Source organism: Ochotona curzoniae, unplaced genomic scaffold (assembly GCF_017591425.1).
Source record: "Ochotona curzoniae isolate NIBS_2020 unplaced genomic scaffold, NIBS_Ocur_1.0 scaffold_2683, whole genome shotgun sequence".
NCBI classification, from domain to species: domain Eukaryota; kingdom Metazoa; phylum Chordata; class Mammalia; order Lagomorpha; family Ochotonidae; genus Ochotona; species Ochotona curzoniae.
This window is the reverse complement of record NW_024467100.1, coordinates 8,388,023-8,460,111: the sequence shown is the minus strand read 5'-3', so window position 1 is coordinate 8,460,111 and position 72,089 is coordinate 8,388,023. Positions and strand designations below refer to the sequence as shown.

The window sequence follows — 72,089 nt, the reverse complement described above, 5'->3', positions numbered from 1 at the left end:
GATGTTATTTTTTAAAGGATTTATTTTATTTTTATTGGAAAAAATAGAGAGGAAGATCTTTCAGCTGATGATTCACTGCCCAAGTGGCCAAAACGGCCAGAGCTGAGCCGAGCGGAAGCCAGAAGCCAGGAGCCTCTTCTGGGTTGCCCACATGGGTGCAGGGTCCCAACGCTTTGGGCCGTCCTCCACTGCTTTCCCAGGCCACAAGCAGGGAGCTGGATGGGAAGTAGAGCTGCCAGGATTTGAACTGGTGCCCAAATGGGATCCTGACGCATTCAAAGCAAGGATGTTAGCCACTAGGCCACCACTCTGGGCCCAATATTTGCATTCTTTAGCATTGTCTTGTATTTGTGCCTCAAGAGCTGTTTGTTTTCAAGTGGACAGACCAAAACATAACTGCAACTTCAGAATTGTGGCCCTGTTCTATTACCACAGGATTTCAAAACTTTCCTACACTTCTCGAAAAATATTTAGTACAGATTTGAGAGAGCAATTTCAAAAGGGAACTGAACACTTGGTATTCATTGAATGCGTTCTCTAATGAGGTGTTAAGTTTGTGATTATGAAGGGAAGTAAAAGTACGTCATTATAGAAACATTTTAAAAATTAATGGAGGAGTAGGGTGGGTGTGGAACACAGCCAGGATTTTGTGTAGAGTGAGAAGCATATTACACTTCTAAATCTGTGCTGTGAAACACATGACGTTTATTCACCTTATATAAGTAAAATATTTTTAATTAATAAAAGTAAAACTGAACTTCCTTAAAATATGTGGATAATATACTTGTAATTATTCCTTCAGATGAGGGTTTTATATACTATGAGTTCTGCTGTCGCCTAGGCATTCCTAGTTATATATGATAGATGATCACTTCTGCTATTGCCTAAGCATTCAGCAAGCCATCAGTCAACAATCCCTACACAAAATCATAAATACAATATCTAGCCATGTGGAATTAGTACCTGAATATGGCACATATTAATATTACTGACTTTCCAAATTCTTTATACATTTACATATTAAGTTTCCAGAAAATCTAAGGCAGTAAAAATGCTGAGAAGGTAATACATTTGCTTTTCCTCTTCCAGTTGCTAAAGGTTTTATTCACATAAGAGTTAGGAAAGCTCAACAATGGTTTTCAGTGACATCACTGCAAGTTGGAAGAGAAACTCCAGAAGAAAAAGATTCGAAGGCAAGGAAAGGTGGTGTTCATTCATGGAAACTATAGAACAGGATGAAAAGGGCTAAAAAATCTATAACCAACTGCAAATCTTTTTCTTTTTTAAAGATTTATTTGTTTCTTATTGGAAAGTCAGATATACAGAGAGGAAGCGAGACAGAGAGGAAGATCTTCCGTCCTATGGTTCACTACCCAAGTGAGTGCAATGTCCGGTGCTGCCCTGATCCAAAGTCAGGGAGCAAGGACTTCCTCCAGGTCTCCCATGCAGGTACAGGGTCCCAAGACTTTGGGCCATCCTCAACTGTTTTCCCAGGCCACAAGCAGGGAGCTGAATGGGAAGAGGAGCTGCCGGGATTAGAACTGGCACCTATATGGGATCCAGGCATGTTCAAGGTGAGAACTTTAGCATTGGGCCACTGTGCAGGGCCCACTCCAAGTCTTTAAATAGAACATGGAATAAATTCTATTCCTTCCTATAAAGGGAGCATAGTGACCAAATAGAATGTGTAATTTTCACAGATAAAATTAAATTAATTGATGATTAAGAATATAACTCTAGTAGTTGTAAAGACTGTCCTTTCAATAGAGAGTGATTTTAGCTCATTACTCAGTGATTAGTTGGTTTGCTGGAGTCTATGCAGTAGGAGAACAGCTCCCCTGCTTGCACGGCCCCGGGGGAGCTTCCAGCTATTTGACAGGGCCCGGCAGATTTCTCTATGACCACCTTGATGCAGTCTCACCCCCCCCCGTTTGCATGGACACTCAAGCACATCATTAAGAATTCTGTAATCCATTGAGGCATTGTTGTTTGGTCCTGTGAGATGGTTTTTGCAACCGATGTGACCTTGAGAGTTACTGTTGCTAATCATGTCTTGGTGAGTGGGCCTTTAACAATTTACACACAGGAGCACAATTAAGCCCATGCCATTTCTGGACACCTTATTGGGTACTTAACCATTGCCTCAGAATCTGGCCCAGATATGTAGCACATCTTCTGGGAAAGGGCTTGATAAATATCCTAAATGTTAATGCAAGTGATGGGAGTAAAAGCTGAAACGGCTATAGCAATAAATATAGTTATTGTTATCTCAAAGGGTAGCCTGTCTTTGCAATTTCTTTGGAGCATAGAAAATGTAACTGTTTTAGCTACTTTTATAATTTGTAGCTAGAGAAATTAAGGATGCTTTTATTAAAGAAACATGCTCTTAATTATTGTTTCATTGTTTATGGGTTGTAGAGTCCATAGTTGTAGGGGGATTTAACATTTGAAACTTTTGTGTTGGATTTTTACTTTTTTCCTTTGTAACCTATTTTCCCATCAAATAATGGGTAAATTGTAGAAATAGAAACGTGGTGGGAATGTACTACTGATGAGCAGATAATCGCATGTTCCTTGGCCTTGGAGTCCTGTCTGTCACTCCATGGCTACTACTGAAGAATGAATAATGGCTTGCTTTGAAGACTATGAATACAGTATTTTGCAGAATTATTTTTAAGGGCACCTGCTTACCCCTGAAGTGCAGACAGAATGACCGAATGTCTGTACATGCCCCCTTATTCTTGAAGTAAAAATAGAACAATTAATTGTTTGTGTAGAATCTTGTGAGCTGCCTGAGTAAATAAAAAAGACAGCCTCTTGAGCTGTTTCAGGAGCGCACGAAGTGACAGTGTCCGTTTCCTTTCTTTCTCGCTGACTCCACGCACCCTTCCTGAGCTCAGAACTTGGCTGGAGCTGGACCCCGGCATTGATTGTAGATGTGTGGAATAATTTCTAAAATCTCCAATCTGTTCCAATAGTTGACATGTCTATTCATGTGCCAGTAGCAGGCTGTTTTGACCAAAACTGCCATGTAAAATGAAATGGAATTAGGCATTATGAGGTTTCCAGTGTTTTACTTTTTATTAGGATTGTTTTAACTACCCATGGTCTCTTCTGATTTAATATGAATTTTAGGGTCACTTTATTCCCAGATTTGAGATATATGTTTCTAATGGAGATCATAATGATTTGCAAATTACTTTAGGTAGTAATGAATATTTTGACAATATTAATAATTTCAATCCATGAACATGGAAGATTTTACATTTTCTTGTACTTCTACTATTTTTATCTTTAATGTTTTATTGGAAAAATAGGATTTCTGCATGCAGAAATACGAAATAAGACCCTTACCTTAAAACCTATACAAAAACCAACTCACAATGGATCTGTAATCTAAATATAAGCTTTGAAACCAACATTTTAAAAGAGGAAAATAGGAATCATTGCAAAACATTGGCATGGACAAAGACTTCTTGTTCAAGAGCTGGGAAGTATAGATAATAAAAGCAAAAATAAATGAAATTCAGCAAGCTAAGAAGCTTCTGCACAGCAATGGCAACACTGCACAAACAAACAAGAGTATCAGAGGAAATATTTTTAAATTATAAATCTAAAATAATTAGTATCCAGGATATATAAAGAGCTCAAGCAACCCAACAATAACAAAACAAGCAATCCTGTGAAGAAGGGAAGAAGGTTCCTGAACAGGCAATTTTTAAACAGTGAAATACAAATTGCAGAAACATCAAAAAATACTCAGGATCATTAGCCATCAGGGAATGCAAATGTAAAACCACATTAATGTTTTACAACTCCCAGTTACAATGGCTATTGTTCAAAAATCAAAAAATAGTAATGCTGTTAAGAATGTAGGGAAAAAATTACCCTAATGCATTGCTGGTAGGATTTTAATCAGGTATTTTTGCATTTCTGTTGTTAAGAAGGCTAAAATGTGTGTGAAGTCTGCAATGGATTCCTCCAGATGCTGTTTCTATATCTTACAATTTGGTGTTCTGTGTCTTCTAACTAAATTCATACATAATCAATCATAGTCTGAATACAGCTATGGTCCAGATCTTGCAAGTCCGCTGGTTCAGTTTTGAATATAGGTGTGGTATTGTGGATTCTCTACAAGCACAAAGGGTAGTTAATTCAGAATGAAACATTAGGGCCCAGCCTAGTGGCTAAAGTCCTCGCCTTGCACACATCAGGATCCCACATGGGTGCTGGCTCCAATCCTGGGAGCCCTGCTTCCCATTCAGCTCCCTGCTTGTGGCCTAGAAAAAAGCAGAGGATGGCCCAAAGCCTTGGGACCCTGCACGCATGTGGAAAACCTGGAAGAAGTTTCTGGTTCCTGGCTTTGAATCAGTTCAGCTCCAGTCATTTTGGCCACTTGGGAAGTGAATCATCAGATGGAAGATCTTCCTCTCTGTCTCTCCTTCTCTATGTAAATCTGCTTTTCCAGTAAAAATAAATCTTCGAAAAGGAAAAATGTGAGACATTCAACTTTAACCTTTGTGGGCAGGACAGACCTAAGATAAATTTTAGTCACACAAAAAAAAAATAATAATAAAAGAGAAAATTTAAAATGTCAGTCCAGTCGTACAAATATTCATAATAATCTCAAAAAAGCAATACTGAAAACTTGTCAGTAATGTACTCTTACACCTTCTACATAAAAGTATTCACAACTCTTGGAAAAGAATGACATTTGAAGGCCATATGTCTAATGCTAATAGTGTCACATCTGCACAAAAGCCGTAGCTTAATCTCTCATTGCGAAAGATGCAACTGCATGTATTCTATTTGCATTGATTGAAAATTCCATAATCTTTGCAAAGGGTCAAGTGTGTTCATTGTAGGGGCATTAACTAATTTAAGAGATTATGTGGATTCAGTATTACTATTTCACTTCTTACTTGTTTGCAGAGAAGTTATTTTAATATGATAAGTGTTAATTGTTATCTGCAAAATTTTTTGCATCATAATATATACTTTATAATGATGTGACAAAGTATAAATTAAGCGAGATTTTTATACAATAGCACGCAGCGTAGATGTGAAAAATTAACACATTCAACATTAACTAAAGGTTATCACTTCATTTTATTTTCTTGATAGGATGTGGCCAAGGGTAATGAACATGATCAATAAAAGAACTTGGAGGTCACAGAAATTGATTTTTCTTTACTCTTTCTGATGTTCACATTCCATCCTTGGGAATTCTTAAGACTAGAAATCATTCTTTGGTTGCAACTTTAACATCTTTTTAAAAATGTGTTTCTGAGTGAAACATTCCACATCTTTACCTCTCACTTCATCCCCAGGAAAGTAAATGTAATTGATGATGAGGTTGGGGGAAAAAACACAATAAATTTAAGTATAATATAAAAAGCATGCTTATTATGGAGTTCCCTATTTTGTCTTAATCCTGTGAAAGAGATTATCAAAATGTATCACTGACGTTGTCTAGATGTCTGACTCGGATAAACAAAAACTAAATGCTCTGAAAAGAAGAGCTTTGATTGGGTCAAGCTTTGATGAAGTGAGTCTAAATTTTGCTTGCCTGTATTAGCCATTTTGAGAAGTAGGGTTCCTTTCAACATGTGCTGCTAGGAATATCTTCAATGTGTGTCAAATACACTTAGATTTGTGTTAGTTAAAACACAAATGCAGAAATTTGACCAAATGAATAAGGCAACAGATGAGCAGCAGGACCAAATACAGGTGACTGAATGAAAGTACCCTCTCTGCTTCCAATTCCAGCTTTCTTTTAATGTGGAACCTGGGATCCAGTAAATGGTGACTCAACACACTGAACCTTTGCCACAAGTGAGAGAGACCTAGGTTGAGTCCTCAGAAGCCAGATTCAACCTGTCCCTGTCCCAGCCCTTGTGGGCACGTAGAGGACGACTCGTCAGATAGGATATCTCTCAAATAAGCCAACAAAAGCACTAAAAGTCAGAAGATGATCCCATTAACCCAGTATAAGTATAGAAAAGTCCTTTTTTGCAATTTTATTCTTTGAATATTAATTTCATGTAGTTTACGCACAAAACTTTTAAACAAGCACTTAGAAGTATTCTCTCATTTAAAAATGGTCAACTGAGTATACTGAATGGGGAAGATACAGAGAAAAAGCAAAAGCAGAAGTCTAGAGAAAGGAGCTGCTTGAGTCCCTAGAAATCATAGACTTGCATTTGTCACTGTTAGTTTCCAGTTTGACTAGGATTAAGCGATAGTATTTACCAGAGCCTAGAATTCTGAACACAGCTAGACTTTCCAATAATTTTCCCATGTGTTGCACAAATTTTCTCATATACACTTAATGTTTCATTATTTGGAAAAGTCCAACTCTCATTAACATGGAAAGGAAACAGTTCTTCCTACAATTCTGCGAAGAGCTGATTTGAACTCTCTGTTTCTCAGGCTATAAATCATTGGGTTGAACAACGGAGTTAGAATGGTATAAGACACTGATATCAGAACATCTTGGCTTGAGGAGTAGCTGGATTTAGGTCTTAAGTAGATAAAGGAGGCACAGCCATAATGGACAATGACAACAATGAGGTGAGAAGCACAAGTTGAGAAGGCTTTGTATCTGCCCAGTGTAGAAGGAGATTGGAGAATGGCAGAGATGATGTGAATGTAGGACACCAAGATCAACAATAGAGGGATAACTAGGACCAATGCACAGAGCATGAAAATGACCAGCTGACTAAAATAACTATGGTGAGATGCCAATTTTAGGACAGGAGAGATGTCACAGAAGAAGTGGTGTAGCCGGTTGGAGGAATAGAAGGGCAAGTGAAATATCAATGCGGTGATGATCTGTGCAACAGTGAAGCCACAGGCACAGGCTGCAGCCACCAGGCCCACACAAACCCCAGGTCCCATGAGTACTGTGTAGCGCAGTGGGTTACAAATGGCTACATAACGATCATAACCCATGGCCGCCAGCAGGAAGGAGTGAGAGCAGCCGAGGAAGAGGAAGGTGAACATCTGGATGGCACAACCCAGGAAGGAGATGGTCTTCTTCGTGGTCAGCAGGTCGACCAGCATCTTGGGTACAATGACGAAGGTGTAGCAAGTCTCAGAGCAGGAGAGGACGGCAAGGAAGAAATACATGGGGGAGTGAAGGGCTCTGTCCAGCACAATGGTAGAAATGATGATGGCATTGGTGCCCAGGGTAAACAGGTAGAGGAGCAGTAAGATAATGAAGAGAAGCTGCTGCAGCCCAGCCAGAGAAGAGAATCCAAGGAAGATGAACTCTCTCACTTCAGTCTCATTTATCCATTCCATGGAGTGGACATCCTCTGAGAACAATCTGGCAGAAAAATCTCTGAAAATTACTAGAATACTCAGAAATGGATCATCACACAAACTCATCACCCAACTCTCCTATGATTTCCACATTTGAAGTATCAGAAACGAAGTACTTGGACTTCAAGCTGTACCTCCAAATAATTCTAACACAATAGCCAAAAAGTGATTGATATTCCTCAAATCACTTGTCCCTTCAGCTATATCCACATGGCAAGCCTTTTATTCATCTTCTGTACCTATAACTTCTGGATTACCTTGTAACATGTGCCTGACTTTCCTGAATCTACATATACTCCAAGAAATGCTTCCTACACTTGCGTAAGAAACTATTTGAGTGTATCATATTTACACATAATTATGTAATATTCATGATATAATTCCTTAGGCTCCATGGAATTCTGCCCTGAGCTGGGAAGAAAGCAAGTTCATGGTCTTGCACTGTCATGCAAGCCAGTTAACACCTATTTGGTCTGCAACTGAAGTCACACATGTAGTTTATCTACATCTGTTAAAAGCAAAGGATTTTTTTTCCCTAACTTTGTTGTTGTCTGCAGGAGGTACAGGGGGCGCTAAACCTAGAAATTCAAATGTTCTTAGAAATTTAAAGCACATAGACATCTGCTTATAATTTAGGGGCTATTGTGATCAATGTCTTTTTAAAGAGGTATATTTTATAAAACACATTATATTTATTTATTTAGGCATCATTCTAAGAACTAAACATCAGAAGTCTGAAGTAGATCTTTAAATGATTCTGATGTTTTATTATTACATCGTTTGTTATTTTCTAAATACTACAAATATAAAAAATTATTGTTTTTTTTTAAGAAATGTTCAGTTATCTCTATTGTAAGAGAAGCTGTCATAAGCATCATAAAAGAAGTTTTAGAACAGGCAAAAGTCCTAGCAATATTTAAGACAAGTTGAAAAGTTTTGGAGAAGACACTGATGAACAGGTAGTATTGTAGCATTACCTATACACCTTTAGATAAAAACACACAGGCTGGATTAGAACAGCCTCCATCGTGTAGACATTGTGGTAGAGCTGATTATGCTTTGATCTGGTGTTGAATGACTCTTTATGATTGCCTAAATACCCTTCTGTTTTTGCTGTACTGCACACAGACGGATCTTGTCTTCTAAGAAAATCAAGTTTACAGGGACCTTCTCTTTCCTCAACAAAAATTCATATTTTGAAACACAAAGCTGACAACCAAGGATAATATATTATTTCCCAAAAAACGACAAGAAGGTGGATAGCGAGTATTTTCAACACAAAAGGTAAATCTGTGAGATAACTCATACGGTAACCCAGTAGGTCTACTTCTTCCACTGTGTGTATATATCAGAAAATATCGCACAGATGACATATACATACATATATAATTTATGTGTTGGGCTTGCAAAAATAAAGCAGTCAGAGAACAAATGAATACGAAAGAAAAAAGACAAACTTAAGTTATTTGAATAGCAGCATTTCTGATTCTCAGTGTGTTGGCATTGCTTTTGATAGTTCCAGGAAGAAAAAAATTAAGGGATTAATCTGATATACTAAAGTTTGAATCTATCTTTTAGAAATGTAAAGAAGATTAATATTTATTACATACTCTCCATATTATAGAGTGAAATAATTATCAACATTCTTTTGATTGATTCTTGTGCTAATCTACCTGTTTCTTATTCTGTGGTCCCTCAGAGCAGGGTTGCTCAGCTCTACATCCATCTCCTGTAATTATTTGTGAACTACTGAGTTCATAGCCCTGCATTAGACATTATAACTGTGAGGCTGGGCCCCACATAATTAAAGACCTACATGTAACAACAATCATTTAACATTGTGTAGTTAAAATATTCAGTGCCTTTTAAAATTAAATCAGAATCAATGGTACTTATATAAATTTTGGAGTAAAAATGATTCAGATAATATAGGGACTGGCCTTGCGGCATAGCCAGTTAAGCCATACTTGCAATGCTAGCATTCCATAGAAGTATGCTGACTTAAATCCTGGTAGGCTTCTGAACCAATGTTATACTAACATACTTGGGAAAGTGTTAGATGATACCTGTGTAGGAAACCAAGAATGGAGCTCCTGGATCCTGGAATCAGTCTGTCTAAGCTCAGGATATTGTAGCCATTTAGCGTATAAATTAGCAAATAGAAAATATTTCTGTGTCACTTTGTCTCTGGTTCTGGTGCCCTTTTGAATGCATGCATGCATGAATCAATGAATAAAAGTGTGTTTAAAAATAACAAAATGTATATATAGGGGTTAGTTAGTTTAAGTACTTAAATCATCGTTGTTAATATTATTTGGAATCCACATATTTCTCTTTTTATTACTGATATTATGCCATCTTGGGCTCCTCATTCATCTTCCTTACCTGAAATGTGGAAACTTCAGTCCTTCTGCACATAGGTGTTTACCCTCACTTCCTGTCCAGCAGCCAGATTCTCAGTGTTTCAGGTGCTTAGTCCAAATTGGATGTCTAATGTTCATAGATGAGCTCCCAGTTCCCTTTCTAAATAGAGCCAGCGACAGTCAACAGGAGTCAAAATTCAAGTTGAAGAAACTAAGGGCAAAACATCGACAAGGGTGAGAAGGTGTGGATCTCTACATAGTTGTAGATATGCAATGATGGTCTGGAGTCTTTAGACCCAGACCATATTTAAAGATATCCAGTTTCATCCTGTCATTTTGTACACATTGACCGAAGACCACAAGTCAAAGTCAATAGGGATCATGAAACAGTTGACATCTCTGTTATATTTATGGGTAGCTAGCGATTCTTCTTTCTAATTCTCCTGATGCTGGAGCCATCACCATGGAGATGTTGCACTGGGTTTAATTAACAACTCAGTGGATTTTGGAAAATAAAGGCAAGTCACTAAATACCAAATTACTCAAAATTGGGCCCAAGCTTTAGGGGTTAGGGAACAACAGCTTCTAAGTCTCTATAAAGTTGAAATAATATTAGAAAATTTGACACGTTCTAAGTTAGTATGCTATTTTAGACAAAATAATATTTCTGCAGATAATTGATAATAATAAGCATGTATGTTAAATATGTTTATTTAGTTGAAACTTATTTCTGTATTCTGTCAACCTGGGAGTGTGGAGCAGGCAGTAGCCTTTTAATAGTGTAAGACCTCATTAGAGTATCATGAAAGTGTGATCATTTTTATCTCTTTATGTACCATAAGCTAACGTAGTGTGTCCTTCCATGTAGAAGACAATGAAACAGTATGTTTTAAACATTGGGTAAATAGTTGCAGAATTATCTTAGTAATATACCATATCTTAGCTTAATAAGAAATGCCACCCCCCAATATCTAATCTCCAACATAATGTGGATTCCACTTTCCTCATGGCTTAGTTATCAATTATTGTGATTTCCATATCATTTATCCTGTTCCTATGAAAAACAGTGTTGGAGACCTCTAAAAAGGGTATGGTGCATAGTAAGAGTTCATCAAGCATTTGACTGATGGCAAATAGTGATACCAAATGGATTTTTCTTTAACTTTTTGCTCAGTATAGATCTGTGATCCAACTTGAACAATGAAAAACAAAAGGAACCTGGCTCATTATGTTACTTATAATTCAAAACACACTAAATAATGGTATTGTGTCATTTGTTGATTGAATTTAGGTGATTATAGTATGTGCTATTAAGACAAGCATAAATATAAAAAGTAAATTTATTAAGGAATTAGAATAAAGATAAGAAGTACAGATATGCTATGAAGATGATAGAATGAGACCAAGTATATTTTCTAGATTTGGAATGAAAAATTAAGCACTAAGGTTCACAGTAAATAAATAGAGTCCACTACTCATAGTGTTCAACAAGTAATGAGTAGAAAGACCACTGCTCCACAAGAATATGGACAACAGATATAAATGATAATCAAATCACAGAATGTCAATAACCAAAGCGTATATTCAGATGTTTTGTACCCTTGGTCTCCAATAACATCCATTTTGTTGAAAAAGATGGGGCTTCTTTCTTTCTTTCTTTCTTTCTTTCTTTCTTTCTTTCTTTCTTTCTTTCTTTCTTTCTTACCTTAGGATTTATTTGTTTTCATTGTAAATGCAGATTTACAGGGAGAAGGACAGAAAGAGAGAAAGTTCTTTCATCTGCTGGTTCACTCCGCAAATGGCCACTATGACCTTAGCTGAGCTGATCTGAAGTCAGGAGCCAAGAGTTTTTTATTCTGTTTCTCTGAAGCAGGTGCTAAGTCTCAAGGCTCAGGGCTCATTCTCTACTCCTTTCCAAGGCCAGAAAGAAGGAGGTGGATGGGAAGTGCAACAACTGTGACACAAACCAGCATCCAGATGAATGTCTGTACTTGGAATTAGAGGATTGACCAGATGAGCTAGTGCTCTAGCCCCAAGGAAACTTCATTATTTTTTATGGATGAGCAGCTTTCCATTGAGTAATCAAATGATGGGCATTAAAAATTGGAAGTATATTTTCAAATAATTAAACTGAAAAAGAAATGAATGAAGGGGAGAAAGGAATGAAGGGGAAGAAGATAAGTATTATTTTGTTCTTATATATAGTTTATTAAAATAACTAGCTATATACATTACATATGAAATCAGAATGTAGACAACCTAAGAAATTCAGACATTAGAGTAAACTAAATTCAAAAGGAGGGTTACATTGACTTAGAGAATTTCTATATGGACAATTTACTTCTCAAAAGTACTAGATAAAATTCATCTTGAAACCGTAATTGCACATACATGTAATTATAACATTAGGTATATTGTTTTGTTAGTCATTTGAAAACAATAAATAATTTAGTTATGTAAGCATAATTGGATTTCACAAAGAAGTTCAAACAAAGGGAAAGTATAGCAATGAAAGTTTTCATGGAAATGAAAATGAAACATCATCATGTTACTATTTTTAGTCCAATTTCATGCTGTGCTCTTTATTAAGAAATGACTGTATACAGAGCAAATTTAGACATTGGGAGATGGTTTTGTTTGCCTTGACAGTACCTGTACCAATTACAGGAGTTCTTCTGCATGAAAAATTTGTCCCTCTGTTTATTCATCTATGTCATAGTAATCTACCTACTGGTTTTCAAAATCAATTATTTGTACACTGCATTTATGGCTTTTGTAATAATTATATGTGGAGAACAGTGTGATATTTCAATGTCTGTATATTCCATGTACCTACCAGAAAAAAACAAGCATAAAATATTTTCAGTCTTTGAGGTCCTGTCTTTCATTTCCTCCTAAGATATCTGATGTGTTCTTATGAAGCGCAGTGAATTCACCATGCTGTAGAACACTGAAAATCATTTCTTCCATATAACTCTGTTTTGGTACCCAATGAATGAACATTATTTTCTTCTTCTCCTCCTCTTTTTTGAACTGTGATAATTACTAATCTATATCCAGATGAACATTTTATCTTCTGCATATGAAAATAATCTGTGATCTTTATCTTTCCACATGGTACTTATTTCAGTCAACATGATTTCTTCAATTTTCATCCATTTTACTGTGGCTAACAGGATTTCATTCTTTTCAATGACTGAATAATAGTGTGTTGCACATTCGTTTTAGCCATTGATTTGTTGATAAACAAGTTGAATCCGTCATGCCAGCTATTACAAAAATTCTACCACAATAAACATGCAATAATTATTTAGCTTTCTTTGAACCTACAGAGTAGGAGGAATGGTAAACCATATAGTATACACACACCCACAACTTTATTAGAAATATGCATAATATTTTCTATTTTATGATATTTTTATTATAGAAAGTTATTAATTTTGTGTATGTTATGTAGTGGAAAAACCCACTGCCCCTCAAGAGCATTGACCAAGCTATAAACAATAACCAAATCTCAAAATCTCCATTTCACTCATGTATTGGATATTTTGTGCTCTGTATATTAATTATCACAAATCAGGATTAACATATGATGTTTGTCTTCTTGAGAGTGGCTTATGTTGCCAAACATAGTGGTTCAAGATGTAGCCATTTTGTTGCAAAATATGTGATTTAAATAATTTTATGGCTAAGTAGTGTTCTATGCTGTGTACATAATACTTTTTCATCAGCTAATGAAAAACAGGATTGATTCCATATCTTAACTTTAGTGAATTAAGCTACAATAAACATGGGAATACAAAAACTTTTTCACATGCTGATTTTGTTTCCCAGGAGTTGAATGGTTGGGTCATTTGGTGATTCCATTTTCTGATCTCTCTGTCTATCTATCTATCTATCTATCTATCTATCTATCTATCTATCTATCTTTAATTATTTTCATTGAAAAGTTAGATTTACAGAGAAAGAGAGATAGGGAAAGATCTCTCATTTTCTGGTTCATTCCCCAAATGGTCAAGTCCAGCGACTTGAACCAATCTGGAGCCAGAAGCTAGGAGCTTTCTCTAGCCCTTTCACATGGCCATCTCTGAAAAAACTGGCAACGTATCTATAGATTTCAGATCAAAATCAAAGATATAGACACTGTTTGCTCTTCAACAGCCATAACAGCATGTGTATCATGTGTTAGCCTACTCCATTATTTATTGCAGCTCAACTCACAGGAGCTAATATGTAAAATCAAGATGTCCATCAATGGGTGACTGGTTAAAGAACATGTGGAGCATATACGCTATGGAATACTGCTTAGTTATGATAGGAAATGAAATCCTACCTTTTGTAAAAAACTGGATGCAACTAAAAACAATTATGTTTGGTGAAATAGGCCAGACTCCAAATGATAAATCTATTTTCCCTGTTCTTTGCAGAGTACAAGTATGTGAAAGAGAGGGACATATTGAGATTTCATTATTCCTTCAGCCCATACCTCTACTCTTTCGGAATAGTAGTTTTTTTTTCCTGCTAGCTATTTTTTTTTTTTATTATCCAATACAGTGTTAATCTTGGGATTGCAAAATGAAATGAAACTATGTCATTGTAAAGTTAAAGAAAAAGAGTAAGAAATAAGGAGGGAGGAAAATAGGTGGGGTAGATGCAATTGGCAGTATCACCATACTCCTAAATTTGTATTCTAAATTTGTATTCCTGAATCTATATATACCAGAATACATATATATATGATGTATTCACTTTATATAAATAAAATAGTTAAAAATAAAAAAATAAATATTAAAAAAATTGGAAACAGGTGTTCTACAGAAGTGTATGAGAGAGAAACAGCTGAAGTCAAAAACAACGCCGTACTGAGTTTTTTCTGCAGAGAATACAGCGGGAAGTGACAGCTCCCTCTCCTCAGCTCAATCAGTTACACAGTAGAAGGGATCCCAGGAAGTCCCAACCTCCTCTCACCAGTGATAGTGCCAATGGTATTGCAACACCTGAATTTGGGGAAATTGCTTAAATTAAATGTGCATGCTCTTATTTGATCATCTCACAAATAAATGTTCTGATGAAGTTTCTGATGTAGTATTCTATTGAACTTGGGTAACTTAGCAATCAAATATGTGTGGGACAGTCAGTGTCAAACCACTGAGAGTGACATGTAAGAAATAAAAGTGAATGTTTGAAAAAAAAAAGATGGTTGGTATAAACACATTTGACTAAGAATCACTCTTTTATTTCTTTCTGTTCTGAAGTCTTTGCTCACAGTCCTATTTGTTCTTTCTAATTTCTCCCCAACATATTCTTCATCCTCTAAATCTCCTTTTTAATGCCTCAAAATTGTACATAAAGAACTACTATTAGTTCTAAATTTATCAATTAAATATCACAAGTAAAACAAAATTGCCAAGTGCTCCAAGATAATTCCCAATATAATCTTTAAGCAAAAACAACAGCAACAATAATAAAAACTCTGTTTTAGTTATTCCCAACGTATAGCATTAAATTACTAGTTCATGCTTACAGAACAAGTATGTGAGAAAACACTTTGAAATATATGCTATGCTTCTTTCGAGGGTTATTTAATTGTATATCACTCAAGTGAAAGGATGACAAGTAAAAACTTATCACTACAGTGTCAAATAATTCAGTTGTTTTATTGGAGCAGGTCATCAGTGGAAGTCACTTTATGTTTATTCAAGACTTACACAAGTGATTAAAATAAAGTCAGCTATTACATGGGAGACAGGAAGAAAGGAAAGAACTATGCTTTACTGTTTTAGCACTTCAAAGTACTTAGCTTAAAGATCTTCAAGTGACAGAAAAGTACAAACAAGCCAAAGCCCTTGGATAGTAAATATTTTTACTCAGCATCTGACATTGTCAATTCTTTTGCAGAATCAGGAATAAAATATGAACAAGAAGTAAAAATGAATTATTATTTTATTGAATGCCTTCTATTATATGATCATCAATTTGTATTAAGTGTAGCAATATTTACAATATCCTCCTTAGGAGGTTTCAGAGGTCTTATGTTATATAGGAACAACTATATAATATATGGCAATATATGCCAAAGAGAGGCTAAAAATGACCCAATGCACTTAAATGGAAATTGAATTAATCATAATTCCAACACAGGCTTCTGTAACCTCAAAGTTTGCTTTCTATTCTATAATCAATCTTTAACAGATTTATTCCATGATCATGGTTTTTCTGTAAGGGAAACCATGTGATTTTATTCTAGAAATGATCTATCTCATATAGTTTTTGAACATCAACTGTATATGTAAATGTTCAGAAACCTACACAATATTCTTCACTATTTCAGTTGAAGGATAATCTTAAAATCTGGATATTCTCAAAAGTGTAGTGCTGTTCTTATAATGATGGTCCGAGAAAAATGAAATTTAAAATACTTTATGATAACATGATTTGAGTACTTAAAATGTTCATGTTTTTGAACTATTGCGGAGAAGATTGTTAGAATTGCTATATGGATTATATACTCAACATGAAAATAAAATCCCAAAACAGGAATCAAGTTTGTCTAAACTCTCATTTTTTTTTCATTAAGCAGTTCTATCAAAAGAATGATTCTAGTTGCAGAATGGAAGTGCATTCCAGAATATTTTCATGTATCTTTACACGATTTTGGAAAATGAATACCTGCTCACAATCTTCCTCAGAGCTACCTTCACTTCTTTGTTTCTCAGCGTGTAGACAAGAGGGTTGAGCAGTGGGGTGATCACAGTGTAGGTCACTGCTACCAGCAGGTCCTTGTCAGAGGAGTACAGGGCTGTGGGCCTCAAGTAGATGAAGGAAGCACAGCCATAGTGGACAATGACCACTGTGAGGTGGGAGGCACAGGTGGCAAAGGCTTTGCACTGCCCCTCTAAGGAGGAGATCTTGAGGATGGTGGAAACAATGAAGACGTAAGAGATGAAGATCAGCACAAAGGGAACCAGCAACACCAGAATGCTGAGCAAAAAGATGGTCATCTCCTTCAGGTTGGTATCTGTACACCCAAGTTTTAGGACTGGGAAAATGTCACAGAAGAAGTGGTTGATCCGATTGGAAGCACAGAAGGGCAGACTAAACACCAGGATGTTGACAACCATAGAGATGAGGAAACCACAAAAGCTGGAGGCAAGAATCAACTGCATGCAGGTGGCTTTGCTGACAATGATCATGTAGTTCAGAGGGTTGCAGATGGCAACGTAGCGATCATAACCCATCACAGCAATGAGAAAACAGTTGGTGCAAGCCAAACCTACAAAGAAATACATCTGGGCTGCACATCCAGAAAAAGAAATACTTGGATACGTGGAGAGAAGATTAGCTAGCATTTTTGGCACAATAACCAAGGTGTAGCAGGTTTCGGAACAAGAAAGGATAAACAGGAAGAAGTACATTGGGGTGTGCAAAGTCCTGTCCAAGCGAATGACAGTCATGATCGTGAGGTTGGCCATCAAAGTGGTCAGGTAGACTAGTAAGAAGATAAAGAAGAGGAGGCTCTGTAGATTCTCCAGATTCGAGAATCCTATCAGGATGAACTCAGTGACCACACTCTGGTTTTGTCTCCTCATGGGTCAGTGGAGATTGAGTGCAGGCCACACAACCTGAAATAGGCACAATAAAGAGAATTTTACACAAGCTGAAATTCCCCCAAGAAACCAGGTTTTGGTTTTGACGTAAATCTTATAACCTTAGTTGGAAATAATGAATAAAAATTCCTAGAGAACATATGGGCAAAGGGAGGAAAAATCAAGTGAAATTAGTAGTGACACAGCTAAAACATTGTGTTACTATACCAGAGCAAATTAATCTCCAGTTGTTGCAAGTTGTTTTCGGTTATTTTTATTTGTGCTTCCATAGAAGTATTGTGTATTAAATAATGAAGTGAACTAGGGCCCTTATAATTCTTGCACTGGCTTAGTGGGTGAGCATACTACTTGTAAGTCCAACAATCCATATGGGTGCTTCATTTCCAAAACAGTACTCTGTGAATGACCAAGGAAATGGAGTTCAAGATTGACCAAGGAAGCTGAGTGCAAATGTCGCAAGTACTTGGCCCCTGTCACCCACATTGGAAACCCTGATAGAATTTTTTTGCTCCTGATCAAAGCCTCAATCAAACCTAATAATGCGTTTGTTGGAGGGAATGGAGCAGTGGATGGAAGATCTCTGTTTCTCTCTGTTGTCACTGGTACCTTTCAAATAAATAATTTTTACAACATAAAATATTCATCTTTATATGAAATTGTTATTCAGATAACAAACCTGAAATAAATGTAAAGCAATCTACACTTTTGCTTGTATACTTGACTCAAACAATGCATATTCATATACAGCTAAAAGTGCTTTTGTATATTTGGAAAGTGTTCAGATTCAGTTTCCTGATAAATTTGTGAAGCCTTTGAGATGTCTCCTTTGTAGGAACATCTCTCCCCATGAGTGTTTTTCAAAGTTGTGATTAAGTTCCTTATCCAGGCTCAGCTGATACGGAGAGCATTATAAAGTTTGCACTGAGTTGCCAATTTCAAACTTCCTTCTCAACTCTGTTGCCTGCATTAGGTTCTCAGCACAGCCACCACTCTTAACGAGAGAATCACCAATTGATTCAAACATAAGATGCTGCTCAAACACAACAGTCTTTGGCAATTGATCTTTATGTTGAGGAAAATACCAAACATCTTCTAACTCAATTTATATCCAATTCAGCAAACACCTTTTCAAGGAGTTATTGTCCAATTTTCACATTCAAGGACAAGTTAAAAAGAACTCACTGCTCCGCAAAGCACGCTGTCCACTCCGTAGACTGTTTATATGCCTAGGAACTTTTTATTCTTAGAGGTACACGCAGTCATGAAATATAGCCCAGTATTCTTGATTTTTCCTATTGGAATTATCAATAATACTAATTCTTTGAGTAAATGTCACCCTTGTAGTTATTGGAATAAAATAAGTATATATTTTGTGTTTTCCTGCTAATGTTCATAATTACTTTGATGATCCTCATGGTGTTGCTTCTGCAATTTTCTGTTCCTCTTCTAGGCATTTTATGCCGAGCATGGTACAGAGGGAAGCTGAGCAGGATGGAGATTCTGATTAGTTCCATGACTTGGCTTCTGTATGGTCTTGGAGAAATTAAATTGTGAATCATGTTTTAATTTTTGACTTTGCAATGGTAGTAGTATAATTAGTTCAGTTCCTACAGTAAAGCTCTGGACTCATAGTGAGTTTTCAATAAATGTTAACAGTCATTATGCAGCTGCAAGTAAGTTGAGGTCCAGAGAGGCAAAATGTGACAAACTAGCTTGCTCATTATTTAACAAGTGAGGCAAAACTGTACACCAAGCTTCCAAACACTCAAATCCAAGGCTTTGTCTTTTGAACTACTTGGCTTGAATTTTCAATATTTGCTTTTCCCTGTATGTTTATACTCTGAAAATCCTGATAGAAAACATATCATTCAGTGTGATATAAATATACCAGAAATACCTCTCTTTTTTCTGCATTTTACTTTCCATATGCTTTTCCTTCTGCTAAGATATATGTCAGTATTTCCTGGTGTAAGCTTAATTTAGAAATATGTTGAGATTCTTCACTGTTCTTGTTTTTTCTACAACTTTACGCTCTCCCCAGTGTCACCATGCAGGACTTGGCTCAACAGAAGTTGTGCCCTCTCCATATATCCTCTGTCCCTGGCTTTCATCTGCAGTCCTACAATTGAGCACAAAGAGATACTTACATTAAATGTTGGAATACTCTTGGCTGTTCGTTTAGTTATTTTTTTTTTCAGCACAGAGTAAACAAAGTCTGAATAGGAGAGAGCAACATGTGAATTTTTGAACAATATCAGCAAGTATGTTTTCTCCTTTTCTCTCCGGTATTATTGTGGAGAATCCAAGATCCATGATCCTTTAAATATGAAGGGTACTATTTCTGGTCTCTGGGTTGGAAATATATGGACAACTTGAATCCTAGCAAATCTTTGTCCCTGATGACAGAGTCAGCAACAATATTTACAAATTATATAGTTGAAGTTCCCCAGAGAACTGGGCATTGAATTCTAGGCAAGTAAAACATGCGTATTCTGTTGAAATAAATTGGAGAAATTATCCTGTTTTTCTTGATGTGATTTAATCTTCAAATACTTTGACACTTTTGCAGAGGTCATTCATCTTGTAGCAAGATGTCATTTCCTGAGAGAAGCAATGAATACAGATTTACATACAGATTGATTGTATCATAGAATTTTTAGAGATTTATTTTATTTATTTTAAAGATAGAGATTATGTATACACTCAGAGTATGATAGAGAGATTGAGAGAGAGAAATCTTCCATTGCTGATTCACTACCCAAATGACCACAAGAATCGGGGCAGTTTTAGGCCAAATTCAGGAGCAGGGTTTCATCTGGTTCTGTTGCATGAAGGCAGGAGGGCATGGATTTGGGCCAGCTTCTGCTTGCTTGCCAGACATGTTATCAGGGTGTGGGCTGAGAAGTGGAAGAGCCAGTACTCAAACCTATGTCGTTATAAGTCTTGCAAGTAGTGACGTAAGGTCTTATGCCTCCATTATCCAAGATAGGTATGGGACATCATTAACACATTTTATTTTGTTTCTTAAAGCTTGTTAGTTGAAATAGCCAAGCATTTTTTCATAACTCTTACTTTATATATTTAATATATACACACATTCTAAAGACGTACAAACCCTGACATTTTCAGCTTTCTTTGCTTGATGTAACAATCTCCTTAAATCGATCATCCACACAACATTTCTGCTTCTTGTTCTTTGATTTAATCAGCACAGAGTGTGTATGTAAAATTTTCTTGCACTCTGTTGAGAATTTTGGTGGGAAGGTGGCCCAAATCGGACAGTGGGATGATGAAGGCCTATGCTTGCATGTGACACGCATGCAATTGATTCCCTCGAGGTGCAAGTGAAGATTGATGACACTGTGCTCTGCCCAAGATCTCAGAAACAGGAAGTGTTTGAGGTGAGATCTTGAATTATGAGCAATCAGCTCATATGCTTTATTTTACTATCAGCAAGTTTTAAACTGCTGGCTTCTCGGGGAATGAACTGAGGCTTAGGAAGGAGGAAGAAGTCTAAGATAGGGGCAGGCCCACAGCACTATAGCATTACTTAAAGTGGGCCGAGTTCTCATATCTAGCAGCCATTGAAGGCTCTCCTACCCAATTTGCCCTTGTACCCTTCCCATCGTACAACCTTTTCTTTCATGAAGAAGTCGGGATTTTTGTTCATTTAGAGAAAAAAAGTTTTTTAATTCTAAAAAATAAATTCATCAACTAATACGTATGTGAAAGAGAATGATACAAAATATTTTTTTTTGATTTGTCAAACATGTTCACTCCAGTGTTAAGCACAGAGGAGGTGTCTATGACTAATAATCATGTAAACTGACAGGTCATCTTATGGGGCAGAAAACTCAAGAACTAGGATTTATCCAATTTATTTGAAAGACAGAGAGCAGGTGGGAGAGATACAGAGAGATATAGATACAGAGAGACAAGGAGAAACTATTATCAATAGCAACCTTATAATTCATCTTCAGTACTCTAAACTGAAAATTACTGATTTATTTCATGGGTGAAGGCTGTAAGCACCGGTTACACAGACATTCATTTCCATATTTTAGGCCATGTGATGTCTTAGATGCCCTAATCAGTTTAAATCATATCATCTCTTTTTATGAAGGAGCTTAAGGAGAATGCAAGGAGCGTGGTGTTGGAATGTGAAATGTGTTTTCTATATGATCAATGATAGAAACAACAAGAACACAAACTGCCAATGCATACAAACATGTAGTAAAATCTTTGAATTATTTTTATTGTGTAAACAATGTTGGATTAGTATAATAATAGTGTATCTTTCCACTAACACAAAATTCTAGATTTCTTTTTTATTTTTATTTTTTTAAGATTTACTTATTTTTATTAGAAAGTCAGATATACAGAGAGGAGGAGAGACAGAAAGAAAGATCTTCCGTCTGATGATTCACTCGCCAAGTGAGCGCAACAGCCTGTGCTGTGCCGATCTGGAGCCGGCAACCAGGAGCCTCTTCCGGGTCTCCCACATGTCTGCAGGGTCCCAAGGCTTTGGGCTGTCTTTGACTGCTTTCCCAGGCCACAAGCAGGGAGCTGGATGGGAAGTGGAGCTGCCGGGACTAGAACCGGTGCCCATATGGGATCCTGGCCCATTCAAGGCGAGGACTTTAGCTGTTAGGCCATCCCTAGATTTCTTTTTTAAGATGTATTTATTTTCATTGAAAAGACAGAGTTACAGAAAAAAAGATACAGAGAGGAAGAAATCTTCCTTCTGCTGGTTCACTCAACAAATGTCCACAACAGCTGGAGCTGAGGTGATCCCTAGCCAGGAACCAGGAATTTATTCTGGGTGTCCCACTCAGGTACAGGGTCCCAAGAGATTGGCCTGTCCTCTATTGCTTCCCCAAGCTACAGAGAGGGAACTGGATGGAAACACGAGCAGCTGGTACATGAGCTAGCATCCTCAAGGGATGCTAGTGTTTTCAAGACAGGGACTTAGTCACTGAGCAGTTACACTGGGCTCCTATCCTAGAAGATTTCAAACTAAACTTTGTTGTAGCAAGCAGAGTAGCAGTTATTTGTTAATCTACCTAAGAGGGTTATGGGAATTTTGATTGAGCCATAGCTAGAACATAGAAACTTTAAAAAATAGTCTTGAAAGGAATGTACTTACAGAGTAAGAGAATTGGCACACAAAGAAAATGCTTAATATTTTAAGCATTTTTTCTTTATTTGTTTTTTTAAACATTTTTGTCTTTCATTTTATGATACAGTTCCATAAGATCAAAGATTTCTCCTCCTCGCACTGATTTCCCTATGCTATTACATATTTTAGTCCTTCAAAAACAGTCACAAATCCATCCATCATTCTGGTATTTAAGTGTAAGGTGACATTGCAGGTTTGGACAATGACAGAGTCCAGCAACCTATTGTCAAGACATATTTAACAGTTTCATCGGGAGTCCATCTATGTATGTCTGGAAGTAGAGTTACATTCTGCTTTATGTCTTCACAATTCAATAGGAAAGTCTCTGCTATCTAGTTCCTCTAACTTTCTATTTGTTTTGAATTTTGTATAATGGTTGCCTTATATCAGGGAGGACATATGACATTTATCTTTTTGCGTTCATCTTGGGGGTTGAATCAGTGGTCTGGTGTCATGGAGTTTACTAAGCTCTTTGTAAATCCTAGATCTTAGTTCCCTATTGGTTGTATAGATTTTCTCCCATTCTGTTGGTTGCTTCTTCACTTTGATCATTCCTTTGCTGTACAGAAACTTCTTAGTTTTATGTAGCCCCATTTATTTTACAAAAAACAAATTATACAGAACCATATGCCATTTCTAGAATAAAACACACAAAAAATAAACTTACTATTTATAAATTCGGATTGAGTATTAAGGCAAAATTGAGAGTTTGAACTTGAATAAAATGATAAAATATATCCAAAAGTGAAGCACAAAAAGATGACAGACTTAAAAAATGGGAGTATTGTTAGTTTGTGGGACAATAAAAATTAAGACTATATCTGTAGAGGAACAGGAGAGTAAGCTGAAATATATTGAAAAAAATAGTTTCAGAAATTATATAATGAAAACAAAATGATTCAAAAAAAGCAAAACCAAAGCAGACTTAAAAATTTGGAGAAGCGTGTTATGCTTTCAATGAAAGATCCAGATTTTTAGCATGGCAATTATGCTGTTTGTTCTGTAATTAAATATAATTAAAACTAAATCATGTAGAAATTGAAAAGTTGACATGAAATTCATGCAGAATTTCAAAGTACAGGAAATAGCCAAAAAAGTCTTACAAATAAGTGATATATTTAAAATGGATTAGTGTAATTTAGACATGAGAAAACAGAATGTCATATATATTACAGAATTATATTAAGCATAATGTTGGCATAAAGTAAGATATAAACATTGAACAAAATATGATATTCAAAATAGGCATAAGCAAATACAGACAACTGATTTTCAACAAACCTTCAAGGCATTTCTAAAAATGAATTATTTATTATACATACTAAGCTGGAAATTTCGAATATATGTGCAGAACATTTAATCCTTCACTCCACATTTATATAATTCTATCTCTTATGTGATGTTTAATGTAAAAGTACAAAACAATATAATTTTTTTCAGACAACGTGGAGGGAAATCTTTGCAATTTGAAATAAAGAGGTTTACTAGAAAAGAGGAAGAGGGCCAATGTTGTGGCACAGAAAATAAAGGTGCTGCCCGCAAGGATAACAAACCGTTAGCATGCCAGTGGTAAGCAGTTACTTCATTTTCCATCTAGCTGCTTGCTAACCCTCTGGGGAAAGTGTTGAAAGGCGGCCCAAAAACTTGAATCCTTGCTACTGGGCGATGTTCCTGGATCCTGGTTTCAGCCTCGGCAATCCCAGTCACACAGCCACCTGGGATGTGAACAAACAGAAGGAAGAGCTTTCTCTTTTTGTCTGTGTCTCTCTCTATCTCTGTCACTCCGCACAAATCACCACTCAGCACATGGAAAATATCTATGCAATTGACCTTCAAGGAATAATGCATAAAGAAACCACACAAAACCATGTGATAAATTAAAAGTCTGATGATACCAAGAGTTAACTGAGACATGAAACCACCACTCTCCTAACATTATTGGTATGAATGGATTACAATGCAACATTCATGAAAAGCATATCGCAATTTTTTAAACAGTTAAATTTATATCAGTAGGTTATAGTTTTCGCCCTCACATGTTTACAAAAGATAAATGAACACAGATGTTTACAAAATGACGTGGAAACTAGAGCTCAAAATGCATACAATAATGATTGAGAGGAGCCCAGTGCAATAGCCCAGTGGCTAAAATCTTAGCCTTGCATGAACCAGAATCCCATATGAGAGCTGATTCTAATTCTGGTGCCCCCACTTCCCATCCAGCTCCCTGCTTGTGACCTGGGAAAGTAGTTGAGGACAGCCCAAAGCCTTGGGACCCTGTACCCATGTGGAATAGCTGAAAGAGGCTCCGGGCTCCTGGCTTCAGATTGACTCAGCTTCAGCCACTACGGAGAGCAGATAGAAGATCTTCCTTTCTGTTTCTCCCACTCTCTGTATATCTGCCTTTCAATAAAAAATAAATTAATATTAAAAATAAAAGACCCATGATAGGGAGGGACACCTCTCTAAAAAACAATGATTGAGAAATTTCTGTGAAATGTTATGATTTTATAAATAAACTAAGAATATAATGTCAAAGAGAGCAGTGTTTATTTTATATCTTTTCTGCTGGTGAGAACCTGGAATACTGAAACCAGAATCCATATATCATTGAGAAATTGGAATGTGAAAGTCCTAATGTGGATATTGTTTATAATACAATTTTTTTTCTAATTTCTAATGTTAAATCTCTGAAAAACATAATATCTAATCAAATGACATCTATAACATTGTGACACAAAAAGGCAAAAAGATTAAAGCCTCTGCATCTATTTTAAATCTTATGATAAGTTTAAATGCAGTGCTTTCTGTGAGTGAATCAAAAGCTTTGCCAAAATGTACAGTAATGAAATTTGATGAAGGCTTATCTGTGCTGAAAGGCTATGAGAGTGCTAGAAAGTGTGTTACTGACTTTCAGAAGTTTAAGAATCACCAAAAGACCTCATACATAGTTTTGGCTGATAAGCTACTGATGGGTCAATCAAAGGAAGGCTTCAAATTAAAGAAAAAGTCACATACACCACTTGACAAGCACTAGCACATCATCATGCTGCCAAGAAAAAACATTTTTTTTTATTCATCATTGAAGATTCCCATGAAAGTCCCATAAATGTGAGATTTTGTGCCAGTAAAATCTGAAAGAAAAAAAGATTTCCATAATTTTCATTCCTACTGCGAGGTACAAGAAACTTAGGACAGGATCAAGAAAACAGTCAGTGTAGGCTCCCTTTCAGGTTGTCAACACCAAAGCATATCTGCATATTCATGTTTAAATATCCAAATGGTGATAATGAATGTGATATAAATGTATCTCACAAAATGAGAGACCATCATCCATCTCCAAATATGGAATCAATAAATCTCTACAGGGTAATTAGTTATGAATTGACAGGCTTTTCTTTAACAACAAAGTTTATCATTAATATCACACATATTTGATAGTAGAAAAATAGGGGTATAAATATAGATATCATATATATAGGGGTATAAATAATATCTACAAGTATACATGAATTAAATTAGCAAGAAAATGAAACATTGCTACTAAGGTTCTTCTTGTTCTTTTTTATCTTTTATTGGAAAGTCAGATTTACAAAGAGAAGGAGATACAGAGAGAAAGATCTACTGTCTGGTGTTTCAATCCCCAAGCAGCTGCAACGACTGGAGCTGAGCCGATCCTAAGCCATGACCAGGCACAGGGTGCCAAGGCTTCGGTTTGTTCTTGACTGCTTTCCCAGGCCACAAGCAGGGAGCAGGATGAGAAGTGGGGCAGCCAGACACAAACTGGTGCCCCTACGGGATCCCGGTGTATACTAGGTGAGCACTTTAACCATTAGGCTAGCATGCTAGGTCCAGCTTCCGCAGTTCTTAATTTTATCCTTACTCACACGGTTGTTATTGATATTTAGGAAGTTTTTCTTCCAACTATTTGATATGCCTTTGAATTTAGTTAACACCTTAATATTCTGGGCCTTTTGTGACATTGATTGTATCAGGTTGTTATAAGCTTTTATTACATTTTGGCTTTAAGTTCAGACTAATAAAAGATGCCCTAACATTTCAGGCATACTTTTTTTCTGCACTGGCAGTAGAGCAGCAACCTACGTTTTCTTAAAAATAAGACCATTCATTCCAGTTCATAAAATAAGCACATTTCTGTATGTAGATTGAGACAAGAAAACAAAGCAGAATGAAACAGCAAAGTGCCAGTCCAAATTTGCATTTTTGTGTTTTCCATAGAAACAACATCCCCTGTAAAAATAACACCTTTGAAATGCCAAGATTATAGGTAACTATGCATATGTATATATTCATCTAGAGGAACCCTATAATGGAAATGAGCACACCAAGTAGTGAAGAAACATTGTAGTGTACATCTTTACTCCCAAATAAAAGATGAACTCCCTTGGGCCCGGCAGCGTGGCCTAGCAGCTAAAGTCCTTGCCTTGAACGCGCCGGGATCCCATATGGGCGCCGGTTCTGATCCCGGCAGCTCCACTTCCCATCCAGCTCCTTGCTTATGTCTTGGGAAAGCAGTGGAGGACGGCCCAAAGCCTTGGGACTCTGCATCCATGTGGGAGACCCAGAAGAATTTCCTAGATCCTGGCTCCGGTTCGGCATAGCATTGGCCATTGCGCTCACTTGGGAAGTGAATCATCGGAGGGAAGATCTTCCTTTCTGTCTCTCCTCCTCTCTGTATATCTGACTTTCCAATAAATAAATAAATCTTTCAAACAAACAAAAAAAAAAGATGAACTCCCAATGAAACTGTTAAATATATCTTGACAATAAGATGCTGGATTTTCTACCATCATCTATGCCTACATTGTCGTGATACGCTTAAATAGAAGAATGGTGGATGCACTTATGACTGTTATGAATTGTATTATGAATATTGTGAATTGTAATATTGTGATAATATAGGAGAAATTTGTGGCAGGAGGAGGGAATTAAAAGGTGGAAGAGTAAATCCCTGAGCATATGGAACTTAATCATGAAAGAATAAAATTTTAAAAAGTTCAGATACATTTGCATGTCATTTGGAAAATTAATATAAAGAACTAATTTTAGCTTTGCTACATTGATTCCCAGATGAGAGTTTTAGAAAATAGAAACAATGCATTGGTTGATGTTTCAAAGAATGCACTGCCTTGGGGAGCTTTTTCACACATAGTCACAAGTTGTTGCTACAATGGACCACTGAGGAATTCAGATGAGTATCCTACCAGGTCTCCTTCTCAGTGATACATGGAGAAGGCCACCATTCCTAGTCTTAATTACAGAACAAGCAATATTTTCACCAAGACTTAAGCAGTCACTTCTTTAAAGGATGAAACTGCCAAATATGTAGATTGAAATCCATTGATTCTTCTTCCCGTTTCTTATAATTTATTTTTTCCTACACCAGTAGCATACATATTTTGTTACTAAGGTATCTTAATACTCAGAAAAGTCAGATTATATATGACTTTTCCTTTTCAAAAGCAAGTACATCTTCTGTACTCATTTTGAAAACTCATTTGTCAGATGAATTTCATAATTAATGCAGGAATCTGAATGCAATTATACCGACTTATTGATTTCTTTATAAAAAATCCATAACCTATATATGAATCAATTGTTCAAGAAAAGGACATCTATAATGAGTGATTTAATGATCATTTCCTGTATTCAACATACTATAAAATATTAGCTTTGCTCATAGCAGACAAATATTCTTTTTTAATTATTATTATTTTGATAATCTTTACAAAGCTGATTAGTGCATAAAGAGTCAAAGGGTACAGGAAATTGGGTAAGACCATCTTTTCCACATTCTCTTTCTCTTTTTTTTTTTTTTTTCTGTATCTGGAGTAAGGGGGAAGATAAAGGAAGAAGCCCCACCCAGCCTCCTTCCCACCCCAGGGTCCCCAACATGCTCCAAGGTGTTGCTCAAGTGGTTTTGATAGGTTAAACGTTGTGAATTGCTGCCAGTCTCACCATTCCAAGCACGATGAAGTCTCTCCAGAATCCACTGGCTGACATAGTCCACCTTAGAGTCTCTGTTTGCCCAGATTTTCTCTTTTAACACGTGGCTGAGGCATTTGATTGATTTGTTCTGTCCTCTGGAATTTTTGGAATCAGGAAATTGGGAAGATGAAATTATAATTAGGAATATTTTAATCTGTCCAAACATCATAGTTTCAAGTTAGTGGACAAATCGCTCCAATTTAAACTTCAGTGACAATTTTTCACTTGTCTTTTCAATTACTGTCCTCTTGAACTGTAATTGGACTGTGTGTTCTGAAGATTCAAGACAGTAGAACTCAAATTTCAGTAAATATATGAGCTAATTATACTCATGGCTTCTAGTCCCCTGGCTTCTCAACTAAAGCCACCTTGGAGAAAGTGGTGGCTTTATTTTTCCAAGCTACAGTCAATTCTTAATTAACCCCATGATAATTTCTCCAGGGCAGTGTATCTAGTCTCAGGAGTTCAGTAATCATAGAACAACTATCTAATAACTACGTCCTGTTGCTGGTCACCAGAATCTCTGACTTGAATGACTTACCGTGAGTCTTGATGGGTAGAAATGAATTCTCTCTATGCAGGTGAAAGGGCATTTGCCTCAAGACAGATCCCCTCTCCTCTGCTGTTATTTTCTCAGACTTTCTCCTGTGATTTAGATTCCACCTGCCAGGGCATTCCCAGAGCCTGAATAGCTGTTGTTTCCCGTTGTGGGTACTTGCTAATAAGGTCTGGATATCTATATTGCATGGATCTGTACGAGGGGCAGTACTTGAAGACATCTTTCTTCAGCAATGGCGATTTTGGTAAGTTTTAAAAGAACGAAGGAGCTACTTTTCACCACGCCACACTTACTAGGAGTGGCTGGAAATGGTGTCCACAGTCCTAGCAAAAATGGTTGCAGGTTATAGTGAGTCCTTCTAGCCTCAGCTTTAGTGGATTTTCTTTTAAATTGGATGCCTCATGAATTGAATAAGGCCTCTATTGGTCTCCACACTCTACTCATAGATGTATGTTTCCATTGTTATTCAAATACGGTAATACAACCTAACTAGGAAAAAAAAAAACAATTTGGAGAACTGGAACATTTCTATTTGTATCTAGAAAATAAACTTCTACATATTCATTATCTGAGGCTCTCTCCACATTATCTTTTACCTAACTGGCTGATATTTTTTTGTGATAGAAATATTAGAACTTCCCAAAAGTTTAAAGTAGTTAAATTCCTTAGATTTTCTTTTCCTCTTGTGAGGAATGAGTACACTCGGGTATTAAGCTGCTGTTTAAATCACATTCTATGAAATCCTATTTACAGTAAGCCAACGGAGGATACAGAATCATCATTTACTAAGGCTTGTAACATGAGTGCTTGAGTAGCTGGAGAAAAGAACTGTAGGGACCCTCTGTCTGCCTAGGGAATCTGACACCTAGTTAGACAGGTCCTAGGGGCCAGTGTATGCAACTGGCATCCCAGATTCAAATTTATTCTCTAACATCATGTTCAAGGAGTTTCTGTTTTAGTTCTATGCCTGTCCCCTTGATACCACTCCCAAATCTGATCTCCGAAAGCTAGATTTCTCACTTCTTTGCACAAAGGATCTTTCATTCAATTGTCCATGGATATTTGATTGCAAGAAAGTTTTACTTTTCTGCCTTTACCTTTTTCTGGCATAGCACTGATGACAGAATACTATGGTGGTCCCTGATGAGTAGGTGGAAACTGCCTTCTTAAAGAAACAGAGTCTCTATGTATTATCACAAAATGGTCAAATACGTGACTCATACACCAAAGTTTGGGTATCAGATTATAGTGTTCCCTGAAAAATACACTGACTGGAGTCAGTAACCAACATGGACCTTAATGACAAATTATCTAACTTAATTTTCTTTTTTTTTTTCTTTTTATTGTTGCTTACATTGTATTATGTAGTACAGTTTTATAGGCGCTGGGGATTCCCCCCACCCCTCCCATACCCCTCCCCCCATGGTGGATTCCTCCACCTTGTAATTTAATTTTCTTTGGTATTAATAGATACAGACATTCCTTCAGAACTGTAAAATTCTGGATTCTGAGTTGTATCTTTTACATCATACTCTGTCAAATGGTGTTAGATACAGATTAGTTATAATGAGATTCAGTTGAAAGTTCCTAGGGAAAGCAAGCAAGAAGGATACTGAGCAATGACAATGAAATAAAAATTTTCTAGGTGTTTTGAAATAGAATTACAGTGGTCTGGTAAGTGGTATTATTTAAGCAACTTATTCTTCTTGATATAGGAAACATGTTAACTATGCAAATACAGCTAAACAAATAATGGAACTATACCAGAGTACTTTAACAACTGCAAACAAAAATCATAATTAACATATTAAGCTAATTTTATTGCAATAAGTTCTGAAGACCATATGTAATGTTTTAGGCATGCATTTTTCATGAACTGCTTGAAGACTTCTAATTACTTATGCATTTTCAATGGTAATACAGTTTCGATATCAGTATCATTAATTGATCATCATAATAATAGAAATCAAATAATAATAAATAAAAAGTGTTAGTAATATTTTGTAGATACAGCTAATGGATTAAGTATTGGACAAATTTCCATTCAATAAAAGAGGAAAAATATTTATATTTTAAACTTATTTTATTTTTTTATTGGAAAGATAGCTATACAGAGAGAAGGACATACAGAGGGAAAGGTCTTCCAGCTTCACTTGCTAGTGACCACAACAGCTGCTGCTAAGCCAATCTGAACTTAGAAACTAGGAGCTTCTTCCAGGTCTCCCACTTGGGTGTAGGGTCCCAAGGCTTTGGGCCATCCTCTACTGCTTTCCTAGCCACAATCTGGGAACCGGATGGGGACTAGAGTAGCCGGAATATGAACTGGTGTTCCCATTCTGGATTCTGGATTCTGGTGTGTGCAAGGTAGGATTTAGTTACTAAGTTATCTCCCTAGGCCCAGGAAAAATATTTTTATGTCCCCAATATAGAAGAAAATGATATGAGTACCAGAAATGTTCAATTATTTTTCTTAGGCTTAAGAAAAAGAATAATTTTCTTATTTTCTACACAATCATAGAAACAAAACATATCTTAGAGCAGGTGCAAGTAATTTCGCAACAGCAAATAACTATTAAAATGTCAGAGGTAAATAAGTGAAGAATTGATAAAGCAGTTGGTGTGGAGATCTCCCTGACCCACAGGAAAAGACTCTCACACCGTACTGTCCTTTTCCATGGTACTTTGTTCTTCCCCTAATCTGCACAAGCTTCACAATATATATACACTTCGCGACCCAATCGGCGTAAAGGTCAATCCAGCACGCGCAGAACGCACCAGTCATAATACAGATCACATGCCACGCATGCGGTGAGCATGCACTAGGGACCAATCAGGATTAAGTTCCTGGTTCTGCTAGGCTCCTCCTTATGACCCTGGCACACAGCCAAGGTGCCATCTTTAGGACTGGACAGCCTAAGCTCCCAACAAGTTGGTATATAAAGCATGATTTTACATACACAGGTAACTATAATTTGGCAATTGAAAAATGCATATGTGTAAAAAATTGGTTTAAGACCTACTCATGACTTTAAAAATAATATTTTTGTGTACATCGCAAACTACTTTTAGCAAAGAAACAGTTAAAAGTAATATTACTAGCATAAGAATATATACAAGAAAAAAAGCTGTTTGCTTCAAGCAGAAACTACAACCTTTCAAACTGCCCAACTGGCCCATTCTTTCTTACTCTCAGCAAAATTTGAGTTACTTAGGCAAAATTATAATTCTGTTAGCTTCTCTAGGGAATGTAGAATAGGAAAACATTCTCTTATTTCCAGAATAGTAAGAATAAAATCTGTTGCAAAAATGGATGATTCTCTGTCAACCTCACTGCTGACAATTTTCTTCCGGGAAAAGGAAAGTCAGATATACAGAGAGGAGGAGAGACAGAAAGGAAGATCTTCCATCCTCTGAGTCACTTCCCAAGTGGCTGCAATTGCTAAAGCTGAGCCAATCCGAAGCCAGGAGCCCAGAGCTTCTTCCAGGTCTCCCGGGAATGTCCCAAGGCTTTGGACCATCCTCAACTGCTTTCCCAGGCCACAAGCAGGATGCTGGATGGGACATGGAACCACCGGGATTAAAACCAGCACCCATATGGGATCCTGCAAAGTGAGGACTTTAGCCGCTAGGCTACCGTGCCAGGCTTAAGGCTCTCTTTTGACCATAGGTTTTTTTTTTTTAATACTCACATAATATTACTGTGACATGTGAGATAATTTATATGTATATGATAACCTTACCATTTATGTCAACATGTTGTAAGTATTAAATAAACATAAATTCCTTTGAACCTACTTCCTCAAACCCCTCCTGTTACCATACATTTTGCAGTCCTTTGAGTATCACAGTATCCATTCTATTCAGGTTCATTTGATTTTTGTACTTTTTGGCGGGGGGGAGGATTCACAATGGGTAAGAGAATAACAATACATGAGACATAAGAGGAAAAATATTAGCCAATTCCTGAATTCTTGGCTAGAGGCAAAGTCTATTCCTCACTTTCGTATAGAAAGAATTTCAATTAGGTTTCAATTATTCTTTTGCATGTTTAACATTCATTCTTTTGGCAGGAATTTCAAAGAGAGACTGAAGGAATCCCACTCAATGTCTGAAAATATTGCCACTTGATGACTTCGCGTTGTGTTTTCCGTATATATTCACTTGTTTCCCTGAAGCCTGGGCTCTCCCTCCGTGCGAGACTCTGCTGTGTGGAAGTGCTCCCTATGGAATGGGTCAATGAGTCTGAAGTGAGGGAATTCGTCTTCCTTGGATTCTCTTCTCTGGCTGGGCTGCAGCAGCTTCTCTTCATTATCTTCCTGCTCCTCTACCTGTTTACCCTGGGCACCAATGCCATCATCATTTCTACCATTGTGCTGGACAGAGCCCTTCACTCCCCCATGTATTTCTTCCTTGCCGTCCTCTCCTGCTCTGAGACTTGCTACACCTTCGTCATTGTACCCAAGATGCTGGTCGACCTGTTGACCACGAAGAAAACCATCTCCTTCCTGGGTTGTGCCATCCAGATGTTCACCTTCCTCTTCCTCGGCTGCTCTCACTCCTTCCTGCTGGCGGCCATGGGTTATGATCGTTATGTGGCCATTTGTAACCCACTGCGCTACACAGTACTCATGGGACCTGGGGTTTGTGTGGGCCTGGTGGCTGCAGCCTGTGCCTGTGGCTTCACTGTTGCACAGATCATCACTGCATTGATATTTCACTTGCCCTTCCACTCTTCCAACCGGCTCCACCACTTCTTCTGTGACATCTCTCCTGTCCTCAAGCTGGCATCTCATCACTCCCTCCTTAGTCAGCTGGTCATTTTCATGCTTGGTGTGTTTGTGTTAGTTATCCCCTTATTCCTAATCCTGGTCTCCTACATTCGCATCATCTCTGCTATTCTAAAGATCCCTTCTTCTGTTGGAAGATACAAAGCCTTCTCAACTTGTGCCTCTCATCTCATTGTGGTCATTGTTCACTATGGGTGTGCTTCTTTTATATACTTAAGACCCAAATCCAATTACTCTTCAAGCCAAGATACCCTGATATCTGTATCTTACACAATTCTCACCCCATTATTCAATCCAATGATTTATACTCTGAGAAACACAGAATTCAAATCGGCGCTTAGAAAAGCAATGAGCCAAACTTCATTTCCTGTTCATTAGAAACCCAATTTTAATTGTTATATGCCAGGCAAAATAAGTATGTTTTTACATATTTCCTTATGCAATTGTTCAACTGCACTGTAGCATAAGAAATTTTCTCACATGAATAGATATGAGAAACCCGAACATTTTTTTTCCCTGTCTGGTAATCTAGCCAAGCTATAACATTCAGAAGAGATGACTCCGTTTCTGAATAAGTAAGTTTGTTACACTGCTCTAAATATTGGCGGTTGAAAGACTCAAATGAGAGCAAAATATTCAGCGTGGCACAGGAAAACGAGAAATGTGAAGAACTTTAGTTTTCTATTTCCATGGAAAAGAATCTGAATATTTACCCTTCCTTGTAGTTCCTTTCCTGAAGACAACAGGCAACTATCATTGGACTCAATCTGTGATACATGTTAATGAACATTTTTGGTTACTGATTAAGCTTTTAAACTTAGATGTTGAAATATCCTTGCCTTTAGATGGGTTGCTTTGCTCTCTTTTTTATTTGAAATTAGAACCTTTCTGTAGAGACTCCTTTCTATATTTCTATCTGACATCCTGTGCATGTGTTTATATAAATCAATTTCTTATACTTTTCTCAGCACCTACATTGTTTCCATTGATATCATATTGATAATTTCAAGACAGTTATTAGCATTACATAGTCTCAAAATATATCAAGAAAATTAAAAAAAAATGGCAAGTTATTATTGCACAGACAGGGAGACACAGATATACAAAGAGAGACAAAAAAAGTGATCAAAAACTGGTCCAAAGGTCTATGTGAGAGCATTCCAGCACCATCCAAAATGAAGCCGAAATGAAGCATGGATTTATCATCTAAAGTCTTCATCTTCATCAGCGTCCCAAGGCTTTAAGCCATCCTTCTCGGCTTTCCCAGACCACAAGCAGGCACCTGGCTGGGAAGTGGAACAACCAAGACAGAAATTGCTACCCATATGGAATGCCAGCACGTGCAAGCACAAGATAATCCTATTGAGCCATTGCGCTAACCTTCATGATTTCTCTTTTGATTAACTGCTTATTTAGATGTAAGTTGATTAGTTCTTATCTATTTGTGTAGTTTTCAAAGTTTTTATTTTAATGAATTTTTAGTTCTTATGTATTGTAGACAGGGTAATTTTTATGACTTATTTTAAATATGTTTCAATCTGTGATATGAATTGCCATGATCTACTTTGAAAATGTCTCTTTGTGTTCTTGAGAATGTTTATTGGGCGAGTGTTAGAAATTTCTCCAAATATTTTGCTGATCTATAATTGTAATTTTTCTGTCTTTATCCAATTATTATTTGATTGTATATAGTGGGTGTTGTGAGTAATCTTTGCAATCAACATACAAATGTAAATTATCTTCAGCATGTCAGTCCACTTATTATATAACGTCATTTGTATCTAAACCTAGAAATAAATAGTAGTTTTACTTTATTGTTTTGAGAAATGTCTACAGTGTTCTTCATGATGTGTATATTATAGATTTTCACCAGCAGTATAGACTGCTGTACTATTCCCTACACATTTGTTAGCAGTTATCATCTTCAATTTTTGATAAAAATAGACATGTGATATATTTCATTGTAACTACAATTTGAATTTATTGATTAATATCATTAACTTTTTCTGATATAGACTTATTACTCTTCTATATGCCTTCATTTGAGATATACCATTCAGGTCATTTGTGTATCATTTTTCATTGAACTGTTTCATTAGTGTGAAGTGGTTGGAATTATTTTTTCTTCTGAATGTTAACTGTTTTTCAGGTGAATGGATTTCAAATGTTTTCTCTGATTTTTCAGTATATCTCTTGATATTTAATACTTCATTTTTTCATTTTTGCTTCCCATAATTGCTTTTTAAATTTATTATCATCATATTTCTAAAATGAAAATGCCATCAGATTCACCAGAGTGCCAAAGAATAAATTTTTCAGTAACCACAAACATATATGAGGGTAAATTTAAAGGTTTCATTTAAAATTGTTATCGAACTAATTGCTGTTCTAAATGATAAAAATAATTCATGCTGCAATTCTGCATGTATTTTATAAGGTTTATTCTGGGGTTTTTAAAACATATTAATATTTTAAAAATATATTTAAATGTTTATTTATATTTTATATGTTTGAAAAGAGAAAGACACTGATATGAAGAGACATATCTTCCATACACTTAGTTAACTCCCCAGTAGTTGCAACAGGCTATTTGGAGCAGCAACAGCAGGGACCCAAAATTCCATCCAGGTCTTCCTTGTGGGTGGCAAAAACCCCATCTACCTGAACCATTACATTGTATTTCTCAAGGTGCATATTTGCAGTAAACTGTTCCAAAGTCAAGTAGCTAGGACCCAAACCAGGCATTCTGATATGAGACGGAGGCATCTCAAGTGAACCTAAGTGCCATGAAAAATGACCAGTTTCGCTCTTTCTTACAATTCACCTGCACACTACTCCTATTTCAACGTTTCAATTTCTATATCTACAATGTCATGAAATGCCATTGCAGAAGGACTATACTATTGTAATGATATAGGGAAATATAGTGGGGAGAGGGGATAAGTGGAAGGAAGGATAACAGAGGAAGGAGGAGGGGAAGACCCCTGAACCTATGAATCTCTATCATGAAAAAAGTTTTGTTTTTTTTCATTCCACTGCAAACTGTAAGATGTTGACCTCTGTGCTCTGATTCATATTCGTTTTCCATCTTCTTTCAAAGTGGAACATGCATGTCCCATAACTTTAATCATGGCATTCTGATGTCAGGTTCTCTGTTTAGAGTAAAGTTCACACAGAATTATCAATTACTTATGCTCAGCTGGACTGAATGTAGCATGTTTCGTAACAGAAACTAGAAACAAAATATGCAGTTCAGGATAGCTATAGATATATATTTTCACCCGTGTAAGAGGAGACTTGTATACATTGCTGCATCTCCTCGTTGCTCTTTGTGTCTATGACCACTGTCTTGATGTTTTCCTCCAAAGGTTTTCCTCCTCTTTAAGGAGAAGATAACTGCATGACAGACTTTGTCTTCAAGGAAAGGGGGAAAAATGACTCTGCTGGGGAGAGCCCAGTGGAGAGGCTTGCCAGGTTTGTTCTGCTGACAATGTTGTGCAGCTTTGCGTTTTCTCAGGGTTACCTCACCAAGTCACCTAAAAGGGGAAAGGATCTATTCCCCTAGTACCTTACAAAAATGTATCTATTTGGCCAGGGGACTTTAGATCTATTTTCTCCTTGGATCACAGTTGCCTAATTGAGAAAAAGTAGTCTGGCTAGGGAGACAATGTGATAACGGTCTCCTGGGGTTCTGGGATGTTAAAATCACCAAGCAGGGCATTGATACTGACAGTCAGAGATCCCACCTATGTGGTTGTAGATGGGCTGGGCTATGCAGATGGAATGCAACGATTACTGTTCTTAGAATGCAGTGGTAAGTCTTGTGTTGTTGATTTGGAAAATGTAAGAGGATTCGAGGAAAATATCATGTATTTGAAATCTGCTAGCCTTGACAAGTGACTTAGATTTTCCTTAAAGGTCTTAGACCATGTATATGAGAAAGAGCTGTTGCAGTTCACTGATCTGCAGGATTCATGATTTGGAAAATGTGAACGTTTTTCATGTTGGTTTTTGTACTATCTCATTGATGACTAAAAGAAATTCAGTTATCCACAATCTTAGGCAACATCTATGCTCTTTCATAGTAAACAACTATCTTCAGTTCATTCAAAATTTGTTGGGATCTTCTTGGAACTGCGGTATATAAATACATGATAGTGAAAAATTAAATGGTGAGTTAAAAGAAAGCTCAGGTTGAAGTATTAAAATTAAGGAAATAAAAGTACATTTGAGACACCATAGAATGGTTATGGAAATAGCTCTATGAGTCTTAAGAAGGAATGTGAGCAGGAAAAGAAGACCAGAAAGAAGACCAATTCTTAATTGAATGAACAAAAATAAAAACCGAAGAATAGGGAGAAAAGCAAAGATGGAATTGAAAGAAGACAGGGAAACATCTTTGGGATTTATTATGGTGCAGTTCTCAGATATGCTTTTCACTTATGCTATCCATTAATCCTTAAGATTTCCCAGATTTTGAAATTAAATCAGATTCAGGAAGGTTAAATTATTTTTTCAATGGAAATTCTGAACTAGAGTGCAAAATCACTGATTTTTTTGCCCCACACATACGGTTTTTTTAACAAAAATTTTTACATTGTGCCTTCGTTCTTTAGAAGTATCTTTATGCATTAGAATAACCGGAAATTAGTTGCAAGGTTTAATTTACCCATATCTTAACCTGCTGAATTATAGAACTTTTAAACCCTATATGCTTAGGATGTAGGATTTAAATTATGGAAAATTGTATGTTTCAAAAAATGTCTGTATCAAAATAAACTTTTAACTCTCTTTCCCCTGAGTTTTTGAAGGACTCTGTATCTGGTGCATGAACTTCTGTTAAATGAAAAAAAAAAAAATGGTGCTTGCTTTGTAAATGCTCAGATTGTATTGAGGAAGATAATAAAGATCATTATTTTTACAATTATTTTAAATATGAAAAGTTCTAGAATGAGTGTTTAATGAGAGCATTAACAAGAGCATTTGTTTTCTTTCTTCACTTACTTGTCTCAAACATCTAACGAGTGGTTGGGATTTAGTATGAACCTTATGAATATTCTGTAAATTGACAGAGTATTTGGGAACGTGAATTGGGACCACAATTTTTTGAAAGTTTGGAAAATCTGTCCCAATGCAAGTAAAGACATTGAAATTACATGGCATGACTCACTGCGTGTTCAAGGAACTACGTGGGGTTCTATATGCCAAAGCACTGAGCTAAACATGAGATCTGAAGAGATAAGTTTGGGAGTGTTTTAAGCAAGCAATCGTTGACACCCTTTGCTTTATTTTCCGTTAGGAAATATGGATTTTCATTAGTTTGTACAGATTGTGCATAGGGTTTTACATAAGAAGATATTTGATTAAATGCAAGTATCAGTGCCCTTGAAATTATCTTTGTTTCTCAATTGAACTGTTTCAAAGTCCCCTTTGCTATTTACTCCTCTTAAGTTTTACCAGGCTGTATCTGTGTCTGTGACACAGCTCCCAAACATAGGACCCTGACGACTCACAATCTCCTGTTTCCTCGTCTCAGTTCAACACGAATGGAGATTCCCCCTTCCATTCAACATTCGCTATAGCTTCCGACTTTGAATCAAATAATTTCTTTTAATTTCTTCAGATTCAAGCAGAAGAAAGGCAAACTACTAAAAAAATTTGTGTTGCAGTTTGTTTATTTTTCTTTTCAGACATTACGATTTTCTTCAGAGACCATAATTCTTTCTCCACAAAATTCACAGTCATATCAAAAGCACCAGCTATGAGAACCCAGGAGCTTGAAGAGGTAAATATAGCTAACATTCCATTAAAGATGTTTCAAAATAAAGTGGCTGGCCTACTGACTTGTGTACTTTGTATTATAATTCTATTTGCAAAGCCAATTAGCATGAATGTGAACCTACTTGCACATCAACTGAAATAAATAATTCATTTCAATTTCTTCAACAATTTAAATTTCATTCATGTATACCTATTTTAAAAAGTGGAGGCAGGCACATTTCTCATCTCCTGTTTCATCTCCTAAATTACTTTAATACCTATAGCTGAGCCAGGGCCAAGCTACGAGTCAAGAATTCAGTCCAGGTCCCCCGTGTGGTGGCAAGGCTCTCCCAATACTTGAACTATCATGTCCTGTCTCCTAGAGTGCATACTAGCACTAAATGCAATTGGAGGTAGAGCTGTGACCAGAACTCATACTCTCTAATCCGGACATTGTGCTAGCATCTCAGTGCTAGGCCAAACTGCTCCCTTCTCCCAAACCAAATTCACTTTAAATAAAATCTTCTCAGATTCTGCTTTTGAATAACCCATTTGCTTCCTCCCCTGCTATCTATTTAGATTTCAACATAGCTATGACCACTGAGTTGATTCTAATATGTTTAATACTCATGCCAACCAACTTCAGGAACAAGAGAGTGATAACACAGAGAGCTTAAGTGACCTGAGTCTTTACTCTCATCGCTATGCCACACTGCTGCCTTTTTAAAAAAAGATTTATTTATTTTCATTGGAAAGTTAGATATACAGAGAGGAGGAGAGACAGAGAGGAAGATCTTCCCTCTGATGATTCACTCCCCAAGCAGGGGCAACAGCTGGTGCTAAGCCAATCCAAAGCCAGGAGCCGGGAGCTTACTCCAGACCCAGGTGCAGGGTGCCAAAGTCTTGGGCCGTCCACCACTGCTTTCCCAGGGTACAAGCAGGAAGCTGGGAAGTGGAGCTGTCGGGACTAGAACCAGCGCCCATATGGAATCCTGGGCATGCAAGGCAAGGACCTTGACCACTACGCTATTGCGCCGGGCCTCCACACTACTGCCTTTTAAATCTAACAGTCTTAGCTTGGAGTGTGACTTCCGAAGTTTCTTACTCTCAGGGCATCTTTATCCATAAATCTTTTATACTAGGTTGGATTTTCAAGGATCTTGGAAAATGTTGGATAACTATATTCAAGGATCTTGATGACACTTCACTCAACTTCTTCAATCAACTTACACCCTATTGATAATCCTATCAGTACACATGAGTTTTCCTTTGATTCATTCATTCCCATTGTATCAATCGCGAGTCTGTGCCCCATGTCTTGGTTAGACTTTTAGTTAGTTATTTTCTACTTTACTGTCTAATTGCTTATTGTAAGCATTCATGTCAGCATTTTAAGGTATTTATTATTTCAGGTTGTGTTGTAATTTTTTTTTCAAAAGCTTACGGTTTTACTAAATGTTGTTAAACGTCTATAAATTGGTAGATATTTGAGTGCATTTATAGTTGTCACAATCATTTTTAGTAATGTTATCCTGGATATTTCCAGCAGTGTTTTGTGTGTACAGTCTTGACTTCTGTTTGGTAAACTACCAGCAACGATTTCTTTTTTAAGACTTATTTTGCAGGGGGGACGGAGCTAATGGCTGAGTAGTGGGCATTTCAAAATTATGGAGAGTAGATTTTAAATTTCTCCTCAATGTTAAGTATATAAGCAGATAAATCATGTTAATCATATTGATTTAATTATTTTACATAGTATTAAGGAGTCCAACATAAATCAAATATATGATATCATAGATAGATGTACAACTAAAACTGTCAAAACCTGTTTTCTAAACCAACTAATGTTACATCTCCAATAACAATACATGGAGGTTCGTTTCTCCACATGCTCAGTAGCATCTTCCATTGTCCATCATGTTGATACAGCCATCATAATGCAGGTAAACCATCACTGCAAGGTAGTTTTAGCATATTTTTATAATAATCAATGATGTTCAACACCTTCTCATCTTTATTTTTCAATGAAATACTTTATTTAAATGTTTAGACAAAATTGCTCTGTTTTGTCTGAGTGCTGCTCATTGCTTAGTGCTATGTTATTTACATATTTTGGACACAAAACACCATCTATGCTTTGAAAATATACAAATCACTATTTTGGAGCAGCTCAAACTTTCAAAATTTTATATTTGAAATGATTTATTTATCAATTCTCAATTCCATCTACTGATTTTTCTGTATAGTATGAATATACGTGATACTATCTTAATTATTTTATCCTGAAAATTGGTTCTGAAATCAGAAAGCAGAAATCCTCCATATTTATATTTCTTTTTGCAATTATTCTGGCTAATTAATTCCTCTCTCTATTAAATCCAAAGTTCATATTATTAGTCTTTACAAGTAAAGTCTGTTGGTGCTTTTTAAGAAATATGTTGAATTTATAAATCCATTTAATAAGAATTACCTCTTTATTGAGTATTTCATCTCATGAATATTTCATGTGTTTTCATTTCCTCAAATACTTTATTTCTCCCAACGTTATTGATCAAAGAAATGCAAATCTCAGATAGAACAAGCAATGTTTGATAGTTTTCTGTATCTTTGGACTTCCTTTATCAAATTTAAAACTAAGTATATCACGCTATAGCAAATGATAATACTTTCATAATTTTATTCTTGAAAGGTATGTTGCTCACTGCAATGCACTAGGTAATGAGTCTCAAAGATGCCTGAGCTCTATTTCTTGGAGCTAGGAATATATTAGATTCTTGAAAAGGGGGTGTTAAAATGGCAAATGAGGGGCAGGAGAAAGCTTAGTAATTAACATGCCAATTGAGTTCACGTAAAGTCTGAAATGCATTACTGGCTCTGGGCTTCTGTCTCAGTCCAAACCAGTAAATAGGGGCACACAACCCACCCCTGCATCCGTCTCAGATAAACAACAAAGAAGGTAACAGATGCAATCAGTTAGCCAAGAATAGAGAAGTTATCCTGCAGGCCTGATATAATACAATCTTTTAATAACTGAATCAGAGTGTCAAAATGTCACTTTTGTTGACTTTTTTAAAATGTCATTTTGTTGACTTTTTTAAAAGATCGTTTTTATTGGAAAGGTAGATTTACAGAGAGAAGAGAAACAAAGAGAAAGATCTGTCTGTTGGTTCACTCCCCAAGTAGCTTCAACAGGCTGGACCTGAACTATTTGGAAAACAGGAGCCTCCTCTAGGGGTCCCATGTGGATGCAGTGTCCCAAGGCTTGGGGCAATCCTCTACTGCTTTCCCAGGCTACAAACAGAGAAATGGATGGGGAGTGGAGCAGGTGGAAATGAACTGACACCCATGTAATCCCAGCATTTGCAAGGTTAGCGTTTAGTCACTAGGCTATGGCACTTGACCTTGTTTGATTGGCTTTTAATATGATGGAAGAGGGCCATGGATCGACGAATGTGAGAAGTCACTAGAAATTAGAAACTGCATGTTAAATGGTTGCATTATTCCATGGCACCTGCAGAAAGGAGTTCTGTGAATATATTTAACTTCTTTTCTTTTCTCTGTAGGTTGTAGTAGCAAACATCACCACTGTCACTGAGTTCCTGTTGCTGGGTTTTTCGAGCCTTGGTGAAATCCAGCTTGCCCTGTTTGTGGTTTTTCTCTTTCTGTATTTAGTTATTCTTAGTGGCAATGCCACTATAATCAGTGTCATTCAACTGGATCAGAGCCTCCACACACCAATGTACTTCTTCCTTGGTATTCTCTCAACATCTGAGACCTTTTATACATTTGTTATTTTACCCAAGATGCTGCTCAACCTGCTGTCTGTGGCCAGAACCATCTCCTTTACCTGCTGTGCCATTCAAATGTTCTTCTTCCTAGGTTTTGCTATTACCAACTGCCTGCTGTTGGGTGTGATGGGCTATGACCGCTATGCTGCCATTTGTCACCCTCTGCATTACCCAATCCTGATGAGTTGGCAGGTGTGTGGAAAATTGGCAGCTGCTTGTGGGATTGGTGGCACCATAGCCTCACTGACAGTTGTAAATCTAGTTTTCAGTCTTCCTTTTTGTAATGCAAACAAGGTCAACCACTACTTCTGTGACATCTCCCCAGTCATTCGTCTGGCTTGTACCAATACAGATGTTCATGAATTTGTCATATTCATTTGTGGAGTTTTGGTACTTGTGGTTCCCTTTTGCTTTATCTGTATCTCTTATCTCTGCATTCTGAGGACTATCCTGAAGATCCCCTCTGCTGAGGGCAAACGGAAGGCCTTTTCCACCTGCGCCTCTCATCTCACTGTGGTTATTGTTCACTATGGCTGTGCTTCCTTCATCTACCTGAGACCTACAGCAAACTATGTGTCCAACAAGGACAGGCTGGTGACAGTGACATATACTGTTGTCACTCCATTACTAAACCCCATGGTCTACAGCCTCAGAAACAAAGAGGTCCAACTTGCTATCCGAAAAGTGCTAGGAAAGAAAGGATCTCTGAAATTATAGAATTGGGGAGCCAGTCACTGGCATCCTAAATAAACATCAACTGGGGTCTTTGTTGCTCTTCTAAAGTACCTGGGAAGACAATGAGAGATGGTGAATGTGACCCTGTTCCCCATACAGAAAACCCTAATAGTATTTCAGACTCCTGGCTTTGGCTTAAACCCAGCTATAGCTGCTGAAACCATGTAAGGAATAAAAGAGTGAATGGAAGACTATCTCCCTCTCTCTCTTTCTTTGTGTCTCTCTTTCCTTCCCCTCTTTGTGACTGCCTTTCAAATGAATGCATAAATCCCCAAAGTACATAATTTAAGTATTTTAGTTTCTCTAATAAATGATGCTGTCTATGTTATGTGCATATTTGATCTGCAACTGATTCATTGGAATGATAGGACTCTAAGGTAATACACATTTTTCTCTCTTTGAACTCTTTAGAGGGTCTTGTAAGCTAATGTTTTCCAGTTTCTCAGATCGAATGCTAGGAATATCCTCAACTGCTCAGTTCACTGTAATAATCAGAAATCTAAATTCCAATTAAATATAATTGTCCTTCCTTTTCATGGTGATTGTCTTTAGATCAGCGAGCCTACACTGTAGTCAATAAGAATAAAATTTATTTTAGCTCTGTTGGCAATGACTTCCACTTTAATAAGTGATCTCATAAGAATTACACTGGTATTAGTATTTCCTATGTTAAAAAAAAGTGATATGTATGTGCATGAATGTGGTACTTACAGATGGAAGGAAATGCTAAAAAGTTAAAGAAAAAAACTGAAGCAAATAAGAAATTACAGAAGGAATTTGTACTTCTGATTGAAAAGAAAAGAATTGCCCTAGAGAGGGACGCAGAGGTGGCTTGAAGTCCTCCTTGACGATTGCTGTTATTCTTTGGCTGTGTGCTCAGCACTTTGCAGAAGTTGCACACTGACAGTGCCTCGTGTGATGAACTGCCATGGTTGCTGGATAATTTCCCATTAGAAATTTCTGTAACACTTCTTGTTATAAAGTTGAAGCTCTCTCTGAAGGCTTGTAAAGTTACTTACTAATTATGAAATTTTACCACTTTCCTGGTCACATATCTTTCGGATTACATTTTGGAAAATGTCCAATTTAAGTTATGCCAGGAAGAATGCTTTTCCCAGTTGACTAATATCCAGTTGAACAAAAAGATTGAGCACCCTTGTGACCTGTGGCCATTAGCAGCACAGACATCTTTCTCAAAACTATAGCACCTCAGAACAGTAGATGTACTTCCAGTTTCAGATTTCTCGAATATATTGGAATCCCAATCTACTCTGTCCCTTTATCTCCAGGGAATGCATACTAAACTCTCAAAATAGTTATTATGCTTATGGGAAAACAAACTATCATAATATCTTCTAGTTTCCTCAAAGATTATGGTTTCTGCTTATTTTTAAGAGTGGTTGGTATGTTTTTACCCCACAGCTTTTTTTGTCTCAAGTCAAATGTTTTGTGGATAGTCATCTAGGTCATGCACTCCACGATCAGACCATGGAACCTGCAATTCTCTTCATTGTAGGAGCTCTGAGTCCAGTGGTTCAGTAGGGTGAGGGGGGGAAGGGGAAGGGGTGGTTAGGGTGGGTTTGAGGAATCCCCAAAGAAACCTCATCTGAGGTGATCCCAGACTTGTGTGGGATCACATGACTTTTGTGTGTGCTTGCCAATACAGGGTCTGGCACAGTCCGTAACCCAATTCAACCTATACTGATAGGTGCAGTTTCTGGATCAGTTCTGTCTCCAGTCCTGCTTTCTATGCAAACAAGTGGGTGTGGCACCTAGAGACTCCTGGATCCTCACCAAGGACTATCAGTACGGGCACCAAGGACTACATCCCAGCTGCCAAGGAGACCACGGGGAATTGGAGTGCCTTCGGAGGCCGAGAACTCTGAGGTCATCTGCTCCCATCTGGATCTACCACATGGAATGGAAGAAGCCCAAAACCTTCCTCACAAGATCCAAGGTCATTGGAGCAACAGCCAGAAGCCCTGAGCAGTCTGCAGAAAACAGAAGAACAGTAAACTTCCTTCAGGACTCAGGAGATGAGCTTTCTCTGGTTCTTACTTAGCTCCAACTTTGAATCTCCATCGTCTCCTGCAAGGACCATAAGGGTTGCTCTGGAGCCCCACCCCTAAAAAAATTAGAATACATTGACAGAGAACAACAAGGAAAGCTTAGAACCAGACAGGAAATGGTCAGCGTGGGCTCACATACACCTTACTAGGTAGGACACAAAGATAAGTTACTCCTCACTAAGGTATTGAAGATTTCTCTGCACACCCCTCCTAAAACTATTTTGCACCTCAGTTGTTGACATATGCCTTGTTAGAGTTATAAGCCAGTTTAGACTACCCTAAAATCTGCCAAGTTCAGTAAAAATTGTTCTTTAACACTATAAACTGCTAAATGCAAATAGATACAAGATAGCTTAATAGTACCTTATAGCCATTTTAAGGTGTATAGAAGCTGGTTGTATATAAACTAAAATTGAAATGTCAATGAAGTAGTCACAGCATGTGGTTAAGAACTTGCATTTTTTAACATATTGATTACTCAATATCATGTCAAATAATTCCATAATATTGTAAATGGTTGTTGATGTTATGTTGTGGCTTTTAACTGATCGGGATGATATTCTGCCAGCTCAGCCTTCAGATCAGAGATGCTCTCCCCAAGAAAACGTGTCTGCACAATAAGATGCTGTACTCTATGCTTGGTATATGTTTGCAATGAAAGAATATTGACTGGATTTGAACTGTAATTTTGCAGCAAGATGGAGAAATTCACCATTGGAAGAGGGTACGGGGAGAGGTCGGGGGAATCCCAGAGCCTATAAAACTGTGTCACAAAATGAAATGTAATCAATAAAAAAAAAAATAACAAGTGGGTGTTGCAGCCCAGCCCATTCCTGTCCACCACACACTCAGCCTTCACACAAAGTAGTGGGAGCTGTGGCCTAGTTGGAGCAACCCGCAATAACTCCCACCAGGATAGCCCCCGCCCTGGTTCCCATGATTGTCAGTAAGTTCAGCAGATTTGTCCAATCTATCACACATCCCATTTAACTCTTGTACATGGGCATTGAAGCCTAGTTCATCCCAACCAGCCCCACTATCCAGTACATACTGGTGCCAACAAGTGCCACTCTATCTAGCCATAACTGCCCCTAGTCCTGGTTTTCATGTTCAATAGTGGGATTGGCAACCCAAAAGGGAGGTGCCTACTGTTTCCCTAATGGGCCCACTCCCACTCCTGGATCTTGCACTTTCCAGGTGGTTCTGCAGTTTAGCTTGACAGGATTTGCACCTCCCCCATGCCAGCATCTGCCAGCTGATGTTGTGGCAAAGCCCAACCAACCCACATGCACTCTGACTTGTACATGTACCTGTAGGAAAGTCAACCCAGTTTGGTTGTCCCCCAATCCAGCTCACATGCAGACCAACAGGTATTGTAGCACTGCCAGGTCTGATCTGCCCCCATCTCAGCTCTAACAAGCACCAGTGGGTGTAGTGGTCCAGCAGGAGAGCAACCCCCCTCCAGCTCCCCTACCTGGATCACCCCCCACCACCAAGTCTCACTTGTGCTGGTTGGGTGCCACAGCCCAGTATGGCATGGCCTGCCTTACTTCAATATTTGTTAGTAGGTGCTGTAGCCTGGACTGGCCCAGCCAACCCCTAGTTCCAGCTCACACTGCTGGGGGTTCAACCCAGCCCAGCCCTGCTGGCCCTTAGTCCTGACCCTACTATGAACTGGCTGGTATTGCAGCCTAACCAGACATGACCCAAACACCATTCTGGTTATCAGATCTACTAGCGAATGATATAAACTTGTCCGACCTATATCACCCCAGACCTGAGTGAAACATGCTGGTGGGTACCTTAACCTGGCCTGTTCTGGTCTGCTCCCTGTCTTAATTCCTGCATTCACCTGGAGGAACTGTGTCCTGACAGAGGAGTTCCCCAAGCTCCTCCATCAGAACCTCTCTCAATGCCAGATCTCACACACACCGGTTGGTCCATGGGTCAGCTCTACTTAGTCCACCTCCTGTCTTAGCAGAAACAGTGACCTTTCTTAACGGGTCCTCACCCATTCTGGTTCATATTGTTGGGTGTTACAACCCACCCAAGCCTGGCCCACCAAGATATAGCTCACATCTGCCTTAGCAGGGGCAGAGACTTAGCCCATCCCATCCAACACCCAACCTGGTTCTCAGGAGCACCAGTGGGTGCTGGAGTCTAGCCAAGTTTGGTGCACCCAAGACCCAGTCCTTACCCATGCTGAGGGACACTGCAGCTGTGTCCGGACAAGATCATTGCCCCCACTCTGGCCCTTGCACTCATCAGAGGAAATCACAACCCCATCAGGGCATCCCATTAGCTCCCCAACCAGGCCTGTTCCCAGCTATAGATTGCATGTGTGCCAGTGGTTGCTCTGACCCAGCTTGGCGTAATCCTTCACCTGTCTTGGTCTTTACCTTTAGATGCTGTGGCTTGGCCAGACTTGGTCAGTTCCAAGCTCCAACTATCACTGGTGGGTAATGCAACCTGGCCCTGCTCAGTCGGCTCCCATCCCTGGGTCATGCAAACTGGTAGATGTGATAGCCTAGCCCAGTATGACTTGCTTTCAAGCCTGGTTTTTGCACTTGCCAGTGAGCTAAGGTTTGCTCAGCCCTGCCTGCCCCTCCCCCTTCCAAACTCAACCCACACACTTGTTAACAGTTGGAGCTACATTACCCTGCCTTCCCAACACCCAGGCATGGACCAACTAGGGGAGTTTTCTTAGTTCCTACACCAGACCCACTCTCAGACCTAGATCTCACACGTGCTAGGCCCTTACCCAGCATAATCTGCCCTCTCTGTCCAAGGCTTCGCATGAGTTGGTGAATGTTACTGCCCAGCCCACCCCACACCCAGTATCCTGTTTTAGAATGCACATGTGGGTGCTGCTGACTGTACCTGCTCAGCCTGTTCCCAATCCCAGTATCCATGAATGTCAGAGGGTTCCATAGTCCAGTCTGACTCAGCCCATTGCTACCCCAACTCTTAAACTAACCAGTGGGGCTTGTAATTCCACAGGGTTAGGCCCACATATCCCCCACAGAATCTACCCCTAGACCTGGTTCCCTTGCATGATGCTTAGTGTCATGGCCCAGCCTAATGTAACCCGCACCCTGTTCCAACATTCACTGTCAGATACTGGGATCTAGCCATACCAAATAAGCCCCCAGCCCTATCCTTCATGTGGGCTGGCATGTAATGGTCAGCAGTGTTCCATTCTAACAAGCCCTGCTCAGTTCTTCCATGTGGCCTGGTGTCTGCTAACCCTTTATGGCACAATCCCATTGAGTTTCCTGCCCCAAGCAAGATAATAGATGGATCTAGGATAACTGCAGGAGACATCTAATTTTTATGGAGTACAAAAAAAGTAACGCATATGATGGAAATTAATATTTTGAGAATTTTATAAGTCTCTCCACCTGTGTTTTCTTTCTAGCTACTATTTATTGAATTCTTTATTTAATGGATAATTAAGCTTGTGATTGTAAAGAAAATTGAGAGTATGTCACTATAAAATTAAAAGAAAAATATGAGGGACGGTACTAAGGGAAGGAAAACGCATTGGTTAGAAGTATAATTGTGTACATAAAATTTTATATATGAAAATACATGAAATTTGTTCCCTTTATATAAATAAAAATAAAAATAATCAATAGGTTAAACAATCTAAAAATTATATGGGGGTCTTACTTTTGCAGACTGCTGTTTATCCCAAGAGCCTTTGTTGAAGCAACCAATTTTTTTCCTTGGATTATTTTCAGTTCTCTTGTTGGAGAATAGTTGGCTGTACAATGTGTGGGTTCACTCTAGGTTTTCTATTCTATTCTACTCATCTTCTTCTCTCTTTCTGTACCTGTACTAGACAGTTTAGATTACCGCTTCTTTGTAGTATGTCTTGAGGTCTAGAATTGTGATTCCTCCCACTTTTGTTTTAGTCTTCAGGATAGCTTTGGCTATTCATGCTCTCTTGTGTTTCCAGTATTAGTAATACTGTATCTTTTCTATTTAGAAAAGAAGAAGAATGTTGTTGGGATTTTGATTGGAATCACATCGAATCTGTATATTGCTTTTGGTAATTTGGACATTTTGATGGTGTTGTTTCTGCCAATCCAGGAACATGATAAAATTTCACCATCTTTTCTTTGGGAAATCCCCGAGGCCACTCAGGGGTGAGGTGACAGTGTTCTTCAACTAAAAGAACCACCACTGGAGGGGGTCTCTATTCATTGTGAAAAAAGTGTAAACTGACATAGGCCAAGAATAAGGAGGGCAGGAGGACTTCTCCTGATAGTCCCTTCACCCAACAATGGCGCTGTAATTGACTATAAAGCATGCCTTATCCCTTTAAGCCCTCCATTCATGTCACAGGTCACCTTTCTCACATAGGCCGGAAGCTCTGACTCAGGCAGGTAAGCTGTGAGTCACACACACCAGGTAGCATATAGAAATCTAGCTGCAATCTCCCCCAATCTTTATTGTTTCTTTATTTCTTTTTCTAATGTTTTGTAATTGCTATTGTAGAGGCATTTCTTGTCTTTGATTAGGTTTATCCCAAGGTATTTAAAATCTTCTGCATTACATGTCATGATGAGTATCTGGATCCAAGTATTGGCTTTGCATTTGATTTCAGATTTCTGCTAGTGTGCACTCTGGGATGCAGTGGATGATGGCCTTTGGTAGTTGGGTCCCTAAAATCCAAATAAGACACGTGTGTTTATTCTCTGGCTTTTGATTTTATGTGACTCTGCTCCAGTTTTTGCAGTCATCTGAGCTGTGGGCCAGAGATAAATAAGTTTTTAAAAATACATTTTTTTTTCCCTGCAATTCGAGAATAAAAGTCTAGAGGCATTACAGAGGGCATTTCAAGGGAAGAAGGTCCACTGATGTGTATTTTATCTATGGTTTGTGGAATACCTCCACCTCTTTAACGAGTGTCCAGAGAATTTCTAGAAGAAAGTTAGCTAATTTCCATTGTATAATGTAAAAGGTCTTCTCTTTAGACGAGAAATTCTCCTAGGATATGATCATGGTTTACCTGTTTATAAGAGAAGTAATGGACACTTACGGAGCATAATTACCTCTCCACGGAAGTGGGAATCACAATTACCAATCAAGTTGCTGAGACAATGGCGAAGGTTTAAAACACAGATCACTGGTGATACACATTGAGACCCCGCCTGTACTATCCATGGAGAAAATGCACAGGTGACTTTATCTGTGGAATAATGCAGCTTTTTTTGTTTGTTTTGTGCAAATATTTCTTTATTTTATAATTGAGTTTCATGCAGATTTCATATGCTTATGTTGGGAGTTCTAGAAGGTGGAATAAATGCGCAGTGGTACAAAGACAGAGAAGATAACTATTAAATTTTACCCGAGGCCATATCAAATGTTTCCAATTATTATCAGAGAGTGAACAAAGATGAGGGCCTAAAGGCACTGGATCTCCAGTATGAGGAAACCAAAAATTGTATGTAGCGACTTTGATTACCTTATTTAAAAGAGTAGAGAAGTGACAACTGAGTTATGTCTTTGTATGTCAAATTTAAAATTTGTAGCATTTTCTCAAGCGTTAGTGATTTATCTCTCCTTAGTTACTAGTTGTGGAAAGTATAGGAAACCTGTTCACGTGACAGAAGGGCAGGTAGATAGTGAAAAATGAAGGCTTGAACTGAATAGTGGCTAAACAAAAATGAAATAATGTAGGATAAACATTGTTCAAAGCAAAGATGCAATATATATCTTACATACATATACATGTGTACGAAGAAAACTAAAAGAATACACAGGAAACATTTGCACTATGGAGAATGTGAGATTTTTTCACCCTAAAGGCACACAGTAGTACACAGGGGCTGACCAAGTACCTCTAGGATGAGTTAACTAAAATCATTATTGAATCATTAATATAACTTTTGATTTATTCATTGATCAAATGCTTATTATTCTTTTATATGAACCTGCATTAAATTCCAAATGTATAAAGGGAATGAGGCAAAAATATGTATCCTTGAGAATTTCAAGACTATATGAAATACAGAGGAAAATAATTTGAATACCCTATATCAAGTGTTTGATAAACACATGAAACTTTTACATAGACTGAAAAAAAAAAAACCAGTAAACTCTTCTTTGATTAGATAGGTAAAGTTCAATAACTGATGGCTTTTGAGCTTTGAAAAGTGAAAGTCCAGAGATGCAAAGAAAAGGTTATTGAAAGTTACAACTTTTTTTTTGGCTAGGACTTTAACATAATAAAGGCATCTGTAGCAAGCTCTTTCAGCGTAGTTCTTACACAATGAAAATTATGGGATGAAATCTGCAATTCTAGACAGGGAAAGAGAATCAACTGTTACGTGTTCCAGTTTGAGGACGTCAGACTGTATCCTATAGGGGATGGAGAGTCAGAAAAGGACCACATGGAGAGTGAGCTCATTGCTTCCACTTGTTAAGAAGGTAGTCTACTCACCCTGTTCTGTGTGTCGTCTTCCCACACTACTCATCTTTGAAAGCTTCTCTTTCACCCTGACGTCCCCTGCCTTTCAGGCTCAAGGCACTATCTCCTGTTTACCACATATTTTCCTATGTAACATCTGAACATGGGCTAAATGAAATCAAGGTTGCCACAGTACATTTTGTTTTATAATTTTAGTTTCTGTAATGGTATCAAGAGTGATGATGAAAGAATAGGTTTATAGGTCAGAGTATTATTGAGAAACTATTAAATACTGAGCACTTTTTTTCTCCTTTCAGAAACTCCCAACTTTCTTCTCATGCTTGGCACTGTTAATACTGAAAATGATGGAATAAAAAAAATGTCCCTCCCAAAGGATTCCAGAATAGTAGAAATATAAAGATGAAAAATGCTAGAGATGCCTTAATGTTTTGGACAAATGTATGGCATGCTTGTGTTTGTTATAATTTTCAAACAGGCAATTAAAATGTAAATTTGTGATTCCAGTTCTATTTCAAAATTACTAAACCTTTCTCTAAGTAAAATAACAAATGATAATAGCAATATATTTATTTGAAAAATACTTAACCCCGAAGTAACTTATCTTTAAAGTGAATTAACAACTTTACCTATTCGAGTAGCAATGGTGAAACTGTTAATAATTACAAATGAAGATACTATTAATTTTTGGATACTATTCATGTTTATGGTTTTCCTGCTTTTCCATTTGAAACTTTGTGTCAGAGATTTTTGGTCTCAAGAGATTGAAGTAGGGGGCTAATATTGAGATAACTATTTTGTAACATCCCTAGAGACAAATGTCATTTACCTGGAAATTTGGAAATAATTTAGAGAGGAAAGTAACATTGTTGGTCACTTGTATGTTTCACCAACTCTTAAATACTTAGCACTTGCTGGGCATTATTGTATATATGGAAGATACAGGGTGTCTGGTAAATTATAAGCTGTGAAAAATATAATATAAAATTATAAAATTAATGAAAAGACTACAGTGATTGCTAGTATCTAATAGCTGCTTTGCTAGGGTCAAAAAGTTAAGTTTTAGACAGCAGCACTAGATCTGTTTTAATGAGTGTATGCATGGAAATGGGCTTAGAGAACAATTACTAAAGAGAAAATTCTTAAGACACACACAGAAAATTAAGTCAATCGTTATTTCCCTAGCTGGGGAATGTATTAAAAGTAGGTAGGACTCTGGCCCGGCGCAGTGGCGCAAGTGGTTAAAGGTTCTCGCCTTGAATGCCCGGGATCCCATATGGGCGCTGGTTCTAATCCCGGCGGCCCCGCTTCCCTTCCAGCTCCCTGCCTGTGGCCTGGGAAAGCAGTCGAGGACGGCCCAAAGCTTTGGGAACCTGCACCCGCGTGGGAGACCCGGAAGAGGCTCCTGGCTTCGGATCAGCATAGTATCGGCCCGTTGCGCTCACTTGGGGAGTGAATCATCGGACGGAAGATGTTCCTCTCTCTCCTCTCTGTATATCCGCCTTTCCAATAAAAAAATAATAATAATAAATCTTAAAAAAAAAAAGTAGGTAGGACTGTGGATCCTCGGATATTAGAGCTTTTACCCACAGCAGCTGGAAAAAAAGTTTAATTATTTAAAACTGTAAGTAAGGTAGATAAAGTTTTTTGGCTCACTTTTTTAAAAACAATTTAATGGAGAATGCAAATCTGCAAGACAGGATCCTGAAAGACAGGTTTTACATAAGCAAGTGATTGCATATTTCACATAAACACTTGTTCTCCAATTTAATATCTAAATTCATTGAATTAAATCAATATTTAAAATAATTGAGAAAATCGGAGTTTGGGTGCACAACAACTTAGATTCTTTTCTGACTCATTTATATTATTTCCTCTCTAATGTCTGCTTGCTTTTTTTTTTTCTCTTCCTTACAAGATGCCATAGCTACTTTATGAAGTTGTCTATCTGATACCTCAGTTTCAAAGAACATGATCACACTCGTTTTGTTCCTTGGGATCAACCCTTCATGGCCAATTCCTCCTCGGTCACTGAGTTCCTCCTGCTGGGTTTTTCGAGTCTTGGGGATATGCAGCTCGTCCTCTTCGTGGTCTTCCTCTGCCTCTATCTGATCATCTTGAGTGGGAACGCGACCATCATCTCAGTCATCCGCTTAGACCACAGCCTCCACACCCCCATGTACTTCTTCCTAGGAGTTCTCTCTACCTCTGAGATCTTCTACACACTTGTTATATTGCCCAAGATGCTCATCAACCTCTTTTCTGTCCTCAGGACGCTCTCCTTTGTAAACTGCGCCACTCAGATGTTCTTTTTTCTTGGTTTTGCTGTCACCAATTGCTTGCTGCTGGGAGTGATGGGCTATGATCGATACGCCGCCATTTGCCAGCCTTTGCACTACCCCGTTCTCATGAGCTGGAGAGTGTGTGGACAACTGACAGTAACTTGTGCTGCGAGTGGTTTCCTCATATCCCTGGTGGGAACAACTTTGGTCTTCAGCCTTCCTTTTTGTAGTTCCAACGAGATCAACCACTACTTTTGTGATATTTCACCAGTCATACGGCTTGCCTGTGCTGAAACCTACATCCGTGAGTTGGTCATCTTCACTTGTGGGGTTTTGGTGCTTGTTGTTCCCTTCATATTTATCTGCATCTCTTATGGTTTCATTGTCCGCACCATCCTGAAGATACCATCCGCTGAAGGCAGACGGAAAGCCTTCTCCACCTGCGCCTCCCACCTCATTGTGGTCATTGTCCATTATGGCTGTGCCTCCTTTGTCTACCTCCGGCCCTCAGCCAAATATATCTCGGGAAAAGACAGGCTGGTGACAGTAACCTACACCATCATCACTCCACTGTTGAACCCCATGGTATACAGTCTCAGGAACAGGGATGTGCAGGTAGCTATTAAAAAAGTAATTGGGAAGACTGTCTTTTCTTTGAAGAATTTGTAATCTCAGCATTTTTCAGTAGCACACATTTGGAACAACTGTTTGATGAACTCACAAGAATGTTTTTGACTATTCCTTTTTTAAAAAATGACTTATTTACTTTTTTATCAGAGAGTCAGATTAAGTGAAAGAAGGAGATTTAGAGAGTGCAATGGCCAGAGTTGAACTGATCCCAAGCCAGGAGCTTCTTTCAGGTCTCCCATGTGGATGCAGAATCCCAAGGCTTTGGGCCATCCTCTGTTGCTTTCCTATGCCACAAGCAGGGAGCTGGATGGGAAATGGAGCAGCAGGGACACGAACAAGTGCCCATGTATAGTTGGTGCGTGCAAGGCAAGGACTTGGCCTCTAGGCTATTGCGCTGGGCTCATCTATTTAGTTTCTAATTACAAGTGCTTGGACAGATGCTTTCCATTTTGTCTTAAATTTTATAGTGATTAATGCAGACATAGTGGGAATTTTTTCATGGAATTGTTTTAAATGTTTTCAGAGGGTAAAGGTAATCTGACATGAAAGAATAATTTTCCTTTTCCTGTTTTTAATTTTACAAATTTATAGTTATCAAAAAAGTCTTAGCAATGACCATTTCCTCTATATATTTTTAAAGATTTATTTTATTTTATTTTTATTGGAAAGGCGGATATACAGAGAGGAAAGACAGAGAGGAAGATCTTCTGTGTGATGATTCACTCCCCAAGTGAGCGCAATGGCCGATGCTATGCTGATCCGAAGCCAGGAGCCTCTTCTGGGTCTCCCACGCGGGTGCAGGGTCCCAAAGCCTTGGGCCGTCCTCGACTGCTTTCCTGGGCCACAGGCAGGGAGCTGGAAGGGAAGCGGGGCTGCCAGGATAGAACCGGCGCCGATATGGGATCCCGGGTGTGTAAGGTGAGGACATTAACCACTTGCGCCACCGCGCTGGGCCCTCCTCTATATATTTTTAATCAAAAACATCGAATACATTCTTTGTTTCTGTTCATTCCAGCTTAAAATGAGGTATACAGATATAAGTGGCTTTGATTTGCAACACAAAATGATGGGAAACAGTATTCCATCCCAGCAACGATGTGATTCAAGATAGACATGGACTAAGTCACCATTCAAGCCATGATTTCTGTCTAATTCTTAAAGTTAATATGTCAAATATAGGAATAGTATCATTTTCCTTTTCCACTTAAGAAAGTTTATTACTTCTTTGTGTCTAGTAGGTAAAACCAGGGGCGGCTGTTACACCCAGTACTGATGTGTGCATTCCCTTCCAAGCTAACTTTCTGCCAGCGTGCCTGAAAAGTCAGTGTACAGATGTCAGGAACCTGAGTTCCTTCCACTGAGGTGGGAGACGCAGACAGAGTCTGGGTCCTGGTTTCTGTCTGCCTTAACCCTGGCCATTGTGGATTTTTAGTCAGTAAATTCTATCTTTCTGACTAATCACCTATCTATGCAAAAAACTTAAAACATCATAGACTATACAATTCATATTGGACACAGTTTTGGACCACTCCACTAGAAATATATCTCTCAGCATCTCTAACACAGGCATTGCAGGATATCTTTTCTGATCACTCCTTTGAACTAATCCTTCCCATGCATAGAAGATGTATTTCATAAGTATGGGGAAGAATGGACAATTAACTTGTCATGCCTCAGGTGCAAGAATTCTGCTTTGCCTTATATATTGATTTCATTAAGAAGAGGGAGCTACCTGCTTTCAGACTTATCTTTGGACTTTATGTATGGGAGGGAGACTTGTGTGCATTTGTTCCAGCATCTTCCCTACACAGATAACCTTTCCTCGAGCTCAGCAAGGAAAACCAGCTCCTATTGACTGGATAACTATTACTTCATAAAATACAGATTCCTGCTCTGCTGAGCTTTGGTTTGTAGCTTTCCAAAACTCAGCATAAATGACTTCTGTGGCTTTCATAATTCTGTCTCCTCTTTTATTTTTGATATTTTAAAATTTATGTATACAAAGTGAAAACATTCATGTAGTTATTAACACAAATTTGTGATCATTGTGACATTTCCCATCCTACTCTCCCTCCTGTCCTTATTCACCCATCCGCCTCCTTTATTTTTGTTATTGTTTTGCTTTTGTTGTTTTGTTTTTTACAATAGGATACATTCACTTCACCTCACTTTCACCTCACAATAAAGGCTTAATACTCTGTTGGGTAATGATAAAAAATAAAAAAAAAAAAATCACATAAAACCCTATTTCTCAGGAGTACAGAAATGAACATAAATAAGAATCAAATATGAAGATGGCAATCTTGCTAATGAAGAATGAATGCGTTTTTAGTGTTTCTTCATTATTATTACTATTATTTCGTTACCACAGACCAGGGAAAATGCATGCCATTTGCCTTTTGGGGGATGGCTTGCTTCTCTAAGTAGAACGGTTTCCATTTGCGTTCATTTTACTGTAAGAGATAGGATTTCTTTTTTTAATGGCACAGAAGTATTCCTCTGTGTGTGTGCATGTGTGTGTGTGAGATTTTCTTTATCCAATCACCTGTTGATGAATACCTGTGTTGACTCCGTATCTCTCTTTATCTTCGCTACTGTGAATTGACATGCAATAATCATGAGGGTACACATAACTCTCTCATATGCTGTTTTCACTTTGTTTGGGTAAATATCCAGGATTGGGATGGCTAGGTCATGGCATGGACCTACTTTCAAGTCCACACTGTCATTCATAATGGCTGTCCTATTTTACGTTCCTGCTAACAGTGGATAAATATACTTCTCCCTTACATCCTTACCAGCATTTATTAATTTTTGATTTTCAAGTGGAAGTCTTTCTATCTGGGGTGGTGTGCCTAATGGTTATTCCTAAAACTCCCAGAAGTATAATGAATGGCAGTGGTGCCAGTGAGCATTCTTTTCTGGTTTTGTGTTTTACTAGAAGTGCTTCCCATTTTCCCCTATTCAGTATTATGCCACTTGTGGGATTTTTATATATTGGCTTGGTGGTGTTGAGGAATATTCCAGCTATATCAAATTTGCTTAAGATTTTTCACACAGGAAGATGATATACTTCGTGAGTGAAATCTTTTTCAGGATATGTTGTAATTGTTTTCTCACCTGTGAATTTTGTTTAGATGATCAAGTTTTATTGTGTAAAATCACATAATATTTTCTTATATTTTTAAGTTACTACCTCTGTTTTTATTTTTCTCCTTTATTTGGTTTTTCAATTAAGCATTTCTTATTGATTTTCATTCTTCCTAGTGAAGCAATGAAGAAACTCCAGGAACTACGTTTCTTCATAAGCATTGGTCACTTCCATTATTTTTCTTCTGTTGCTTTTTTTCCTTAACAGATCTGCAATCTTAATTTATTCATGGAATATACTTTTAAAAATCAAATGTTTCTTCTTTATAAATGTTTCAGTTATTATGCAAATGAATTCTGCTAGTAATTTCTAGTTTTATTTTGTGTCAGTGAAATACTATAATGGTATAGTGCTATGTTTACAATTTTATTATATTTTTATTACTAGATTCTGAATTATTCCTTATAAAACACTTTTAAGTTAAAATTTTAGTGTGCATATTGTAGGCATTGTTTCAATTTTATTGATTACATTTTATTAACCTATTTAAGTATGTTGTATCCTTATTTACTTTGCTTATTTGCTGTCATGATTTCTTAGTGGCTAAAATACTTTGCACCATTTGTGTTTATTAACCTTTCAGTATAGTTCTAGCAGTATTGACTACAACTAAATTTAGTGGAATCTTGTTAAAATTTGAATAACATTTTTATGATTCAACCATATATATTTAACCCTCAAACACACCGAAATAATAACAGAGCTGTAGAAACACGTAGACTCACTCATCATGAAAACAAATAGGGGATATTGAAACAATTATACAGGAAGTAAGGACAATTAACAAGGCTCTAGGCAGAAAGGAGGAGAATTTCAAAGTACACTAGCACAAATAATAAACCAACCAAAGGCAAATTAATTCATATCTTGGAACTGTATTTGGAAATTGCCTTTATATTTGGGTCACCCAGCTGTCACCAGAGAGTAAGACAGGCTTACTGTCTGAACAAGGCACCTCGGGACTTGATCAGTATTTCTCAAATCCTCCACAGTAGCAGACCAGTTTCCTTTTTCCATTTCAAAAAAGGGCATAAAACACAATAAATATGAAGTGCTATAAAAATGAAATGAACCCTATCTGATTCTGTCCCTTGTTCCAAAAGATGTGTCCACAAATGTGTGTGTGTGTTATCACAGTCAGTTCAAATTCTATAAAAGTTGCCTTCTACCCAAATTCCATTTCTGAGTCTGTCTCTTCAGCCAAGAAAATAATCTCCAGGAGCAGCAGTAGACTGTAGATATTTCTTGGAACTGCCGTGCTTTCCATATAGTCCATGCTATGTTAAAGCAGGAGCTTGCTTTTATGGCAATTAAAGCAAAGAACTCCACTGCAGATACTCGGCAAAGCTGAGATGGTCATGAGGAGCCGCACTCCATCCTCGGGTTAAATGTGAGTGTTCCTGGAAGAGTGTAAAACACAAACCTCTCTCTTGTACTTAGCCACCAGGTTGACAACCAACCTCACACATCTCAGGAAACAGGAAAAATGTTTCTGGGAAACATGACTGAGACGTGAGGCATGATTGCACAATGATAAGCATTGCTTGGCTAATCTTCCATGCCAGAACCCCCATGTTCCCAACAGCTGCCAGGAAACAGCCCAAACTTTTTAGAATATAAGGGAAGATTTGGGAATATATTTGAGCATTCAAACGTTACCAAACCTTTGAAGATGTCAGAAATGTATCACACAGAAGTGTCAGGGGAAACACAAGAAGAAATGCACAGAATGATATAATTAATATCCTCATAGTAACTTCATATTTAATATGAGGATAACCTTTTTCAAAATTTATACTTAGGTAATACTGGCGTTTTGAGTATTAGAAAGACCTTTTCTGTTTCTGTAGTGGTCTAGCTCCCTCTTGTGTTGTCATCAGAATATACTCAAGTATTATTCCAAGCACCTACATTGTCCTTGTCTGTTGTTCTCAGATTAATCAGCTGATTTTTAAATTATTACCATTTGGGATTAATTTTTCATCATTCTCCAGATATTACCAGAGTAGTTCTTTTACCCACTTTCTTTTTTATGATGTAAATATTGCACTGTATTTTGAATTCCTTGAGTTCATTTTGTTGACTGCGTTTTAAAATGTGGCTATAGGGATTTAAATTTTCCTTCATTTTACTTTAAAAATTAAAACCTTATGTACATAAATAAATTTCGAGTGTTTGAATTGTAAGCTATTGGATGTTTTACTTACATTCAGATATTTACCCACTTAACCATCATACTAATCAAGAATTAAAATATTCCCCTGACTCTCTAACTAGAAACAATACACTATTGATATTCTTAAACACTTAATTGTCTTTGTTTGTCAGGTAGACTTAGAGAGAGAGAGAATCCTTCTTTTGCTGGTTCTTTTCCAAAATAGCTGCACTGGCTGGAGCTGGGTTAGAGCCAGGACCTTTCCTGGGTCTCCCATGAGTATGCAGGGACTCAAATGAGTGAGCCATCTTCACTACTGTTCCAGAAACATTAGCAGAGAGCCAGATTGAAAGTTGAGCATCAGGGACTTGAATCGGTGTCTACATTGAATTCCAGCGCTGTAGGCAGAGGTTTTATCAACTGCATAACAGTTCTGGGGAGTACTTTATTGATTAGCAAACTAATTCAATTTGTATTTTGTGAGTTAGAAACACATACATTTAATGACTTAGGTGTATATGCACCAGTGAAATTTTATGAATTTAATTTTATCAGAATATTTAATGGTTTTTCTTGTGTGTTGCATATAATTTATTTTTGCATTGGTTTGTTCTGAATCAATATGCAAAATACACTTATTTATTACTGATAGACATTTGACTTGATGCCAACTTTTGTGTAGTATAAATAAATTATAATGAGCAGGCTTTTGCAGACTTGTGTTTTATTCTCTCTCTTACATTCCTAACCATATCATTGCTCTTGAACATTGCTTAACTATCTTTCAAAATGGGTGTGTGACATAGGACAAGTTACTTCAAATCTTCTCCAACTTTCCATATTCCCAGTTTTATTCTGTTTTTCTTCATTCTTGTTTTTTCTATTAATCTTGGTTTTTATTCTGTTTTCTTTATCCTTTTTTTAATGTATTAATCATTTAGTGTGGCTAATAATATTTTATTTAATTTCATGTTGTATTAATGTAATATCTAATTGTCATGATTTCCACTTGTCTATGAGCTATCCATGTATTCAGCACACATCTTCCTAATCTACCTATTGTAAAAATACAGTTTTTTAAGTTACGGAATCTTAACTACTTGTTTATCTGTGCAGGATTAAATTTCAGTTTCAGTCTCTCTCTCAGTACACACACACACACACACACAGAGTACTCGCCTTAGAAGTGTGACTACCACTTCTCATGTCTTTTTGAAAGACATAGGCTTCCAAATTTTAGATTTAGTTTGCACTTTTTCTGTTTAGTTTTTTTGTGTGTCTAGTCTAATATATATTTTTCTAAACAAAGATCAAGTTTTGCAACATTAGTAAAAATTCATTCACTTGTTATATATTTTTTTAAAGATTTATTTATTTTTTATTACAACGCCAGATCTACAGAGAGGAGGAAAGACAGAGAGGAAGATCTTCCATCTGATGATTCACTCCCCAAGTGACTCCATTTTATCGGCTGGTGCTGCGCCAGTCCAAAGCTGGGAACCAAAAACCTCTTCCAGGTCTCCCACGCAGGTGCAGGGTCCCAAGGCTTTGGGCCATCCTTGACTGCTTTCCCAGGCCACAAGCAGGGAGCTGGGTGGGAAGTGGAGCTGCCGGGATTAGAACTGGTGCCCACATGGGATCCCGGCGTGTTCAAGGTGAGGATTTTAGCTGCTAGGTCACGGTGCCGGGCCCACTTGTTGTATTTTTTTACCAAACATACTCTGACACAGTTTACGAACAGTAAAATGAAGCAATTTTGTGTGTATTTAAAAATGTTTGGGCAAATGATCTTTTTATGATACACATAATGCACATGAGGGTATGTGATTCCATAGGGAGTACTCAATGATCCTCCATATAACATCTTTACCATTCACTTAATAAACCTTCATCTTCATATATCAAAAATAAACTTATCTTTTGTCTTTTTCATGTTTTTGAAGTGTCAGGAAATAGTTTGATATGTTTTCTATTTTGACAAATAAGGACACATACAAAGCTGCGAGCGCGATTGAGACACAGATACTTCTAGAGCGTTTTGACAGCAGTTAAAATGTCTGCACATTGTGCCAGGTTAGCTAGATTCATGTTCTGACTCTGCTCACACTCTGGCTCCTTGCACATGCTCCCTCTGAGAAGCCAGAGATCAGAGCTCAAATCACCGGGTCTTAGCCACCCATTTAGACTGAGGTGTGGCTTCCAGGGTTAAGTCTGTTCCAGCCCCAGCTGTTTGGGGGCGTGTATTAGCAGATGTATGTAGTTAAATTAATTTTTAGCACGTTTGCCTTATATGTTGTACATTAGAATTAAATGTGATTTACTCACACATCACCATTAAAATATGCTGTATTTGTCATGTTTACCTTAATTGTATTTTATTTTCCCATGATTTGATGTTTCTGATGCTCAAGTTTTTGCTCAGTAATGGCATTGTCTGTATATACAAATTCTATTGTTTTTGGTATGTTGATTTTATATCTTGCAACAATGCCAAATCTGTTATGCATTTAGATAGTCTCTTAGTGGAGTCTCTTGGTTTCTCTTTGTAGGATCATGTGATTTGCAAATAGGGATAACATGACTTTTTCCTTTCTAATTTGCATCCATTTAATTTCTTTTTCTTTCGCAATGGTTTTGGCTAAAACTTTCAGAACTGCATTGAGGGCCCGGCGCAGTGGCGCAGTGGTTAACGTCCTTGCCTTGCACGCCTGGGATCCCATATGGGCGCCGGTTCTAATCCCAGTGGCCCCACTTCCCATCCAGCTCCCTGCCTGTGGCCCGGGAAAGCAGTCGAGGACGGCCCAAGTCTTTGGGACCCTGCACCTGTGTGGGATACCTGGAAGAAGTTCCTGGTTCCTGGCTTCGGATTGGCATAGCATCTGCCGTTGCGGCTCACTTGGGGAGTGAATCATCGGACGGAAGATCTTCCTCTCTGTCTCTCCTCTCTGTATATCTGCCTTTCCAATAAAAATAAAATAAATCTTAAAAAAAAAAAGAACTGCATTGAATAGCAACAGTGAAAATGGGCATCCTCGTCTGATTCTAGATCTTAGTGTAACTGCTTCCAACTTTTATCTGTTCAACATGATGCAGGCTGTGGGTTTGTCATACATTGCCCTGGTTGTGTTAAGAAATGTTCCTTTGATGTGCATACTGTGTTTATTCAATTTGTTAAGGTGATGTAATACATTTACTGATTCGTGTATATTGAACTCTCCCTCTATATCAGAGATAAATTGACTTGGTCCACATTACTGATCTTTCTAATGTGTTGTTGGATTTGACTATCCTAGGATTTGGATGTGTATCTTTGCATCTGTGCTGCTCAAGGATATTAAATCGGTTTCTTCGTTATGTATTTTTCTACTCTTAGAATTAAGGTGAGTGTTCTTGATCAACAAGTTCTGCTTTTAAGCACTTTGGATATGTCACCCTCTCCCTTTTTTGTCTGCATGTCTTCTGCAGAGAAATCCACTAATAGTGTTATAAGTCATGGATTTATAGGGATGAAAAGGCTTTGTTATAATCCCATGATTCAATTAACAAATTGCAGTACTTTAGATGAGCACAGAGATGAAAATAGTCTTTTTGAAATAGACCAGAAGAGTTTAATTTTCTGTATGTTAACCCCTCACGTAGCTGGTATAGTTTATAAGCATATTTTCCTTTATATAATAGGTCACAGTAATCATAACTATTTTATAGTCTTGGTTTACTTATTCCACTGTTAAGTTATATCACATTGGATCTACTTTTACTATTTTCTTTCATTAAAATAGTCATGTTTCATTTAGAATTTTACCCGAGATCTGATAGATATTATGTTGGATTATTTATGCCTATCTGATGATTGTTGGCCTTTTTAATTTATAGACAACAGATAACTTCATTTATAAAACCTGAAATTTGTTCTTTGGGTTAATGATACATATATCTATTCAATTATTTCACACTTATGGACTATTTTGAGTATATTCCATGTGTCTGAATTCAGGAGAAATGCCAAAAATATGAAATTTGGATGAAACAATAAATAGAACACAAATCAGTCTCTCTGCCCCTCTCTTTTCCAAATGGGTCTCCTCATGCCAAATGTATAGTTCCTTTAATTATCTCCTCTAATCTTTATAAAATACATCATATTTGAATTATATTTTCATAAATTTAATTGTAATATAGTTTATTTGGATGGCAGAGTTAAAAGAGAAAGAGTAAAGTTCCAGTAATCGCCGTTGCTTACCATGGTGTGTTAGCAGGGAGCTAGACTTGCGAGCCAGTTGCAGGTGTAGAGCTGTAGCACTCTTCAGTGGGTACTGGGATCCTAACTGGAGTCTTGATGGCGACCCCAAATATGTACCTCTGTGTTCTAGATTTTTCATGCCAGGAAGCTTAATATTTGTTCTGTGTTTTTGCTGTTTCAACAAGAGTGCTAACTGTTGGCCTTGTTCAAAACAAAAATTGCATTGAAGGCGTTCTCATTTTGTGTGTATTTTTCCAAATATTGAATACAGTCCAAAATCTGTGTTTTTATTGTGACTCTATCATTCTTAACTAGTTGCCCATTGTGGTTTTTTTCCAGACATTTTAGTTATTATTTTTTAAAAATTGATCCCAAGGAGAACTAATCAATAAGACTAAAAGCAAAATTCCCATTTGTTTAGTTTTACAAATTTTGATCTGAGAATTTTAATAAAGCATTTCATATTATTTACATTTTTCCTAAGTATCACTTAATCATTTATTTGGTTGGAAAACACAATAAACATAACATTTCATGAAGAAAATTTAGCTTAAAAGATTACAGACATCCAAATCATTAGAAAGCTTTGGAAAAGTGCCATTAGAATTCTTGATTACAAGAATAAATGACAACCATTTAAAAGTCTGTTGATCTACCAGAAACTGAGCCGCACTTTTATCTCTGTAGTGTAAACATTTGAGTTTCTATAAGTGTGCCTTTCTAAAGACTCAAAATAAAATAAAAAAAATATTTTTACATTTTATTATATTATAACTACCTCAAGAAAAGGATAAAATCAAAATTTGAAAAAACTATAACCAGGAAAAATGCAACTTTTGTGATGCTAGTCTTAATTCACAATTAACATTTCATGTTTTGGGGTATGTGTAAATATAGGTGATTTAATAATCCTTTGTTATTTATTGAATCCAGATTGAGTTGGATTTCCCACCCATATATTATTTGCACGACTTACTATATACCCCCCAAAATCATACGAAATACTTCTGTTGAAAGATCAAACTTACTTAACTTATTCTTGCAATAAGGATTAGAATAAACAAAAAACCTTTGAATTCAGTCACATGTTTTTTAATGTCTACAGAAAATGCCTTTTTAAAATCCGTATGTAGAGGCATGAAACTGGAAATCTCACAGACTTTTGAACTGCATCACAAATAATGTATTCAAAAATTTAAGTCTCCATTTTTCCCATTATTAGGATAAAGTCAGCTCAAGGAAAAAGAAATATAGCACTGACAGTCATATCAAGTGAAGTAAAATATAAGAAAAATACTTCTTGTTCATTGATCCATTCAACAAATATGTATGACATGTCTATCATGCATCTGATAATATTGTCAGACATGTGCCCAAAACAATTCAAAATGTGAATGAAAACCCTCTTATAGAGACTGACAGAAAACAGAAGTATGAAAAGGAATATAAATGGAAAGTAATATAAAATATAATCATAATCGCACATAAATTGTGATAACTTTTAGGAAGAAAAAGCAAATTATAGATAAAGCTATTTTTCAGAAGTTGAGACATAATGCAGTTTGCATATTGAAGCATAAACTCATGTCTGTCTGGAACTTCCAAGTGCATTTGTAAACAAAGGGAATCTGTATCCATACGCTTGGTTCTATTATATTGGTTGTTTTATTTAAAAACAAAGTATTAGGTAATCACATGCTTCTCCTTATAACGTAATTTTTCAGATGTCCTCTTTTCTCTATTATTTATGTATGGAGTATTTCTATGTGTAGGCTTGAGTTCAGTGGAAAGACAAAACGGTGTGGATACGGTATGTATGTGTAAATACATATGTAAACATGTAATCATTCAAAGATGTGTATTCATCATATTAAACGTGATTCTATATGATCCCACTGAAACAAGTAGGGGAGAGAGAGATGCAGAACGAATTTGTCTTAAGAAAAGTCTCACATCTGCAGGCAGTCTGGCTGTAGTCCAGTTCCCAAGGCCTGAGAACTGAGAGCCACGGACGTGAATTCAAGTCGGGGTGAACTCAAAGATGCAAGATTGATTTACTAGTTTGAAGAGAGGTGAGAGCAGAGAGAATCTGTCCTAACAGCCTTTTTGTTTCATTCAGGTTTCCCATGGATTGGATGGGACCTATCTGTTGGGAAGGAGGGCTGTTGTCCTCAGTGTGTCAATGCATATGTTAGAAACACCTTGGCAAACGCATATGGGATAAAGTTTTATAAAATTTCTAATCACTTTGTAACCTGGACAAACTGACCAAGTTAAACAATACATCTTATTAGTTGTTTGTAGTATACACATATTCTGTAATAATTCATCTCATTCTATAATATTCGCTTTTTTAAAAAAAATTCAGAATTTCCTCTAATGCACCAGAAATGCATTGACTTTTTAAATTCACAATATATAAAATACAGCTTTAGCTTCATTTTTATATGCATTATGATGTTTGTATTCACCTAATGTCCTTTATTTTGTCTTTAATGATTATTCAGCATTTCTGAATTTTTTTCACCTCTTCCCTCTGGAATAAAAAACAAGAAGCAAAAGAAAAAAATATGTTGAGAAGCGTTCACCTCACAAAAGCATAAAGAATGTAACCATAAGAATAGTTTTCCTATAGAAACTGCTGCAAAATATAACTGACACATGTGCCTCATATTATATATAATAATAATACTTGATAGAGAAATCTGATTACCTGGTAAAATTAAGATATCCACCTTAGAGTGGTGTTGAATTCTGGGCTTGAAACAGGACATCATGAGAGTGAGATGTGGAATTTGTGGATAGAATTTCTTAGAGAGCGTGTCTCAGATTGAAGACAATTTGGATACCTTTCTCTGAATATGGAATTAAAGACTGTTCTTTGTCATCAACATGAACATATTGTTATATGTGACATGGAATACGCTACATACAAGGGTGTTTTTTTTTCTTTTTCTTGGAAATGTAAAGCTCAACTCTGGTTTTAACAGGCAGGAGTGCTCTCTCTTCTCTTCCGCTTCTTCCCCTTCCCTTCCCTTTATACCTGGCTCTCCCCCATCCTCCATCTTGCCCCATTCCCCTGCCCTGACAGCCTCTCATCCTGCCATCATGACAGGAGACATGTCCCTTCTAGTTTTCCAACCCTCCATCCTGGCTCCTGTTTCTACCCTGCTGGAATAAAGCGCCTCCTAATACCTAAAATAAAATAAAATAAAATAAAGGTGGGGGTGGAATGGCAGGGATGTGATTACATTTCTAGGAAAGTGGCCTCAAGTCATGAGACAGTGAGGACATCTCTTTGAGCTTACAGCAGTGGTATTGAGAAATGGTTATATAAATGTGACAAATTGCAGTGTGTTTTTTCAGATTTACTCCTGCTCTGACATTTTAGAGATCTAATTTAAAGAATTACACAACAACACCAGGCAGGGTAATGAGCTAGTATCCCGTGGAGAGGTTATTTGGGAAAGGGCACTGAGCAAACCAGATTTTCAAACACCCATGAAATCAGCTGCTGTGAAGGGAACTACTGTGAACAACAGGGGGTTGCTGGAAGCTGTGCTGCTGCCATGGGAAAGAACCTGTGAAAATAGTCAATATAATTGGAAAGAAAAAAGACCAAGACATAAATTCTTTCATCTGGATTTTTCTGCTGCTCTGTGGCCAACTGCTGGCAACATCTGATAGGAGCATCTCTGCTGGGAGACACTGACAGGGTCGGCTGGGGGAAGAATCTGGGGCTGTGTTTCCAATTCTGTCATTCAACAGGATTCATCCTGGAAATCCTGGTACTTCAGAAGAAGAAAATAACAGCTTCCAGCAAGCATAAACACCTAGGATTTGTAGTGCCTAACTTCCTCAATCAAGAGCTCATTTTAAAAAGAGGTTTATTTATTTATTTGAAAGGCAGAAAGAGAGAGAGAGAGAGAGAGAGAGAGAGAGAGAGAGAGAGATCCATCCACAGGTTCATTTCCCAACTGGCAGCAGTGAGCAATGATCAGGGCTGAATCATGCTGAAGTTCAAAGCCAGGAGCTTCATCAGGATCTGCTACGTGGGTGCAGAGGCTCAACAACCTGAGCTATCTTCAACTGCTTTCGCAGGCATTTTAGCCTGGAGCTATATCAGAGTGGCACAACTGGACTCAAACCAGAATACTTGGGAGTATTGGCACTGCAGGTTGCAACCTAATCACAACTAAGCCACAATATCACCCCAAAGAGCTCAACTTACAACCTCATTTCAAATTCAGAGTACAGAAAGAAGGATAAACAGTATAAATCGGCACTTATTTGTTTTCCTTAGCCACCATGATCTTCTGTTTTATTGCAGGGACAAATAATTCGGAAGGGGAGATTACCTAACTCTTCCAGAATTTCCCCCAAGACTTTCCTTGTTCCATTTGCTGCCTATGGTTGGAAGGCTTTTCACCTGCGTAAGCCTTAGCATAAGGAGAAGCTCACATCTCACCCGCCTCTGAACCTCCTTTTCCTCAGCCGACAGATACGCTCTGTACTGTCTTTAGAACTTTCAGCTTTACCAGCAAAAATAGCAGTTTTATTCCTACAGCTTCATGCAGTGCTTTCATGCTGCTTGCCTCGCTACAGCAGCTGCATTTACCGGTTTCAAATAAAAGTAGATTTAAGGGGAGACCTTTGCTTCTCCTTCAGCCATGAAGAAACAAGTCTTTGTTTTTTCCTGGGGAAAACCAAGGAGCCAGAGAGCATCTCCCTGACAAAACGACTTCAAAAAAGACAGCAAGGCAGCTCCCTTCTGAAACAGTTTTGTATTCACTCCCCTTTTTTAAAATTTGCAGCAGCCTCCAGATTCTAATGAGTCAACAGGGAACCTGAGAAATGACCAGCTAATTGTCAATGACAAATTTTTTTTATGTTCCACTTTTCCTCTAATGGAACTGTGAGCATTAGAAACCATGGTGCTTTCCGCCTACCCTTTGCTAATTGAGACTTGGAACTGTTGGAGAATAATGGAACTGGTCCAAAATGGATGTTGCCCTAATGATTCCCTAGAGTTTCAGAAAGCATAAAAATCAACCCACGTACTGGGGCCTTAGCTAATAAGAGACAAAATAAAAGTTTTCCGATGGTGCTTGGGGAATAATTGTAAGAACTCTCTGTAGAGGAGGTGCAGACACAAGCAGTCTGGTATTGAGATGTCAGTTGTAGAAAGGAATGAGAAGAATACAACTTCCCCAAAATAGAAATCATTGTGGTAATATTACTTATGGGTTGTATTTAAGTATAAAACTTTTGCTTTTTGCTAGAGTCTACCATTTATGTGAGAAGGAATCCAGGAAAATATCCCTAGATTTTTTTTTCATATGGGAAATTCAGAAAAAATAATATTTGGATCTACTGGGACAGAACTGTCAGTGATAACTTTAGAAATGTGCTAGCCAACCCATGAGCTAGCTAGTGACTTAGTGATTGTGTGTGGAGAAGGCAGATACGTATTTCTACACATGCTTGATAACCAGCAGACACTGTAGACTTGGGGAACATAAAGTAGAGTATCACTAACTGGATTTGGATTATAACAGACTGAACAAGAATTTCCAAAGGATGCCGTAAACTAGCCTCCCCAGAACCTATAGCTCTTTATTTCCTATCCACTATCTTTAGAAAGAAGATTGATTGTTTTAGAAAGTCTTCCCTAAGCAACTGAGAACAACAACAACAAAAGAGAAGCAGTCCTTAGTTTATTCATCCTGTGTTTCCAAATGTCAGATGAAAGCATGACGTGGTGAGAAAACCGTGTTAGAAAACTCTAACAAGACACGAAGAAGTAAAAATGAGAAAGCATCTAAATGAGCTGTCTTTATTTACAGATCTGCTCTTATTGCATCCTGTTGTAATAACATTTATGGGCAAACAATCTACTAAACAGAACTTAGAGATGGAAACTGTGAAAGTAAATAAATTACACTCTCAAGAAAGATCCTGCTGGCATCTGCTTTGCTATTCATCAGATGATGTATGAATCAGTAAACTGCCAGAGTAGGCGTGAGGTGAGGGGGACGACAGAGAATTTATGAGAAATGCATCTGGTTTTTGTTGTACAATTTCTATGACAAATTATCTCATGAGCATAAAAATTAATAATGTAATATGGCTATTTAATAGGTCGTAAATCAGATCTCTAATTTCATAAATCTCCTTACGATGCTTAAAATTCAGTAAATTGAATCCTCTGATGATTTTGACTAATTCTTTTTATTTATGTCCTTTAAAAGATGTCATATAATGCATAATTAAATCTTTATTATTAAATGTTTTATAGTCAATTCAGCAAAGTTTTAAAAAATCAATTTATTTTAAGATATTGTGGATTTATAAACTAACACACATTCAGATCTGTGGAAAAACAGAGGTTATATAACACAAGCATATGAGAGGAAAGTGTTAAATAATGAAAAATAAATGCAAATTTCAGTTATCTTTATGGTGAGATCCACAGTAGCCAGATTTTGCGGTTGCTGTTTGGTTTACCAAGAATGTATAGGAAGTGGGCAAAGATCTCTAGGTGAATAGAAAAAAAATTGAGGTAAACCAGAGCCAAAATGTAATCTACCAGAATCCACTGACTCCTCAAAATCCTGCGTATCTTCCCCTGAATTATCTTGTAGATGTTTTCTATTTTGTTAACAGTATTTTCTATAAAATAAGCTAAACACTCCAAGTGATTTTACATAACTGCTTCAGGTATTCTATAACTCAAATTTATATTATTGAATATCACATTAATGGGGGGTGGAATGTGTGGAGGTTAGCTAGAGATACGACATGATGAATAGGAATCAAGAAATACTTTGAGAAACTTGAAAAACTCCCATCTGTCAAAATCTGTATTACCCATTTTTTTCCTCTCAATGTTCTCACGTTTCTTGCCCCATCTCTCTCTCTCTCTCTCTCTCTCTCTCTTTTTTTTTTTAGATTTGTTTGTTTGGTTATGTATTTGAAAGGCATATTTATGAGAGGGACACCTAGAGACAATC

The 72,089-nt window shown here is 37.4% G+C and overlaps 5 protein-coding genes across 5 annotated transcripts; 3 read left to right on the top strand and 2 right to left on the bottom strand.

Moving 5' to 3' along the window:
• Window positions 1-6,363: 6,363 nt before the first annotated feature.
• Window positions 6,364-7,305, bottom strand: LOC121171557 (olfactory receptor 10K2). Its single transcript, XM_041003286.1, has one exon. The coding sequence runs from the start codon at window positions 7,303-7,305 to the stop codon at window positions 6,364-6,366; it is 942 nt and encodes a 313-aa protein (XP_040859220.1).
• Window positions 7,306-16,333: 9,028 nt separating this feature from the next.
• LOC121171649 (olfactory receptor 10T2-like) lies at window positions 16,334-17,278 on the bottom strand. The gene has a single exon (XM_041003409.1). The coding sequence runs from the start codon at window positions 17,276-17,278 to the stop codon at window positions 16,334-16,336; it is 945 nt and encodes a 314-aa protein (XP_040859343.1).
• A 15,988-nt stretch (window positions 17,279-33,266) lies between these two features.
• Window positions 33,267-34,208, top strand: LOC121171637 (olfactory receptor 10K1). The gene has a single exon (XM_041003394.1). The coding sequence runs from the start codon at window positions 33,267-33,269 to the stop codon at window positions 34,206-34,208; it is 942 nt and encodes a 313-aa protein (XP_040859328.1).
• A 3,318-nt stretch (window positions 34,209-37,526) lies between these two features.
• On the top strand, window positions 37,527-44,095 carry LOC121171556 (olfactory receptor 10R2). Its single transcript, XM_041003285.1, has 3 exons — window positions 37,527-37,644; window positions 39,521-39,615; window positions 43,154-44,095. The coding sequence occupies exons 1-3, from the start codon at window positions 37,527-37,529 to the stop codon at window positions 44,093-44,095; spliced, it is 1,155 nt and encodes a 384-aa protein (XP_040859219.1).
• A 10,532-nt stretch (window positions 44,096-54,627) lies between these two features.
• Window positions 54,628-55,569, top strand: LOC121171555 (olfactory receptor 10R2-like). Its single transcript, XM_041003284.1, has one exon. It carries the CDS (start codon window positions 54,628-54,630, stop codon window positions 55,567-55,569), a length of 942 nt encoding a protein of 313 aa, XP_040859218.1.
• The last annotated feature ends 16,520 nt before the right edge of the window (window positions 55,570-72,089 follow it).

Coding starts and splice junctions, on each gene's coding strand:
- LOC121171557 (XM_041003286.1), bottom strand. CDS start 7,305: ATGGAATGGATAAATGAGACTGAAGTGAGAGAGTTCATCTTCCTTGGA.
- LOC121171649 (XM_041003409.1), bottom strand. CDS start 17,278: ATGAGGAGACAAAACCAGAGTGTGGTCACTGAGTTCATCCTGATAGGA.
- LOC121171637 (XM_041003394.1), top strand. CDS start 33,267: ATGGAATGGGTCAATGAGTCTGAAGTGAGGGAATTCGTCTTCCTTGGA.
- LOC121171556 (XM_041003285.1), top strand. CDS start 37,527: ATGTTAAAATCACCAAGCAGGGCATTGATACTGACAGTCAGAGATCCC. Junction 37,645..39,520: donor ACTGTTCTTAGAATGCAGTG/GTAAGTCTTGTG, acceptor TTTTCTTTTCAG/ACATTACGATTTTCTTCAGA. Junction 39,616..43,153: donor GAACCCAGGAGCTTGAAGAG/GTAAATATAGCT, acceptor TTTTCTCTGTAG/GTTGTAGTAGCAAACATCAC.
- LOC121171555 (XM_041003284.1), top strand. CDS start 54,628: ATGGCCAATTCCTCCTCGGTCACTGAGTTCCTCCTGCTGGGTTTTTCG.